This window comes from Rhipicephalus sanguineus, chromosome 8 (assembly GCF_013339695.2).
Source record: "Rhipicephalus sanguineus isolate Rsan-2018 chromosome 8, BIME_Rsan_1.4, whole genome shotgun sequence".
In the NCBI taxonomy this organism is placed as follows: domain Eukaryota; kingdom Metazoa; phylum Arthropoda; class Arachnida; order Ixodida; family Ixodidae; genus Rhipicephalus; species Rhipicephalus sanguineus.
Window position 1 is genome coordinate 149189483 of NC_051183.1, and position 72089 is coordinate 149261571.

Sequence of the window (72089 nt, forward strand, 5' to 3'; positions counted from 1 at the left end):
GCGCTGAGCCGCTAAAAATGTTTGCGCGGGTGTGACAGACTTGCCCGGCAACCACTCTTTGTAGTCATAGCATGTCCCACAATTTCTTTCCACCCTCAGTTCACTTATGTTCCTGTTCACGGCAACCCTGTATCCATTCTTCGTATCTCATTTGAGTGAGCTGTACAGCTAGTTATTGATTGCGATAGCAGTTGTAGGGACACTTGTAGCGTATTTATGACTGCGCCGTCGGCATATAATGCCCAAATCTACAACATGGATCCGCTCGTAGTATGTTCTGAGTTCGAGTAAAACCTAACCTAACCGTCGTGGCTCAAGTGGACAGGAAACGACCCGGCTGCCTCTCGTCGAATGAAAGGCGCACTGGGTAAAACGAAGAAGGTAAAAACTGGCCGAGAAGTCGCAAGTTAGTACGCGGGCACACAATTCACATGAATGACACCATACACGCACATGCACAGTGATGAAGATGTTCTGATTTCTTCATTGTGTAAGTGGCAGTTGACCTTTGGCGTTGTCTAATGTATTCAAGCGAAAAAGAAAAAACACAGATCTGTTAACATCTATACTTATTTTTACGAAAACGCCAATAGAGACGAATACCACCATTTAGTTGGTATAGCGCCTGTTTTCGAATAACCAGGGCGAGGCCTGCCTGTAAGAAATACAAAGAAAAGAGAAAAAATCTTGTCATAAAAATAACATACCTAGAAGAAGACGGTTTAATAATGTAAACCACAATAATTACGCAGTTGCATACTCATAAAACACCCAACGCACAATACTTTTCCAGTTTTCATAACTTTCAAATAGAACGTACGAAGGCAGTGAAAATGATAAACTTACCTTCAAAGATAATAAACAGATACACGGGGTTTTCACAACCAGCAACTAAAGAAAATGTTGACCACACATAAAGGTGGCTCTACTCTCTCTTCGACCCTGATTGAGTTTTTTACTACAAGCATTCGGTAGGGACAAGGAAGCGCTGTTTGTAGACGCAGCAGAATACGCGGATTGACGTGCGTTCCCAGTGGCAGTCCTCAGTACTGATAAACAATTGGTCAGCTCTGGTACGCGGTCAACTGGTACGCGGCAAAAACCCTGAGGCAGCGGAAGAAGTGGCGATCGCCCTAGCCATCGTTTGCCCCGGTTGCAGATATATCATAAGAGACTCGCAGGCGGCGGTCAGAAATTATGCACAAGGCAGAATTTCACCAGAGGCCGTGGCTATCCTCAAAGCGGACGCGAATTATATCACCTCTGAAGAGACGGAGGAACGACACATTATATGGTTCCCGGCTCATACGTCCCCCCACACCCCCGTACCCAACCTCAATGGAGAGGTCCATCGCGTAGCGCGAGGTCTCACGTTCCGCGCTCGTGTAGAAAGGTCCTCTCCAGGGGATGGAAATCCAGTGGAGGGCTGGACAGAGAGGGACAGAATGACTAGATACTATGACATTACAAAATTTTATCAAAACTCCAGGTGTATTTATCCACCCCCAAGCCCCAAATTCGACAGGGCCCAATCGGTAGATTTGAGGCAAAACCAAACCCAGACCTTCCCTAACCCCGTTCACCTCAGGAGGATATACCCAGACGTCTATTCAGACGATAACTGCAAATTATGCGGCTGGACTCACGCATCTCTTAGGCACATTCTCTGGGAATGCGCGGTTATAGGCGAAAAAAATGCAGTCTCCCGAGATGAAGCTGCAGCGCGGTGGACGGCCGCGCTGCGCAGCTCAAACCTGCAAGATCAATTGTGGGCCATCCAGCAAGCCCGTGAAGCGGCGAGGAGACAGGGCCTCCGGTACTCCTCGGGGGCGGCCTAGGCCCAGGCCACGAATTTGCCGGTGTTCTTAATAAAGTTGCTACCACCACCGCCACAGAAAGGTGACGGTGTCTATCTCTGCAGCTTTGCAGAAAAGAAGCTGCGATGTAGCCTTGCATGTAACTGAGGTGTCCATTTTTCCGCAGAAAAAGTTGCTATGCTGGGTCTGATGAACAGCCGTTCCGCTGAAAGAAACTTCCATGTACGGCCCCAATTGCAGCACAGATCTTCTCTGATAGCCTGTGTAAATCGCGGCACTCGTCGTCCACAAAATCAGAGCAAGAGAGATCACAGGTGACGAACACGAGTCGCACTCGCGACTCCGATGAGGGATTCTGATGAAGAAAGTGCGGCGCGGAGGGATACATAACAAGAGCTAAAGTGACCGTCAGAAATCTACACGGGTGTAAATGCCAATAAATACTGTGAAGCTTATTTGTGAACTTAGTTTCAAGTTTTCGTGACGCAATATTAGAACCCTATAAAATAAAAATTGATAATTTCTAGCGTTATTTTTTTGATCGCAACAGCATCTTTGCATCTGTGCAGTGGACGTTTGCGGCATGCGTTCTCCGAATTCTTCACCCCTCATGGTCCCGCAACGTGCAAAGACTACCACCCACGACCCACGAGACAGGCCAGTTTCGGAATAGGGCGCACATTCTGCCCGCACGGGCGGAGAGCAGCTTAAAATGCACGACCTTTGAAAGACGCGCTTTGAAAGACGCACAACCTTTGAAAGACGAGCGCAAGCTCGCTACCACGACGTGTTTGATCCGCATTTTTATCTTACTTCTCATGAAAAAATAGTAATAAAATAATAATAGTGAAGAAACTGCCTCTGAAAGCATTGAGTTACATTGCGGTAAACATTGAATCAACGGTATTTTTGCTAATCTCGGAAGGCAAAATTTTATCGCATCTTTGAAGCGAATGCATGTGTCACACTCGATCGCGACACGATCCGTTTACGCTGTTCAGAAGCACGTGCGCCACACAGCCAGTACCTGAAAGCATATGCTTGCATGCACTTTTATGTAATACGATGCTGCTCCACTGAGTGCGGTAACTGTATCCTCAAGTTTGGTTTATGCCTCATGTAGGGCCCATATTAACGAACGCGTTGACAGAAAAATATAAAAATATGCGTAAGAGAAAATTGCAGCCAAGCGTGGTGCTGGCCATATCACTTGAGAACCAGGCCGACCAATATGAAGGAGAACGTACCCCCCCCCCCCCCCACACACACACACACACACACGCACACGCACATACACACACACACACACACACACGATGTTTTGAAAATTCGGCCCCTGAAGGTAATGTAGGTGTCAACATCCCTCGCCCCGCCATGGTGGTGTAGTGGTCATGGCGGTCGACTGCTGACCCGAAGGTCGCGGGATCGAATCCCGGCCGCGGCGGCTACATTTTCGATGGAGGCGAAAATGCTTGAGGCTCGTGTACTTAGATTTTTGTGCACGTTAAAGAACCCCCAGATGGTCGAAATTTCCGGAGCCCTCTACTACGGCGTCTCTCATAATCTTATCAACGAGAACTAACAGACTATAACGCCAAGGAAAGCATAGGGGGTGTTATCTGTAGTATTTAGAATAAAATGTGAAGAAAGTAAAGTGGATGAAAAAATAACTTGCCGCCGGCAGGCACCGAACCTGCGACCTTCGGGGTTCGGTGTCTGCCGGCGGCAAGTTATCTTTTCATCCACTTTAATTTCTTCACATTTAAACCGGGTCGGGATTAACGCTCTGATTGTTATGGTGAATGATATTGAAAACAGGAGCCGACGTAACAATCTGGTCTTCTATGGTGTTGAAGATAATGATGAACATGAGAATGCTACAAATATGAAGGCAAAGTGACGGAATTGTGCGAACTACACTTAGGTATGCAACTGGTTAGCATCAAGAGGGCAACACCGACTAGGAAATCTTAAACCAACTAAAAAACGCCCGTAAATCGTTAAGTTTGCCAGGGGAGAGGGGAAGAGGACAGGAGGAATGTTGAGGGGGTGGAGAGGAGGTGTGTGGTGAGGGTATGCGCATGCGCAGTAAGGGTGGTCACGCCGCACACCACCACCACCACCACCGGATTGAACTCCGCCATAAGATACTTCGCATCTAATTAATATTGCTACGATACTGGGGGAACGCATTGAAGAAGAGGAGAACGCCGGTGGGCACGAACTGTGATCTGCTCGATCCCTGGATTCTCGCATCCATCATCTCTTGTAAATAAACGCATCTCACCGCAACAGTATTGGTGGACGTGCTGGGTACAGCAGAGCAATACCGGGTGAACGATCACGGGAGCGCTACATCTGGAGCTACGCCGAAGCCGCCGACTGGCCGGACTACCACCCCTCTCTATGGACCCGATTGCTGACGGCGACAACACGCGGTCTTCGTCTGGCGCTACGTGGCCCCAACACATTGTGCCACGAACCTTCTCTGGAAAGGTTGGAGAAGACGTCAACGAGTGGCTGAAACACTACAATCGTGTGAGTAGATACAACCATTTTGATTCGGCCTCCCGGTTGACCAACGTCGGATTGTTTCTTGAAGGAACGGCGTTGGTGTGGTTCGAAAACCACGAAGAAACAATAGCGACGTGGGAAGAGTTTCAGAAGGAAATAGCGAGCTGCTTCGCGGACCCTTCAATGAAGAAGAAGCGCGCTGAGCAAACTTTAATGCAGCGTGTTCAAGTGCCTGGCGAGACTTGCACAACTTACGTTGAGGAGATCTTGAAATTGTGTGAGTCTGTAGACCCACGCATGAAAGAAGATGACAAGGTTGGGCATCTCCTCAAAGGGATTGCTGAAGATGTCTACAATTTCCTCATCGGAAAGGACACCTTGGAGTCTGTAGCGGACGTAATTGAACACTGCCGCACGTTTGAGACTCTGAAGGCTAGGCGCATTACTCCCAAGTTTTATAGACTTGCCAACGTCACTACCGTTGCAAGTGTCGACGTCACTCCAACACCATCCTGCGATCTTGCCGCGATGATTAGACAAATCATGCGCGAAGAACTTGGACGACGTGATGCTGTCACCCCGACAAGGGCACGTGCCAGTGATGCCTCTCTGTCATTTACTGACGCAATGTGTGCTGCCGTCGATGCCACGGTGTACGACGTGCCCTTATCAGGAGCACCGGAGCAACCAACCGACGACCTACATCGTCGCAGTGGTCTCCAGAACGCCTTCATCCAACCACTAACAATGATGTCCTCGTGGGACGATCACAGGTACACGGTGCCTCGCGGAAGGTTTGGTGACGTGCGTGAGGCCCCTGTGTGCTTTCCGTGGACATGTGGCTCGATTCTGTGCTCAAAGACGTCGCGCACCACAGCGCCACTACGAGGGACCACCGGCTTCTCCTCGCCAATACAGCAGTCGTGGTGGTATGCGCTGGATGCGGGACACGTACGTCGGCAACGGCTTCTAGCAAAATGCCTGCACTAACACGCACGTTGGACGCAATTTCCACCAGAACTTCCGCAGCGACTCAACCTGCTCCGTACGAAGCTTGACGCCCCTACTGCGCGCCGGCGCCGTTCTCCGTCTCCTGGTCGCCACGTCACTTCCCCACCGCCGGGAAACTAGGTGGTGCGGCCGATGGAGGTGAGGTCACCGAACATTTGTCACTACATTCGCCTATGCCTCCACCCGTTTCTATGACACAAAGTAAGGTCCCCGTTCTCGTTAATGGACTGCCTACGATGGCTTTAATAGATACTAGAGCAGCTGTTTCGGTCGTCAGTTTTAACTTTAAACTGCGGCTAGTACATAAAGTGATGTTTCGCTGGAACAGCAGTGCAACATTTCGTGCAGTGAGTGGGGAGACGCTAAGCCCTATCGGCGCGTGTGTTGTGAGTGTTACTTTGGGCGACAAGGTGTTCAAAGTAGAATTTGCTGTCCTGGCTGGCTCCACACATGGCATTATCTTGGGGATCGATTTTCTACGACAGTGTGGTGCCACTGTAGATTGTGGCGCCTGTGAAATTTTGCTGTCGACATTTACTGACGATTCCAAGCGCTGCCAAGGGTCCATCACCGTCATTGAGGACGTCCTCTTGCCACCCAAATCGATGAAGAACGCGCCCGTTGACACCTCTGCCTCAGACGCCGGCACGTTTGATGTTATTGTGTAGCCGGTTCCTCTTAATTGCGCCAAGAAAAATGTGCTCGTGCCGCGTTGCGTTCTTTCCATCAGCAATGGCGATCGGCTTTGTGGGTCTTAAATGATTCTACTGAACCTGTCATGCTGCCCAGTGGAATGCGGCTCGCCCTCTTCCAAACAAAATGTGAACAGTTTGATTGCACCTTTAAGCGACCAGAGTGTAGACCTTGTTCAGGCAACTCACTATACAGAAACCAACTTTCTAAGCATGATAAACAAGTCGCTGTCATCAGAAAAACGCCAAGCCTTGGTCAAAGTCCTCGCTAAGCATGCCACTGTTTTCGACTTTGCACAGAATGAAGAGCAAACAAGTGTACCCGATTCGCGTACTCGTCACGTGATCGACACAGGATCCGCTCACCCTATCCGGCAGAAACGGTACCGCGTCACATCTGCAGAGCGCTAGGTCATTGCTGAACAGGTAGAAGAGCTGTTAAAAAAAAGGCCATCCAAGAATCATGTAGCCCTTGGGCTGCCCCTGTGATTCTTGTCCGGAAGAAAGACAGTAGATGGCGATTCTGCGTAGACTACAGACGCCTCAACTCCGTTACTAAGAAGGATGTGTACACGCTTCCCAGGATTGATGACGTCATTGATTGTTTGCATTCTGCATCGTACTTCTCATCTGTGGATCTCAGGTCTGGATATTGGCAAATTCCCATGCATCCGAATGACAAAGAGAAAATGCCATTCATAACACCTGATGGTCTCTGAATTTAATGTAATGCCTTTTGTCCTGTGTAACGCTCCAGCCACGTTTGAGCGCTTCATGGACACGATTTTGCGTGGACTTAAGTGGGAAGTTTTTCTTTGCTACCTTGACGACTACATAATTTTTGGCCGTACATTCGATGAGCACAACCGTCGTCTAGACATTGTTCTAACCTGCCTTGAGAAAGCTAAGCTCACCCTGAATTCTAAGAAGTGTCACTTTGGCAACCATGAGACTCTGGTTCTCGTTCACCTGGTTGACAAGCATGGAGTTCGACCTGACCCTCAGAAGGTCGCTGCAGTCAGTAGCTTCAAACCACGTCAGTCTGTACGAGAGTTGCGAAGCTTTTTGGGCTTATGCTCGTACTTCCGTCGCTTCGTGCCTAAGTTCGCCGACTCGCTTACCCTTTGACGTGCCTACTCAACAAGGATGTGCCTTTTCGGTGGTCAGCAGAATGAGAGTAATCGTTTTCGCAACTCAAGTTTGTTCTTACCTCAGGGCCCGTGCTTCGCCACTATGACCAATCTGCTGCCACAAACGTACACACCGACGCCAGCCAGTGGTGTAGGTCTCGGCGCCCCTTGGTCGAACCCCATAGAGATACTGAACATGTCGTTGCCTATGCCAGTCGTTGTTTAAGTAAACCGGAGCGCAACTACACTGTCACAGAGCAGGAATGCATCGAGGTCGTCTTCGCCGCCCACAAGTTTCGCCCGTATATCTACGGACGTCGATTTTCCATTATCACAGACCATCATTCTTTACGTTTGCTCACTGGTCTACGTGACCCATCCGGCCGTCTTGCTCGTTGGGCGTTACGACTGCAAGAACATGACTTTGAAATTCGTTACAAGAGCGGTCGTCGTCATGCCGACGCCGATTGCCTCTCGCGGCTTCCCCTTCCGACAACCGAGTGTGACGCAGGCAACTTCGATGAGTATTTGGCAGTTGTGGATGCCCCATTTTCTGACCTGACCATTTTCATGCAGAGCAACGCAGTGACAACAGTCTCGCCCCTTTCTTTATCTCCGGAACGAACGGTCAACGCAGTTTCTTCGTAAAGGGTGACGTTCTTTACAAGAAGAATGATTCCGGCATAGAAGCCCGTTTACTTCTAGTTGTGCCAACAAGTTTGCGACATCGCGTACTCCGAGCTATGCACGAGGACCCTACTTCTGGACATATGGATTTTTCCAGGACATATCAGCGCACACAAGAACGCTTCTTCTGGCCGAAAATGCGTCAACGTGTGACTGCATACGTTGCGAGCTGTGAGCAGTGTCAACCCTACAAGCTTCCGACAACCGAGCCAGCAGGACTTTCTTCATCCCATAGCACCCCCTGGTTCTCCATTTGAGGTCGTTGGTGTGGACCTGTTCGGCCCTTTTTCGCGATCAACGAACGGCAACCGATGGATTATAGTGGACGTCGACCACTTGACACGCTATGCCGAAACTGCGGCAATTCCTGCAGCAACGGCCACTCAAGTTTCGCAGTTCGTGTTGTCGCACATTATATTACGCCGTGGATCCCCGCGTGTTATCATCAGTGATCGCGGGCGGCAATTTATTGCCGATGTACTTGAAGACCTTCTTCATCTTGCTAAGTCTCATTTTCGTCACACCACCTCAAATTTAATAATATTATCTGGGATTTAACGTCCCAAAACCACGATATGATTATGAGAGACGCCGTAGTGGAGGGCTCCGGAAATTTCGACCACCTGGGGTTCTTTAACGTGCACCTAAATCTAAGTACATGGCCCTCGATGATTTTCGCTTCCATCGAAAATGCAGCCGCCGCGGCCGGGATTCGATCCCCCGAGTCACACCAACTCGTTTCACCCGCAGACGAGCGGTTTAACCGAAAGAACCAACAGAACTCTCGTCAAGATGATTTCCATGTATGTTGATTCCGGACACAAAACGTGGGACGCCGTCTTGCCCTTCGTAACCTTTGCCTACAATACTGCACAGCACGAGACGACCAGATACAGTCCATTTTATCTGCTCTACGTACGCCAACCCCGCACAGGTCTTGACACTATTCTTCCGTTTTCTGAAACCAACCAACCTAATCTCGACGAAACCCTGTGTCGTGCAGAAGAGGCCCGGCGTATCGCCCGCCTTCGTACTCTCGCTTCCCAGAAACGCTCTAAGAACCATTACGACGGACGTCACCAACACGTATTGTACGAGAAAGGCAATTTGGTGTTGCTTTGGACGCCGCTTCGCAAGCGTGGCCTATGCCAAAAGTTCCTAGACAACTTCACTGGCCCCTTTGTTGTCGTATGACACAAGTACGAACGGCGCTACGTGTTCAAGATGGCTGGGCGTTGAGCAAGTGGTTACACTTTGGCTGGTTGGCTGAATCAGGTGACAGACAAACAAAAAGACAGACAGACAGGCAAAATATTCTGCGTTTAAGTTCTCCAAGAAAGACTATCGTCTTTAAAAATGGCTTGCGCCTTCGGGTTGTTTTAGACGAATGCATGGAATGCGTGACTTCAATAGGGAACGGGCTTTATGAAGTGAAAGACAAGGCATCAAAATCGGATGGCGTAAGCTTTCAATATCGATTAAAGCCTGCGTGAACCCCACTGCGAGCTGTGTTGAACGAACCCCAAAATTTGGGAGACCGAGCCCCTAAACTCACTTCAACCAATGGGTGAATGGTGTTGAATGTTCGATATTGACTTGGCTTACTCCCACAGTTCTGCAGTGCCATCTTCATAATTTAGGTGGCGCACTCACAAAATTTACTTTGCCCAATTAGTAAATTGTGTAGACCCATGTCACTAACCGACCTCGCCCACAGCAAAAATCCTTGTGGTCAACCCTCAAAATCGACTTTGCCTTATTCAAACACACGACCAAGGCATCACGTCTTGTGATGAATTCACGTAATAAAGACTTCAATGTAGTGTTGACATCGATGTATAGTTGACATGCACACAAATGCACTGCTGTCGCGTTCTATGTACCTAAGAAGACAGGAGCTCATGTAATTTCTTGATGATGCAAGAGACATTCGTGCACGTCCATTTATCTCGTTCATGTGCTTTCACGCGCGGCTTGTTCGGGAAAGGACATGCCTCACTTCCGTTCCCTCTGTATTGCTGCCGTTTTATTTATAGGTGGGAACGATGAGTGCGATGGGAACATGTAAAATTGTGACAGAAAGTTTTTAACTCCTATGCTACTTCACAGCTCATCGTTAGAGGCGGCCGCCGTTTAAAGGGACACACTAAAGAGCTAAACGATCTTTCGCATAGTAGTAAAGTACTCTTGCACGAAAGGAAAATGATAGGTGTAACCATAAGAGACAGGAAGAGAGCAGAGTGGGTCAAGGAACAAACGGGGGTTAAGGATATTATAGTTGAAATCAAGAAGAAGAAATGGATATGGGCTGGGCACGTAGCACGTCGGAAGGATAACCGGTGGTCATTAAGGGTAACTGACTGGATTCCAAGAGATGGCAAACGCGTGAAGGGCAGACAGAAAATTAGGTGGGTAGATGGGATCAAGAAGCTTTTAGGTATAACGTGGCAGCAGAAAGCACAGGACCGGGTTGATTGGCGGAACATGGGAAAGGCATTTGCCCTGCAGTGGGCGTAGACAGGCTGATGATGATGATGATGACTCTTGCACGATACTAAAAACACCACGCTTGCTGCGAAAAGACGCTTAATAGGCGAGAAAACGCGCAAAAAGAAAATGTGGGTAGCGACGCTACCTTGAAGTTTCCGCACCATTCGCCGTGACGTCACATGTTTGACGGCGCCTACTAGGGACTACGTAGTTCCTAATCGGTAAAAAGGAAGTACATTGTCCTCTGAGGGGGCCAAAGACTGAACATACCAAGTTTGGGGTAATTTTGATGAGCCAGTGGCGCCAAAATACCATAAGTACACTTTGAAATCCGTGACTTCACGCGGGAAGATTTCGGCGCGAAATTTAAAAATTAAACTTTGAACTTGATTTCCTCCAATATTATTAAACCTATGATGGCGAAATTCGTCGTACCAAGATTGGTACGACGAAGCATTTCTGTATGGCGAACATGAATGACCGGTGGTAACATAAAAATCATGATATGCTTGTCATGTACGCTATGACATACATGCCCTCCCCATGGTGCGATTGCGGCTATTTCGCTATCTTTATATGTACCAAATATCGTACTGCGTGGCGTGACCGCATGAAGAACATAAATCACAGGTGGTAACATGAAAATCATGACATGCATGTCATGTAGAACATAATTTACATGCCACGCTAATGGTGCGCTCGCGGCCGGTTCGTTAGCTTGGTGTACACCAAAATTGGTATTGCATGACGTGACTGTACGACGGACATAAATGACAGGTGGTAACATGACAATCATGATATGCATGTTGTGTAGGCACGATTTACATGCCATGCTCATGATGTGTTCGCCGCCGTTTTGCTAGCTTGATAAAAACGCAAATTGGTATTGCATGACATGAATGTAGGACAAACATTAAATGACAGGTGGTAACATGAAAATCATGACATGCATGTCGTGTGTGGTAAGATTTACAAGCTCGTGGTGCGCTCGCAGCCCGTTTCACTAGATTGATATACACCAAAAGTGGTATTGCATGACGTGACTGCACGGCGGACATAAATGACAGGTGGTAACATGAGAATCATGACATGTATTTCATGCACAGAATGATTTACATGCCGCGCTCATGGTCTGCTCGCGGCCGGTTTGCTAGCTTGATATACGTGATCATTATTATTGCGTGACGGAGTGTATGATGAACACAAATGGCAGGTGGTAACATGACAATCATGACATGCATGTCATGAACGGCATAATTTGCATGACACTGTCTAGGTGCGCTTCCGGCCATTTTGTTAACTGGGTACACACCAAAGTTGCTATGGCATGACGTCAGTGCGTGACGAACATAAACGACAGGTTATGCATTGCATATACCAGAATATACGTTTAATTATATTAAAAATTGTACATGCATGAATGCATGACAAACATGCAGTATACTGTGAACTAGATGTGATGACATGAATCACTTCATTTGCCTCAAAGGCAAACAAGGCGATGTATGCATCTCTTTGCTGGCTGCTTCGCCTTACATCGATTCCAACAATGCGTGGGATCTGCCGGATGTTTTTTTTTTTTTGCACCGGAAGGACATCTAGGAGACGAGCAAAATTTTGTGCTGAATGTCCCCTGAATTATTGCGTTTTTATTGCTCAAAATATATTGTGAACTGGTTCAAATAAATGGGAAGTTCGTGAATGTAAACGATCGGTAATTGACTATCGTAACGCCGACGATACCATAAATTTTTCAGCCTAACCCATCTTTGCTATCTTTCTCGGAGGAGACAGTTCTTGTCCACTGATAGAGGCCACGCTACACATTAGAGGAATAAAAAGGCAGTCTCTTAGCGCTGGTAAATACGAGGACACATAGGCAGAGACACTAGACTCTAGACACATTTGTCCTCGTCTGCACCAACGCCAAGAAACTGCCTTTCCATTATGCACCAACAAGCCCACATAGCTACGCTTGTAGAGGAATCAAGACGTAGAGAACGAGGCTGTGCTGCCCGAAGGGGTCTTAAGTGTTTAATAAGGGGCCAGGGTTCTACCTCAGCACATCCTGTTTATACTAATTGCTTGCACGAGACCTCGCGGATGCTGGTTCATAACGCACTGGCTCCACAATATGACGGCTTTGATGAAGTCAAGGCAGCATATTCACTTAGGGGTTAAGCTGGTTCACTGTGAATATGACGCCGCTCGAACGTTTGTGGCGCACCTGTGCACGAACAACGAAAACGTATCTGCATTCAGAAAGACGATACTTAACGTGGCATCATAAGCTTCGCCTTCCACCTTGTTGGTGCTTCAGCATCGGTCAGCTGAAGCCATCTATAGACTATTTTTGGGTGCGTTTTGGTACCGCCAAAGGACCTGTAGCCTTTGCTGTTTCGTATTCTTATGAAATGAATTAATTGTGCTGCGGTACATGCATCCGCATGTCAACGATTGGGTTGCTGTATTCGACGTTTAATGACCGTGCTTTCTCACGTCCCCGCATAAAAATTGAGAAAACATTCGCACCGCATTCCAAGATGGTGGCGCCCATGTGTCTTATGTAAAATCGTGCATAACCACTTAAAAAAGCAGTATTTTTATCCCTTTTTTATTGCTCAGTTATTTTACCATTGTTATACTCAAAGTGCGCATGAGAGAATTTACAGAGGCTAGAATACTTGTTGCCTCTCCAGCTTTCTTGCCTTTCTGGCACACACTTCGACCAGTGAACTTCATTGTAGTTGCAACAATTGCTCAGTATATGACGAAGGAATCGCTACGATAAATGCCTCCAACTTACGCAGACGTCACTTTAAAAAGTAAATAATAAAGCAGATTTTATTTCACTGCCGTACAATATAGATGACTTCATGTGGAGCCAGATGACAATGCCTAGGTTGTTAGCAAGATTGTCGTTTCTTCACACAGTTGTGCCAGTATATTTCTCCAAGGTTTCGATCATGGACTTGTGGAGGTAGCCATATGTATTCAGACCGAATAAAAAGTCAATGTGACGAAAGTCCTGTTGCGGTACAACGTGGTTGAAGAGTGGCGGTGAACTCAAGCTGTCAATAAACGCTGAGAGGTCCTCTGGGTTTGCGAGTGTGTCGCCCTCTGACGAGAATAGTGCCATGGCAACTTTGATACGCTCCACGGGATATTCTGGAGGCTCTTCCTGCGATACATGAAACCAAGTGAGCGTATAAAGAGTATGACAAAGCCAATTGCATGTGGTATCGATGCGATAAGATTTTGTGTTAGACGTATGCTATCCTTAAAGAACCGTCTTTCATTGGTATGGACCAGCTGGAGAATCAGTGCAATGAATATAGAGGTTCAGGACTGGAGATCTGCAATATGGCTGTGCAGTGGAATACACGAATAACGACGAAAAGAGGCAGGAAGAGGTTTTCTTTATTAAAAAAAAGACTTCTGTTCTTGATGATGTAAGCTTTAAAGTAAAATGCTAGCCTCTGTTGGGTCATGATTTGGGTGACTTTCTCTCATAGCTATTTCTTTGAGAATAATCTGCATTGACCAACGCAGCTTTCAGCAAGACGTTATGAATGCACAGATTTGCATGTTTTCAAGATAATAAAAAAATTATTATCCCTGTTTATATTTAAACACCTTACTTTTCCTACGCCCACATTTACGAAATGAGCGTGTCCTCAACGTGATCAGGAAACGAATTTCATAATCAGCGCAGGAACAGCGTTTTGAATGTGTGAAATTGAACAATTCGCGTGATATCAGGAGGGGCCAATTTTTAGATATGCTGTATAAGTACGTTTTCACAAAAGAATCTCCTTTGCAAGGGCCAATGTTATTGACAGACGATCCTGCTCCTGGTTGAGCACAAGACAAAAATAGTGTTTGTCCTTCCAAGCTTGTTCGAAGGTGCGACCTTACGGGGCCATCAAGTTCATCAAAATTAAATGCGTCACAAAGTGTTGTGCAGTCTTCTTCATTCTGAACGTGTCTGCAAAGTAATTGATCGCGTAGCTGTCACTCATAAATCATTTATTCTCAAGATTTCTAGCCATTTTGTGAAAGGGCTTCAGTTACACATGTACATCTAGTCTACAGACCGCTTATCAAATTGAAATATGAATGAAAATTCTCTAGCAAGTTTTGCAGTTGGGTTCAAGTCGCATGTTACCTTCGATGGTAACCATACGAATGTTAACTTAGAAGGTATCATCAATTGGAGTATTATGACCATATTAAACAACTGGCTGCTTTTCAAAAAGAGTTGACAGTCGTCATCACAAGAAAAAATGTAAATTTTTTCAAGGGGCACCATGACCAGCCAACGACACAGTCTGGTCATGTCAACGACACAGTCTGGTAGTTTCAAGTTAAGTGACGCGTTGACTCAATTAACTCAAAAATCATTAAAGGTGCTAAAGCGTACTGTTCGATACTGATTTCTAAGATTTTTCGGCAGACTTTCCACTCTGGTATTTTGCCTGCCGATTGAACGATTCGGAAGGTGGTCCCGACTCACAAATCAGCCCGTGTCTCAATCACAAACCGGCCCGTATTAGAACACATAATATATTCGGACATTGGGGACTTCTTAGAAAGTGATTCATTGTTTACTAACACACAGCGCGACTTCCGTAAAGGCATATCCTGCGAAACGCAATTCGCCTCATTCACACATAAGCTTCATGTCATTCTTGATCGCCGCTGCACTATTGACTGCGTCTTCTTCGATTTTGCGAAGGCCTTCGAAAAAGTATGTGATAAAGTATTACACCTTAAGCTAAGCAAACTAAAACTTGGTTCTAATCTTCTTTCCTGGCTGGGATACTTTCTTTGTAAACGCTCCCAGTTTGCAACTGCTAACAATACTACAACCTCGCAACGCTTCGTCCATTCTTGCGTGTCTAAGGGATCCGTATTAGGCCCTCTTTTGTTTGTACGTTATATTATTGACTTGCCTAGCTGCGTGTCTTCTAACACACACATATTCGATGATGATTGCGTAATAATCCAGGAAATAATGACACAAATGACTCTTGTATTCCACAAAATGATCTCACTTCCGTCTCAAAATGGTGTTACTTATGGCTAATGCAAGTTAATTTTTTCAAATGCAAAGTTTTACGCCTTTCTCGCACATCATGTTTTCCTGGCACATATTGCCAAAATAACACTTTACTCGTACAAGTCGAGTCATATCGTTACCTTGGAATTCATATCACCTCTTGCCTAACTTGGTGGCTTCATGTCAATACCATAATTAACAGTGCTAACAGCATGTTAGGCTATCTGCGCCGTAATTTTTCCACCGGCCCCGCCTCTTTAAAACTAACATCATAGAAAACGCTGGTTCGTAGTAAACTAGAATGTGCATCAGCCGTTTCGGACCCCTGTTCTGCTAACATAATCAATGTGCTTGAGCTCACACAAAACAGCCGAGCCCGTTTCATTCTAACAAAATACAATCGTACCACAAGTGTTACAACAATGAAAAATACGCTTAAAGGGGTCATGAACCACTCTTCCAAGTAATGATCTAATGACCTCAGTATCGGAGATTACTGCCTCCCGAATCGATTGCCGCAAAAATTTCTCGAATCCATCAAGAATTAGCGGAGTTACGGGGGTTTCGCGCACGCTCTCATCGCTTTCTCTCTTTTCTCGTGCCGACGAGCGCACTAGAAGCTAGATAGGGAGGGATGGCACGGAGGAAAGAAGTTACGTCAGCGCGCGTCATGAAACGCGATCGCTCTCCCGCTGCGATTCGCTTGTGCGAGTGCGGCTACCGTGTACTGAGGAGTGCGGCGCCGGCAAGTGGCGGCACCCCGTGGCAAGAAGCGCATCTGATCCGAACGCCGCTCTTGATTTACGTCGGCTATCGGCCAATGAGGATGCTATATCTTTTGCGACGCGTCGATCCAGATCGCGACGTCACCTGGCAGACGCCCCGCCCACCGCCGAGAGTGAGAAGCGGCCTCTGTTTGAAAAGAGGGCTCCTGAGAAAACAGCAACTTCGCGTTCCGCTTGTAGCCTTTACGCGGCGCGCACGACTGCAATATTTGGCTGAGCAGTTCATAGCCGTGTCAGCTTTCCGCAGGATGTGTTTTTTCAACAAGCCCAAGGGGTGCTTCATGACCCCTTTAACTTACCACCTCTGGCATCTCCCGCAGAGTTTGCTGGCTATGCCTGTTTAATAATATTTTTTACCATTGCACCAATCTATGCGATTAAATCATTTCTCTTCCAACTTTCATCTCTCCTAGGCTAGATATTCGCACAAAGTAGGCGTAACTTCATTTAAGATGAATTTTTTTCACAGTGGTTCACTCCCCGCACATCAGCACACCGGAAACACTTTCCCGCATCTCATCCGGCATCGAGAACTACACTTGTTTCCGTAATTATTATTATTATTATTTGTATTATTATTATATAATATTATATTATTATATTTATAATATAATAATAATAATAATAATAATAATAATAATAATAATAATAATAATAATAATAATAATAATAATAATAACATTTGGGTTTAGTGTCCGAAAAGCACGACATGATTATGAGAGATGCCGTTGAGTAGAGCTCTGGAAATCTTGACCACCTGGGGTTTTTTAACGTGCGCCTAAATCCAAGTACACGGGCCTCAAACATTTCCGCCTCCATCGAAAATGCACCGGCCGCGGCCTGGATTTGATCCCGCAACCTTCGGGTTTTAAGTAATAACTTAGCTTACATTGATAGCAAGGCTAGCATTAATTTGTTCATTCGTTCTGTACTACCTTCCTTTTTGTTAGTACATTTACTTTCCACATTATACATGATTGTATAACCCAGCAACATAACGCTTGTATTTTGAATTTTATTTCTTTTTCCTATATTGCATTGTTTACGGCCACTCCCATCTGTAATGCTCTTGGCCTTGATGGCATCAACAAAACACATAAAAAATATCAAGTGGCTAGTGTTTTAATGCTCGTGAATATCTTTTTTTAACGCCTGGCTATATATCATATAAATAGATCTAGCATTAGAAAGTACGTGTGTATAGTTCTCTCGCTAAAAGCTCATGTGGTTTATTTTTAGGCCTTAAGCAACCACCTTCCCGCCACTATGGTTGCCATCACTGGCGCTGCAAAACGCTAGACGGCCAAGCAACATGCCTGGTGAGATGTTTAGTGCTTCGGAGCGTATAAATATTACTGGCGGTTGGCATTTGAAGCGAGTTAGTATTCCACAACAACTGTTATGAATGAGCGAAACTTATATTGACTTACGAATGCAAGACGATTACAATATGACATAAGAGGCTAAGGCCGCAAGCTATGCTTTTCTTTTCACTGTTTTTGTCTCGTTTCACTCACTCATTCTCATAAGCGCTGGTTCATCAAAAGTAATGCATCATTACACACTTTTTTATGAGAAAAATCTCTCGCAAAAAGGCCTCAAACAAATTAATGATACAGTTGTACTGCGAAGATGGCTTCATCGCTTCAGCGTCGAAAATTCGGCTGACCTACGCTGCGCTTCAAGAGAAAGAAAACTGTGTTCACCTGTCCGTAGAGCTCCTTATTTTGAGAGGATCCGTAGTTGAACATGCCAAATCTCTTGTTTCTGTAGAGCTAAGAAAGAACACGCGAAAGTGTGTAATTTTACCAACATGTAAAGTATAAAGGCACATGATGTGCTTGGCAAAAAAAAAGATATGACTGAGGGAAATCAACGCAGAATGTGAGAAGTTTGCTGCCCTGAATTTCCTCGTGAACGTTACCAAATAGGCAATTATTTCGCTTCACTTGTACAACGGCATATCTGAAGCGTTCGCGAATAGGCTTCAGCCATCATCCAGTTATAAATGATAGGCGGAAACCAAAATATAAACATTTGTATGCGCGAAAAGAGAAGAATTGTTACGTATACATTTATTGGTGACATAGAGGCTGATTCTATAAAAGACGCCGTGACACCGGGTTCTGGATAGTTTCGACCATTTGGGGTTCTTTAACGTGTATTGCAGACCACGCTACACGGGCCCCTAGCATTTCGCCTCTATCGAAATGCGAACGCCGCGGCAACGATTGCACCCGAGTCTTTTGCCGGGGTCAGCAGAGGAGCACCGTGACCACTCAGCCACTGCGACGGCTGTCAGTTTAGAGTTGCTGTGTCACAATGGAATGTTATAGTTGCACTGTTCGTTCACTTTGGATAACGATGTTTTAGTAAGAGAACAAGTCTCTCCCTGGTTATGTTGATCGTGATCACAAACCGTCCTAGTGTAACGTTATGTATGACGCATAACAAGTAGCCGATAAAACAATTTACACCAGACGTACCCTTTTGGCGAAGATTAGTTTATCGTCTATAATATGTTGGTCGACACCACTGCCTCAGAATACGAACGGGAGAACTACGCAAAGCCTGTACGCAGCTTCATAAACTCTAAACTTAGGCATACGCCATAACTTTTCAAAGTGGCAGCATACGCATTCATTGCGAGGGCGAGAGAGTGCGACAGGGACGACGGATAGCCGGCGCCTTACCAGGGCCCCAGCTTCCCGGCCGCCCACAGCCCGACCACTTCACCCTTCTCTACCTACCCAATGTTTGTCCCCCTCTCCCGACCTCCAATGACCCTGAGTCCTGCTCCCGCAATTGTTGCAGAAGATAGTGCCATCCTTGCCCTTCCTAAAGACGCACCTCTCGTGTTAACTTGACGTGTTTTGCCATGGTCTAAGTCTCCGAAGGACCACTAGATGAGTAAGTGTAATGTGCACTTTAAAATGGTTTAGTTATGTGCATAAACATATATGAGACAAAGGAAGTATATGTAGATTTTACAGAAAAAAGCTTGATTAAATACAGACTAAATAATCTTTTTAGAAGTGGTGTGAGAAGACTAAGGGAAAAGTGAGCTACATAATGAAATTCTCATAAGACGTTAGGCAGCCCTAATGAGATACTCGATTCATGTGTGACAGCGGCATTACAACAGATCTGCTAATAGCTTAGGCAGATATCTTTAAACGGCCTGGCCAAAGCAAACTGATTTATGTTAGTCGGTATCAAACTAAACCACCCAGTTATTGTATATAAAATCGAGTTGCAATATTAATGTAATTTTAAAAATAAGTATGATCTAGGACGTCCTTGTCTACTGCTGCAGACTATGTCACAATTACAAAAAAATACAGCTTTTTCTTCCTTTTTTCTTATTTTTGCTTCTTCAAGTTAAAATTTGTTTCGTAAGTATATGGATTCAGAAGCCCGTCATATAATTTTCCGATCCGTCGAGTTAGGATTTAGGTGCAAGTGTTAGACCCGTTTCAGCTTGCATTGCTGAGATGGAAGTCAATGTTGCTTCTACGAATGCTTCCAGAAGATCGGGGAACTGCTATTTTCTAGCGTAGACTAGTACTAACCACACGTCCGTCGGGAGTCCCGAGAAGAATAGCCTGCGGAGACAATAATGCGAATATGAGAGTAAAGACAGCTGCGTGAGAATTGTTTATGCGAAGGCTGCAGAAGGAGCGACCAATAATCCCTCACCTCAGTTGCTGTAGTTGTAGCGATATTTGGCGCAAAGTAACCTAAAGACGAGAAGGGGGTACAAGACACGTGCGCTATCTTTCAACAATTTATACAGTGGCGAGCAGCACCACTGTAATATTTGTGCTTCGGTTGCAATAAACAATTTTGTTGAAAGTTAGCGCACATGTTGTATCCTCTCTTCTCGTCCTTGTGTTACTTTGCGCTAAATACACTTCACGTCTTACCAACAAGGCCGAATTCCTCCCCTTGTGCTGTAGTTGGGGCCAGACAGGTGACCGCGTGCAGATACTTTGCTCGGGTCGCAGTAATACGTCACTTGGCGACTACATATCCCACCTGCTGGAATATAGTTCTGCGTCAGCTGTCCCAAAGGACAGTATATTCACATCGACGGGGAAACTGCCGGTGAGTCGGTCGGAATCCATTGCGTCGGTGCACTTGTCGTACTTGACCGTTGCTGTGCGTTGTCCAATCGTCTTACCACTATTGGGACGCGGGTACACAAAGCGGAGAGAAGGAGACGGCTTTTTGGTTTGAGTCAACTCTCTTCATTCCGTTTCACGCCACCTCTCCCCTCCGCACTGTTCCCTATTTCTCTTCCATCTTTCAGCCTACGCCACTGTCTCCAAGAGACACGTGGATTTCGGGAGGCACGCTGATCTACAAAGTGTGGCCTGTCTCTCGTATTTCCTAGTGTAGCCTGATTGTGGTCAGCGGAAACATTTCAACGAATTGCGGCAACTTGCAGAGCCTATTTTGTTCGTGTAGATGGGTAGAGCATTAGAGGTTACTGAGAATTCTTTGCGGGCACATTTTATGCGTACAGAATTCCATTCCCAATATCTAGAATATCCACGGCATTATCGCTTTTTTTAGAAGGAAAGCCCTTTGTTTACAATCTACGACACCAATCATATTGCTATGTGCTCTTATGCACTATTCCAGAAACGTTTCGCACTTGAGGCCTAGATTCACAATGAAATTTGTAGAAAAGATCCTTATTTCTGTCATATTTTTCTCTTACCTGAACGTAGTGCTGCAGGTTTTGGTAAGACGTTCCGGTGGGAAAGTGGGTTAGAAGCACGGGTATCCTCGTCTGAAATACGCACAATGCTTATCAGGAATAAGGTAAATTTATCTTTGCGTTTGGTGTTTGCTGCATGCTACATGCGATAAAAATGAAATTACCACCGCTGTTCCCACCGCTATCAGCGTGCAGCTTGAATATTTTATACTTAGACACTTTCATATCAAATAGCCCGCAACTCTACAAGCTTCGTAGGAGCACCAAAAAAAGCTCTATGATTGCCGTCATAGAGACGTTCCCTTTTTCCCGGGTTCTCTCGAGTTTCTCTGGTCACCCGCTCGGCGTGTGGAGCTTTGTGAGAAGCTGCTGTCACGATACACTGGACCTTACCGTGTCGTTGGCCGGGTGACTGACCTCACATATGAGATCGTCCCAGCTGACAAAACGTCATCGTCAGCATCGGGCGATATCATTCACGTAGCTCGACTGAAGCCCTGTCACCATCCTATAACTACATGTGTGTAGATTAAGCACCGAGACGGTGCTTGTACAGCCGGGAGTTATGATACAGAACAGCCGCCGCAGCGTGGCTGCATGAAAGATGAGGAAGACGACGTTGCTTTTGGTTGTTGCGTGATTGGTGCCATCTTGTTCACCATGCGTTGTGAATAGTTGAGTGAACAAGCTACTCCTAACAATATATTTCTGCAATGCCAGTTACATTAGAGACACGGCGTCAATGTGTGCACGCTTCTGTAGGCATATCATGGATGATTGCGAGAAACACTACAACAGCTCTGTCGCTTAGGGAGCAAATGACCATAGCTCATATTCGAGCCGACGTAAGTATATATATATGAAAAAATAGCGTGGCGCAGACGGTGTATTGCGCAGAGCAGGATTTCAAACAGGCTAGTTTTATGAGATATTAGTTGTCAAGGGAAGGGAAGTGCAGCCGATACAGGCAGAGATGACACCCCGATGGTGCTACAAAATGAAGAAATTTCTGGCGTAACTATTTACCACCCCGCATGAACAAAAGTGGTAATCGGGATCGGTGAGTGATGCATTCGTAAAGCATTCTCTTATTGGTGTTGCTGAAAAAATGTGAAGAAAACAGGTTTTAAAGTTTAATTTCGTTTGTTTTTACGTTGGAAGGTCATTTGCATTATAGTAAAAGAATATTGTGCTACGGCACTAAATTGGTATCGCTAGTAGCTGGGCTGTAATCCTTACCAGTATCTGGATCACACTTATCCAGCTTGTTCACTGATGATGCCACTGTCGAAGTGAATGTTATAAACGCCTAACCATGCAGTTATGTTACCTGTTTATCTTACCTTGTTAAGTTGTTCACTACTGCCCAGCAATGTGAGCATTAGGAAAGTAGAACACGGCTCTCCATCGAACGTGTTGCAGATTCTCTGGACGAGGCGGTTGAATGGTTCGGGCAGGTGAAAATGTCCGCTGTCCCTCAATGGGTCGAGGATGGACTGCGAGATGATAAGCATCGCTGTCTGACTCTCACAGCAAAAGACAATGCAAAATATGCAAAACCACGTCGTCTACTCTTCTCATTGCTAATTCCGTTCATTTAGGTCGTAATCTTTACGGAACAGTTAAAAAACATCAATTAACGTCATATTTGCTTTCTTTGACTTGGCTGTTTTTTGGTTTTATTAGCTATGTCTAACACACGAAGCGAGCCCCTCGCAATTACTCTTCTTCCGTACTTGCAGATACGGCGTTACTTACGATCAGTGGGTAATCGAGTGCTGCAAGCTCCGGGAAAGGAAAACGAAGATTCGACACATACGTCACTGGACCGTAACCGATGAAGATATTAATCTGCAAGAGGAAATCCTCAAATATAATAACTTTTGAGCTGGAGGTAAAGCGACCTCCGTCTGAAAAAATCTCGCAGGGTCACATATGCATTCCTCTATGACAACTCCAAAGCAAAAGCCTTCTTCCCCTTTTTCTTCTAACTCGATGTATTGATCCTCGCCTGGCCATTTCCAAAAGCTTTTTGAACCTAGTGCATCCAGGATCGCACCTAGGATCGCAGGCATTCCAACCTTTCTGCACTTGACCTGGACTTGCACTGCCCCCGTGATCAGCTCACTTTGACGGAATGACGATGTCATGTGATGATATCATCATGTGACAACACGTTATGTGACGTCATGATGACGTCATGACGTGATGATTTTGCATCACTCATGTGGATGCCGACGCTGCGGCACGCCACCGCCAACGCGGAACATTGCCACCAACGCTCAATTGTCGCGTTTGTTGATGCATCTAAGCCCTTCGCCTTTGGTGTATAATCTCCAATTCGCACGCAGATGATCTGAGTGCCCATTTTCACGAGTATGCATGCGTTCGCCAGTGGTATTTTTTAGCTCACTCGCAAAATCATTGACGCTGATCGCATCAGAAAACTGGGTAGTACCTGCGTCAGCTCTCCCACTGTAGCTCTCACTTTTAATGATGTTACCATTCTGGACGGATTATGATAACGTTTTTTTGCGAATTTTTGTGGTTGATAGCATATACCTTTGAAGTGTGTGCTATATGAACACCTTCTTTATTCATTCTTGTCTTTTTATATTTTCCTCCTTTCTTCTGCGTACGCACCCTCATCTGTATAAGCTCACGAAACGGCTGCAGCAATAAAGATATATATATATATATATATATATATATATATATATATATATATATATATATATATATATATATATATATATATATATATATATATATATATATATATATATATATATATATATATATATATATATTATAAAGAGGTTTATTAGCGGCGACGATATTCGACGATACAGCGACAGTCAAGGCGGGGCCGACTCTCAGCGCGAGCTGCGTTCTCTTCGAGCCGAAGAGGGCGACCCACTAGAAGGTGTTCGAGAGGACGACCCATTATCAAGTTCGAACGCTTCGCTACAATTACCCCCGGGTAGGAAAAGGGAGCCACCTGGCGACCTAGCAACTAGTCACTATGAGGGGGTCGTGGTAGGGCTTCAGGCGCTCCACGTTGACAATGTCGCGCCCTCGACGGCGCATGTCCGAAGACGGTTCTATGGGTTCGATAAGGTAGTTGACCGGGGATGTGCATTCGACGACACGGTAGGGGCCTTCGTATTTGGGCAGTAGTTTGGAAGAGAGGCCAGTTGCAGTGGTAGGGACAGAGAGCCAAACGAGCGCTCCAGGGAGGAACGTGGGCGCAGAAGTGGTGTTGTCACCGCGAATGCTCTTCTGCCGCTCTTGGTTTTGCGTAGTGAAGGTCTTGGAGAGCTCAGGACACTCCTCAGCAAGTCTGGCTGTGGCAGAAATAGGCGCACATTCCGAGCGATCCGGCTTGTATGGAAGTATCGTGTCCATGGTGTGCGACGGGTGCCTTCCGTACAGTAAGAAGAAGGGTGAAAAACCAGTAGTGCTCTGAGGGGCGGTGTTATAGGCGTAAGTGACGAAGGGCAGAATGGCATCCCAATTGGTGTGATCGGCGGCGACGTACATCGAGAGCATGTCGCCGAGCGTGCGGTTAAAGCGTTCGGTTAGGCCATTCGTCTGCGGGTGGTAAGCAGTAGTTTTGCAGTGAACAGCATGGCACTCTTTGAGAATGGCTTCCACGACTTCCGACAAGAAGACACGGCCTCGATCGCTGAGAAGCTCTTGGGGTGGTCCGTGACGCAGTATGAATCGGTGTAGTAGGAAGGAGGCAACATCGCGCGCTGTAGCCGCTGGGAGGGCGGCGGTTTCGGCGTATCGCGTTAGATGGTCAACAGCGACGATGGCCCAGCGGTTACCAGCCGAAGTCAGAGGAAGTGGTCCGTACAAATCGATGCCCACGCGCCCAAACGGACGGTTAGGGCAAGGTAATGGTTGTAGACCTGGTGGCGACACGTGCGTTGCAGGTTTTCGGCGTTGGCAATCGAGGCAGGAGCGAACGAACTTCTGCACGTAGCGGTACATCCCTCGCCAGAAGTATCGTTGTCGAATGCGGTGGTAAGTTTGGATACCCCAGAGTGCGCGCATTGCGGGTCAGAGTGGAAGGCCTCGCATATTTCAGAACGCAGACTGTGGGGTATCACTAGTAGCCACTGGCGGCCGTCGGCGTCGTAATTGCGTCGGTGCAGTAGGTCGTCGCGAACGGCGAAATGGTGGGCTTGACGACGCAACGGGCGAGTGGATGGTGTTGCGGACGGATCAGTGAGCAAGTCGATCAGCGAGGTGATCCATTTATCCTTGCGCTGTTCGGTAGCGATGGTGTGAACGTCGATTGAAGCAACAGCTATGTGAGATACTGAGCAAGGGGCATTGTCGTCAGGCAAGGGAAAGCGCGAGAGGGCGTCGGCGTCAGAATGCTGGCGTCCGTTGCGGTACAGCACTCGGATGTCGTAGTCTTGCAGGCGAAGTGCCCAGCGGGCGAGACGGCCTGAGGGATCCTTCAGTGACGACAGCCAGCATAGTGCATGGTGGTCGGTGACGACGTCAAATGGGTGGCCATATATATATATATATATATATATATATATATATATATATATATATATATATATATATATATATAGATATGTATATATATATATATATATATATATATATATATGTTGTAAGACAGCCCGGTGTGTCGTACTCTTTCTCGACATTGTGTCCTCGTGCCGTCAGTTTACTGTCACGAATTTCTAACCAGCCCAATCCTCCATGCTTCTCGCCTTAATAGAGTAGTATTTTTACAAATGGCAGTTGTAATAACACGTAAGTGGCACATCGTCTACCTTCCCCTTGGCTGACGACGCGCGTCTGTGAATAAGCACCGCAATGTGTAGTCGTGCTACCACTCCCTGTCCTACTTGGAGGAAGGGCGAGCTCCCAAAGGCTGGCACTGTACGGCTTCAAAATTTTCAAAGCACTTATTTTTCGGGGAGGGATACCAGAACACAATTGAAATAACAAAAAGTCACAGATCCACTGCAAGGCTGAAGCAATGAATGCAATAGCAACAAATTCGAATGGTATACGAAGTGAGGTTAGCAGCTAACTCACTTGGAATCTAATCTTGAGCAACTCTACAAAACGCTGCTCTAAGGGAATACGACCACTCCAGGAAGCGAAGCGGTTTTCGTGCTGTCTGGCGTCTCAACGCGAAGTAAACGATGAGAGCAAAGCAGGTACATCAGTTGACAGCCTCCTCACTGAGGAGCTGTCTACTGATATCCGTCCAAAAGGAAAAAGGAACGCACTTGTTCAGAGTTGTCCCTTACTGTTCCCTGGTCGTCTGTGTTTTTGCTGTTAGATGTTCAACAGCGGACCTGGTTTACAGGCTCACCCTGTGCGCTGTCCGCGATGTCATACGCGCAGGATCCTGATATCATTTCTCCCAAGGTCTCCGCTTGGTCAAGAGATGGTGCCACCGCGTCACAAAACAAAGCGCTGGCGCGGGGGGCGCAGCTTGGAGCGAGTCGATAAGCGCGCCACGTGGTAAGAAAGAAGAATGGAAGGAGAACGGAGAGCGGGTGCTTCAGGTGGTCTTTTCCCGCCATGGATTCCGATCGGGTAGGGGGTGTGAGCACGCCTCAGGGCTGGGCAGTATCGCGATACAAGATATCGCGATAGTATTTCAGAGATACTTTTGAGTATCTGTATTTCTGTATCGAAATACATTTGAAAAATGTATTTGTATCTCAGTAGTGAAATACTTTTACGATGTATCGTTTGTATTGCGATAATATGAATGACACGGGTATTTCGTTACATTTTTTTGGTCGGAAATGAGTTGAGGCGTGTTTCCAACGGGGGAATGACGTTTTTTTTTCTTGTTTGTTCTTGTGCCAAGACAAGCAAAGGAGCACCGCCGGTCGCCGACAGAAAGGGCGGCGATGGTTTCCCCTCAAGCATAGAATGGCTATGGTGGCCATAGAATGGCCCATGTGGTAAAGCTCGCGACGCCACAGACGGCAGAATCGCGAAGGCAGTGTTGTCGGCTTCTGCCGACGAAAGTCGCTGCCTTTCAAGGCCAGGGCAGCACGCCTAATTTTTTTCCGGTGGCAAGCCATTACTTCGTGACCCCCGCGCGGATACCGCCTTGGAACAGAGGTTTACACTGCTTCGCGTGCGTTCAGTTCTCAAAGCGGCGGCACTTCCAAAAGCACTTCCCCTAGCTGCGGCCGAAATGACTAGAAGAAGGCTATCTTTTTCGCGCTTTCAGCCACCTCGCCGTGTGTCAGGGTGCGTTCCTAATTGACTACAAGCGTGAAACGGCCTTTTATACGAGGTTCCCCCACCGCCGGAGACGACTTCGCCTCTTGCGGCTTGTTGAAATGGGTGCTGGTAGCGTCGGTGGCGGTGACAGCATTATTGAAGAGTGACCCTTTCGGCCCAGGCGACGAGTGCTCGCTGTAGTTTCTGATGGGGTTCTCTGACCAGCTGTCGCTGCTTCCACGTCTGTTTAGAGAGCTGACAGGAGCGACTTAGGAGGGCTTAAACCCTCTTGCCCCCGAAGAACGTGATTTTAGGAAGGCAATGTCTGAATAGTGCTATATTTACATATTTGGCTTCATTGCGCATAGGTAATGATGGCTGGCCTGCATGGGCAGCGCAATCCTCAGCCGTCTGACCCGGCGCCGACCGGGCCAGACGGCTGAGGATTACGAAGATGGGGGCCAACTTCGGCTTCTGAACGGTCAGAACAACCCCACGTCAGGGCCGAAGTGTCTCGGTATCTAGATGACCCGAGAAGAGATATCGCCACGGCTGCAGGGCTATCCGGCTTGGAGGCGGTATTTATTTACTATAACACGAATTTGTGATCGTCTGCAGCGGTAGAGAGACTTTTTCTCTTTCGCGAGTCTTGCTCTGAGGCCGACCCGACGCTGTCTAGAAGACAGCCTAGCTCACACAGCAATCTTCTCAGCGAAGTCTCACCGGGAAGCGGCCGCATCCATCAGACGACGATCCCGTCGCCGACGGTGCTCCAAGACCTCCAAGGCCTCGCCGCCACGTGAACCGCGCCCAGTCTCCTCCCCTTCTGCCGCCCAGAACAAACGCAGTCGGGTCAAAGGATAAAGCAGCTTCTAACAGCAACACAGGAGACGCCTGGCCGGAACTCCCTAGACGACACGCAACTGATGAGCGCCATCAGACTCCCACAGTAAGGGACCCTTCGTCTGTTCCTTCTAAAGCAACAGATGAAGATAAACAGCTCGTCGCCATGGTCTGTACTCTAGTGAGTACTATTCGCGTATTCGTGGAGAAGATGCAGACACCAATAGCACGAAGCGCATTGGAGCTGCTGGATACCATCAGTCCAGTTTTTGCAAGCCTTCAGAAGACCATTGCTTAATAAGACAAACAGCAGCACCATGGCTTGTCAACGGCAACAGCAATCGTTTATAGAGGATGTCCGAAACGCCTTCATATTTCAATGGAATGTGAGAGGCCTGAGGTCACGTATATCGGATTTCCGGCAGTTCGTATTTAAAAACCGCTTCCCCATAATGGTAATCTGCGAGCCGAACTCATCTACCATAAACATATAAGGGTATGAGCCTTTCGTTTCAACCACGAATGGAAGGAGCAGCAAGGTTATTGTTTACATTCGCAAGGACCTTACTTATTTTGCCCATGCTATACCGCCAGATGACGAGAACCAGTACGTGTGCATTACTGTGAAGAAGAAGGGGTTATGCTTTACACTTATTGGCGTCTACATTTCCCCTACAAGTCAACTTGATCGTAAGAGACTAACGGACATTATGACAGCTATACCAGGCCCTTGTATTACAACAGGCGACTTTAATGCCCATCATTCGATATGGGGAAGCTTGAAGATCAACTCAAAGGGCCGCTCACTGATATCATTTGCGTCAGGCCACAACCTGCGCCTTCTGAGTGATGGTAGCCCGACATTTCTGCGAGGGACGACATATAGCAGCTGTCTCGATCTGACACTGGTGTCATGTTCCCTAAGTTCAAAAGTGCGGTGGTTCACGGACATTGAAACCCATGGTAGCGATCACATTCCGACCTATGTGAGAATTAATGGCCTAGGGGCTTCGCCCTCGCTGGTCTCTCGAAATATTGACTGGGCGCTTTATGAAGACCAAGTGGAGGACGCATGCAAGAATGACTGCTCGCGCAGATTAGAAGAAGTAATTGCGGACGCAATGTACGCGCAGCTTCACACATTCACGGAAGCGTACCGAAGCTGACATGGAATTAGAAAGGCTTCGTACGTTACGTAGACGTGCTGAAAGAAGGTACAGGCGTACCAAGTCAATTCTTGATCTTAGAGTAGCAAGGCGTATGCAAAAAAAGATACAGCGCAGAATAGACAAGCTACAGGATCAAAGATGGAAAAGCTTTTGCGAGTCATTAGACCTACGCAAGCCACTGTCTCGTGTATGGAGAACTCTACAGGGTCTTCGCTCATGCGCCCAGCAACGTCATCCTTTCAAGGCCCTTGCACTCTGTCAAAAGCGCCGTGAGATCGCAGTTGCAGAGGATTTTTGTACGAACATCACCGGTGGTACAGTCCTATTCACCGACATGCTTTTATGCGATATCCCAGGTCCACGGGATGTAAGTATGGATGCTCCATTCTCTATGGAAGAGCTAGAAGCTGCCATGACACTCTGTAGGCGTTCCTCTTCACCAGTGCCCGATGGAATAACGTATAGTGCTCTGCGTCACTTAGGCCAAGCAGCAAGACAACTGTTAAACTTATTTAATCGGTCATGGGAAGATGGCGTCGTACCTCAAGAATGGAAACGCAGCCGTCTGGTGCCACTGCTCAAAGTAGGAAAATCACCTCTGGTGCTGACATCTTGCCGGCCTATAGCTCTCGCCAGTTGTGTTGGGAAACTCATGGAGCGCATGATTCTCACGCGCCTGGAATGGTTCCTTGAACGGCACGACGTTTACCCCGACTCCATGGCGGGATTTCGACGAGGCCGTTCATCGACTGACAACGTCATTGATCTGGTTTCATCAGTAGAGCAGCAGAAATGCAGGAAACGAATAGCAGTTGCGCTCTTTCTTGATGTGAAAGGTGCGTATGACGTTTCCCATCAAGCTATATTAGACACGCTTCTGTTAATTGAACTTGGAGGGCGAATATTTCGTTGGATCCGAAGTTACCTGACACGAAGGTCCTTTTTTGTAGATACTGAAGATGGCCCGACCTCCGACCACTACACGTGCCGTGGCGTCCCACAAGGCGGTGTTTTAAGCCCGGTGCTATTCAACCTTGCTCTGCTTGGCCTGGCGGAGGCGCTCCCGGAAACAGTCAGTGTTTCGCTATACGCTGATGACATCTGCGTCTGGGCATCAGCAGTGACACGCCTGCAGGTTCGTGCAAGGCTACAGAGGGCAGCGTCAAAAGCATCTGACTACCTTCGCACGCAAGGCTTAACAATCTCAACAGAGAAATGTGCGCTGGTGTCCTTCACGCAAAAAGCGATGACCAGTTACCCGATATGCATTAATGGCCAGTCTATCTCCTACAAGCGAAGTCATCGTTTTTTGGGTGTCATTGTTGACCGAGACCTCTCCTGGAGCCCTCACGTCTCGTACTTGAAAGCGAAACTCGTATCTATTGTCCACGTCCTGAAATTCATCGCCGGAAAAAGATGGGGTCCATCACTGAGTTCCATGCTACAGCTATACCAAGCACTTTTTATTGGACTACTGCGCTATAGCTCTCCTCTGCTTTCTAAAACTTGCGTGTCGAATATGCGAGTACTTCAGAGCGTGCAAGCACAGGTACTACGTGTTTGCCTCGGTCTACCACGAAGCACCTCAACTGCCGGAACAGTTATATTGGCTCGGGACCATCCGGTTACGGCCTACGTCACAACCGACGCGCTGAGAGCGCATGTTCGACATATCTTACGGATGGTGTCGAACCATCCGCCGTACCTGCCAGAACAACGACCACAGGCGTCGTTCTCCAACGTCGTCAGCTCTCACCGCACTTTGCTACCATCGGGTTTCACACCCTCGGCGTGTTCGCCATCCGCCTTGTGGTGCTTACGTCAACCCGAAGTGCGCCTTTCCGTCCGAGGAATTAGAAACAAGAAAGACCTTTCTACCTTGGCCTTGAAACAAGCAGCTCTGGACTGTTTGCATACTTTTTATGCCGACAGAATTCACGTATTCACGGATGGCTCTACCACCCAGGCCAGCTCCACTGGCGCCACCGTCATCCCATCACGACACATCAACCTCGCTTACAAACTTTGTCACGTGAGCACATCGACTGGTTCGGAGCTTGTTGCCCTGCGAGGTGCCGTCGATTATATCAAGCAACAACCGACTGAGCGATGGGCAGTATTCTGCGACTCAAAGGCGGCTCTACAATGTCTTTCGTCGGCACTTCGTCGCGGATCGTACGAACAACTTGTGTGGGAGATACGAGAGATGCTGCACTATGCGACTGAAAGAGGACACAACGTTGTGTTTCAGTGGATACCAAGTCATTGCGGTATCTCCGGCAACGACCTCGCCGATGAAGCTGCCAGAAAAGCACATGTAGAGACGAACCTTGTTTCTATACCGTTATCTAGGATTGATGCGGCTCGATACCTAAATAAGCTGGCGCAGAACATGACACTGCAAAAGTGGCAAACATCACAGTTCACACACCATCGACTGTATTCTCTCGACCCATCCCTACGACTGCGGCTACTACCTGGTCTTTCCCGGGAAGAAGATACAGTGTTGTGCCGTCTGCGTCTGGGTGTAGCGTTCACCAACGCCTACTCATTTAAGATAGAGATGGCCGACAACGCCGAGTGCAACGACTGTGCTGTTGAGGAAACGATTGAGCACCTTCTGTGTTACTGCCCGACATACGCAACCGAGAGGCTTCACCTCAGCACTGCACTAAATCAAATGGACGGAAGCGCTTTCACTGTCGCGAAAATATTGGGACCATGGGGCTGCCCATCACAGTTCCGAAAGGCAACGAAAGCGCTGTTGCGTTTTCTTAAGGACACCGGACTGATTCGCCGTTTGTGATGTCAAACGCAGAACTCTTACGCCGGCTGAAAGAGTGACTTTTTTCTCTCCTCCTCTCTATCTTTCCTTCCCCCTCCCCCCTTCGCCAGTGCAGGGTAGCCTACCGGGCTCAGTCCTGGTTAAACTCCCCGCCTTTCTTTTATTCTTATTCTCTCTCTCTCTCTGAGCAAAGCAGATCTTACGTGCAAAATAAATTATTACTTTTTCTCATTTCACTGGTTTTCATTAGTTATTCGAGTGATTTGCTTAAACTATGCAATTTCTAGCATAGATCATTTTGTTGTCACCAAGTATGTCGATTTTGGTGTCCAATGCTTGTTACTGTTGCTGTACTTTTTATTGCAATTGATACGTGTGATTATGTCACTATTACTAATTATGTACATTGTAAGCCCCCCCCACCCGGTAATGTCTTAATGGCGCATAAGGTACTGAAATAAATAAATGAAATGAATGTTTCAGTGCGCTGGAACTTTATTTACAACATTATGCTGCACTTATAAATTCGAGAAGTATGACCATCCTTGACATAAAAAAAATATTCCAGTATCTGTATTGCTGTATCTGTATTCCGGAATACTTTTTTCGTCTTATTGTGAATGTATCGCTGAAATATCCCGTTACGGTAAAGGAAAATGTATCTCAGTATCTGTATTTTAGGCTTCCAGTCCATGTATTTCGATATCTGTATTCCGGAATACTTTTCCGAGTATCTCTGCCCAGCCCTGGCACGCCTGCCGGTGCCACCCAGGCAGGGCTTAAAGTCAAGGGGAGCCCGCCCCCCCCCCCTCCAATTTTTTGAAGGAGGGGCTCGGCTCTCCCTCGGCAGGTCACCTGTAGCACTGTGGCACCCATTTGACAAGCTCTGGAGTTGACTTTTTTTGCAGTAGTAGTGGTTTGTGCAGAGGAATTATAGCGCTATAATTATTGAAGAATGATTTAATCGTAATTATTCGGTTGATTGGGCATCAGCAAAAAAAGCAAGAAAGAAAGAAGGAAACAGGTGTCATCGTGCTGCTGGATGCACAGGGTCGTCTGCACAGCTATTATGCACATAACGAAAGAAATAACGCACATTGTATACAATTTTTCTCGTGCATACTAGCTGTGCAGACGACCCTGTAGCACAATGTGCCAACGATACCGTAATCTGCTGTCCGGCGTTCATACTTCCCATTGGACCCACCAAGCGCGCTCACAATGTAAAGCGGATTCATTACTCGTAGCCTTGACACCAAGGCGGCAAGATTTTTGGGCGCTCACGAGCCGCTGACATACATCTCGCAACTTGACGCCTTCTGTGAGGATTGTCAGGTGCAAGGGCGAACACGTACATTGCGTCGAAGTGGCAACAAAAAGAAATACAGGGTGCGTTCGGAGGGTCAAATTCAAAAATATTTTCTTCCTTAAAACAAAAATTGATTTGATTAGACTCTCTTCATTACTTAGCAATGGAAGGAAGGAAGAAACAAGCGGAAAGACAGGGAGGTTAGCCAGTTCTTAGACCGGCTGGCTACCTTGTGCTGGGGGAAGGGGTAAGGGGGATACAAGATGATAGAAGAGAGATGCTACAAAAAAGGAGAGCAAGAAAAGGAAAAGAAAAAGAGGTGGAAAAAAGGAAACGATAATATGACACTACTTAGAGTCTGTCTCTAAGACCAGTTGTCCGTAAGAAGCGCAATAATGCTTTTAAAGTCTTCTGTGCTGACGATATACTCGGCCAAGGTCCCAAAACCCTTTGTTCCTGCAAAGCGCGATCGTCAATTATATCTAGCGCATTAGAAAATTCTTGTCTTGGCGCGCTGAAACGGGGACACTCCCACAGAAGATGGGAGATCGTTTCTTCGCAGCTGAAGTAATTAGATGTCGAGTTGTTGACCATTCCAATCAGACAGGAGTAGGCATTCGTGAATGCCACGCCAAGCCACAGGCGGCACAGAAGCGTCTCCTCAGCTCGCGATATTCCTGACGGAAGACGGAGCTGGAGACGAACATGTGAGCGCACGCGCTCCCCATTCGTCCCGGAGGACGGCGGCGTCGCGGCGCTAGAAGTGGCCCCGCCGAAGCGGATGGCGGGCTGAATAATGAAGAACAAGTTACTTTATTTATCCGTGTGATTACAATAACCTAGCTTGTTCCGCGCAATACACTTCTGAAAAGCAAAAGTCCTGCACCTTCATGTAACCACCAAAGTGACTTGACAATTACAATTTTAGCAGCGGCGTTGCTTAAACTCGACGTTAAGCTGTGAGTGAACAAAAAACTGTCATCGTCATTGGCTTCTGCCTTCTAGCGCGTTTCTCGGCCGGCGCGCGCTCCCTTCATCCTCTTCTTCGTGCTCTTAAGACTGCTAATTAAGATTATTTGACAGTTTAGACCTTGTAATTAAAACCTTGATAACTAAGGAATAGCGAATTAAGATACCAATAATTATGGCCATGCTAATATTTATCCTGGTTAAAAGGTTAACTGCTCCTCTGTAAAACGTGTGTGTTTTGCGTAGTTGGTAAGACATTTGCGTGCTGAGTGTGGGGCCTTAAGGTCGATGTCCAGCCCAGCCTCCCGGTCCCCGCCTCTCTTGACCCCAGCAAGGACAAAAATAAAGTTATGTCTCTCTCTCCCTCTAAAAGCCTTCCGCACCTAAAATAGCATAGGAGGACGTGAATCTATGAAGAACACGATTGGCAGGTATACATGAATACACGTATACATAAATAACGTACGCATATACATGAATAACGTAAGTTTCTTGTCGCGTATACCTGTAATCAAATCCTAAGAGAGCACCAATGAGCGGTTAAATCGTCAGGAGCTTCACATCTTGCAGTTCATTGCAGGGAGTGTGGCTGCTATCCTGTTTTATGTGATACTGAAATCATTTTTCGAAGCAGCAATCAGCTAACCCGAGAGATGACTGAAGCATTTCATGTAAGAAAAAAAGGGGATCAGTGTTTTAGCGAACCTTCAGTTTTGTTGCATGAGAAGGAGTCTGTTTTCTTTGATAGCTTTCCGCAATAGTTTATCGCCATTTTAACCATAATTGTCTTGTCACGCATGCGTCGATGACTTGTTGTATTTATATCCTACCTTGTTCAATAAATCTTTTAGTTGTGAGTAAGCGCTCGTCCTGTTGCCTTTCCTTTTTGTATTCGTCTGCGTGCGCTTAATAGGTCAAACCATGCCTTTCCATAAGTGATAGGTGGCACATACTCGCATACGTGGCATATGGTATTAGGGTATGCCCTGCACGTGGTTCACAGTCTATATCAAGCCAGACTGGAAAAGTTACCGCAGAAGCTTAAGTCATCCCGTGTCGCAGAAAATACGGTGCCGGCGTCGGCAACATTGTTGTGGAGGAAATATCCCTATGGAAGCAAATAATAAATTCACGGCTTGAGAGGAAATCGAAGCCACACATTTCGCATCACAGTAAAGTATTCTACCACGAAGCAACGCCCTTCTGAAAAACACCCTGTTCAAGCGTCATGTCGGGACAATGCCCATTTTGTTGCAGGTAAAATGTTTAAACTGCGCAAAAATGACGGGACGGATTCTCTGCGCTTGTGTGTCTGTGTTTGTGTTCCTCATTCCGTCCCGTCTTTATCGAGCAGTTTAAACCTCTTATGTACCATGAACCAACTAGCCCAACAACATGTATTGCTTCAGTAATTGTGTTGCATTTTTTGATATCCTCTTTTTGATCAATGTAATAAGCATTAGAGTACACTCACGAATCCGAAAGCTACAGTCAAGCGCTCCGTGAACACGCTTACGACAGCTGCTCCAAATATGCACATCACCCAGGCGTAGCGTGCGCTTCTTGGCGATAAACCCGACGTCTCTACTTTAACGTGAGTGTCGACATAACGTCAGACGATGAGCTACCTTTTGTACACCAGTGTGCTTGGTTTGCCTGGTGAGGCCATGATATGCGCACAACTACTAAATTCACACAAAGACTTCGATGCATTTCGTAACATTTGCCTCAATTTTAAATACCAGGCATAGGCGAAAAAATCTCGCTGGGTGCTTCGCGTAAACTTGATTCCCACAATACGTGGGATCTGACGGATTCTTTTCTTTATACATTTATTTTTGTAGCGATTCCTCTTACGTGACAGAACGGCTGGCACAGAGAGCTTTCTCGTTGAGTCGACATGAAAACCCTTACGGATTCAAAAGTGTATGTACATACCTCCACTGCCAGTATCGGTCGTCCTCCTGGCTGATGTTCTTGTTGTAACTGCGCCGCGCGTCATCTCTTGTATTCATGGACCACACGTCGTATCCGCTGTCAACCAAGAGGAAGCCTGAATTTTGTAGACGGAAGTGATTACCAGAAGCGATAACCTCAACAAAAAAAACCAACAGCCAGCCGTTTAATACTAAGTTAATTGCCCGCTACAAAAAATTACGCAACGCTGTAAACCAACAATTAAAAGCTGCAAAACGCTCATTTTTCGAAGAAAAAATATCGCAAGCAGGTAATAACGCCAAACAAAAATGGGACATTGTAAACTGCTTTCTTAATAGAAATTCTCGACACCAAGTATCCAGAATTGTAATCGACAACATTGAATTTAACTCGCCTATCGACATAGCTGATGTTTTCTGTTCCTACTTTTTTAGCGTTGACGCACCATCTCCCACATAAATCACACCACTTAGACGTCTCCCTCACTCTTTTTTCCTCTTTCCCACCACTCCTGAAGAAATACATTATGTGATAAAACACTTCAAACCCACCGGTGCAGGAATTGATGAAGTCCTGCCTGCTCATATCAAATTAATTTCGCACCTAATTTCCGATGTTTTGTGTTTCATTACGAATTTGATATTCAAGGCTGGCGTATTTCCTAATTAGCTTAAACGCGGTAAAATAATCCCCGTTCTTAAAAAGGTGATAGCACAATGATTAATAATTACCGGCCCATTTGCATTCTGCCCTTTTTTGGTAAAGTTCTTGAGAAGTTGATTGGAGTACGCCTACCAAATTACCTTGTAAATTTAATATTCTGTCTCCTTGTCAGTTCGGCTTTCGCAATCATTTCTCTACTGATCTGGCACTCATTCATCTAACCGATCAACTAAAAAAAATCATTGGCGAAGGTTTATTTGCAGGATCAGTATTCATCGATCTAACGAAAGCATTCGACAGTTTAAATCATAGCATTCTCTTTACTGAACTTGAAGCGATCGGTGTATATGGTCCTGCTTTAGCGCTACTAAAAAGCTACCTACATAACCGCGTTCAACTTGTGTCAATTTCTAATGTATATTCTAAAGAATTATCTACTAACATTGGTGTCCCTCAAAGATCCATTTTGGGACCGCTCCTATTTTTGATCTATATTAATGATCTTCATAACTGTCTGTCCTCCACTAATTCCATTTTGTATGCCGATGGCACTACCATATTTACTTCTGACAAAAGCATTTCACTTCTCGTTGACAAGCTAAGCACTGACTTGAAAAATGTTTCAAGTTGGTGCAGTGATAACTTGTTAACTATTAACGCATCCAAGCCTAAATTTGTAGTATTTTCATCGCATCAAAAATATTCAGCATCCTTTCCTTCTTTGACTTTTGGCTCGCACTCTATTTCTCCCAGTCCCTGCTCATCTTTTCTTGGAATTTCTCTTGACACTAACTTGAAATACATAGATCATATTTCTCATATCAAAAAGAAAATAGCATACGGTATCCGCGCCCTAATTAAAACTCGTTCATACTTCACACGTGCCACGTTACTGTCACTCTACTACTCATTCGTTCATTCTCATATTAATTATGGCATAATGTGCTGAGGTAACACCTATAACACTCATTTCGCTTCCCTTCAAGTATTACAGAACCCATCCATAAGAATCATTACTAACAGTTCACGTTTTTTAACGGTAAATGCCTACTTCATGATAACAACATCTTAATCATTTCAGAGCTCCTCAATTACAACTTAGATATCATTTTCTACAAATACATAACCAAGACACTACCTCCAATCGGCTTCTCATCTACTGACCTGGTTGCCCATAGTAATACTAGATTTGCGTGTAACAATAACGTTCTTTTTCCTAAGGTACGAACTAATTATGGTAAACTGACTGCTGAATTTTCATCAATATCATTATGGAATACACTACCAGCTTCTATAAAATATGCAAGAAACTTGCATCAATTTAAGACAGAACTAAAATCACACATTCTGCAAGCTTAGTATTACTGTTCCTTTCCATAGCTTCACTTTGTTTCAATGTCCACATTTCATGTATTACAGCTTTTTGTATTCTTTTTCAGTTATACTGCTTGCATTATTCATCGTTTTGTATTGTTTATTGTGTATATTTTGTTTTCATTTAGTGCACACCCGATTCGTCAAAAGCCATACCGCGTGTCTTCGACAGAAAGGACAGTTATAGCAGAACAGGTGACTGACATGTTATGAAAGGGCGTTGTGAAAGAGTCATCTAGTCCGTGGGCAGCACCAGTGATCTTGGTAAAGAAGAAGGATGGATCGTGGTGGTTCTGTGTTGATTACAGAAAACTAAACTCGGTCACCAAAAAGGATGTGTATCCGCTTCCTAGAATTGATGATGTCATCGACTGCCTACATTCCGCTGCCTACTTTTCGTCGCTGGATTTGCGATCAGGGTATTGGCAGATACCCATGCACCCAAACGACAAGGAGAAAAACGGCCTTCGTGACGCCCGACGGCCTTTATGAATTTAATGTTACGCCGTTCGGCCTTTGTAATGCGCCAGCAACGTTCGAACGATTTATGGACACTATACTTCGTGGACTTAAATGGGAAATTTGTGCTACCTCGATGATGTGGTGATTTTTGGCAGCACACTGAACGAGCATAACAGACGCCTCAGCAGTCTCGTTTTGGATTGCGTAGAAAAGGCCGGCTTGATCCTAAACTCAAAGAAATGTCGTTTCGGTGAAACGGAGACGTTAGCACTTGGGCATCTCGTGGACAAAAACGGTGTGAGGCGAGACCCACGAAAGATCGAGGCCGTCAGCTCTTTCAAACCACCTAAGTCCGTGCGGGAGCTGAGGAGCTTCTTGGGCTTATGCTCGTATTTTTGTCGATTCGTTCCAAGGTCCGCAGACGTGGTGCATCCCCTAACGTGTCTTCTCCAAAAAGACGTGCCTTTCAAGTGGACTTCGGCTTGCGACGAGGCGTTCCGCCAGCTAAAGTTTCTGCTAACGTCGGGGCCTATATTGCGTCACTTCGATGCGTCTTTGCCGACAGAAGTGCACGCCGATTCTAGTGGCATCGGCATCGGTGCCGTACTAGTGCAGCGTCATCAAGGGGCTGAACACGTCGTGGCTTATGTTAGCCGCTCTTTCAGTAAGGCTGAGCGCAACTATACCGTGACAGAACAAGAGTCCTTGGCAGCTGTTTTCGCGGTACACAAATTTCGACCTTATATCTACGGACGCCCGTTCACAATCGTCACCGACCACCACGCTTTATGCTGGCTGGTGAATCTCCGTGACCCAAGTGGACGACTTGCACGTTGGGCTCTTCGACTACAGGAGTACGACTTCGTCATCTCGTACAAGTCTGGACGTCACCACGCCGATGCAGACTGTCTCTCCCGCCTTCCTTTGACGACGACCGAGTGTGACGAAGACAGTTTTGATGACTGCTTTGCCCCCACTTCTGCCACATTCCCAGACTCAACGACTCTCAAGACAGATCAAAAAAATGATATTGGTTTGGAACCACTAATCGTCGCTGAGACGCGTCCTGGAGCCACCGGTCGCTTTTGTGTCCGTGACGGCTTGCTTTACAAGACGAATTATTCGGCTAAAGGCGCACGCTTACTTCAGGTCGTGCCACAGAATCTGCGATTGGAAATACTGAGAGCCATGCACGACGATGCGACCTCTGGTCACTTCGGGTTCGTCAGAACTTTGAACCGGATACAGGAGCGCTTTTACTGGCCCAGAATGCGAGACACCGTCAAGCACAATGTCGCAAGTTGCGAACAGTGTCAACGCTACAAGCGCCCTTCGACTTCTCCGCCAGGTCTTCTCCAACCACTGTCAACGTCTCGTCTACCATTTGAACAAGTGGGTATTGATCTTTAAGCCCATTTCCACGACCATCTAACGACAATAGATGGGTGATAGTATGTGTCGACCATCTGACCCGCTACGCAGAAACGGCGGCCATACCATCTTCGACAGCTGCGTGCGTTGCAATGTTTTTGCTTCGATTTATTATTCTTCGACATGGTCCTCCCCGTGTGATCATTAGTGATCGTGGTCGTCAGTTCGTCGCGGACGCCGTCGAAGAACTGGTTCGTCTGTGCAATTCGCAGTTCCGCCATTCATCGCCTTATCACCCTCAGACGAATGGGCTTGTAGAGCGTACGAACAGAACTCTGACTAACATGTTGGCCATGTACGTATCTTCCGACCACAAAGACTGGGATGATGTTCTCCCCTTCATCACTTATGCTTACAATACTGCAAAGCATGAGACGTCCGATTACAGTCCATTTTACCTCCTTTACGCACGTCCACCGCTAAGCTACATCGACACGATACTACCGTTTGACTTTCATGGCGACTACTCTGTCGCCAGAACGCTATGTCTTGCCGAAGAAGCCCGGCGGATTGCTCGCCTTCGTACTGTGGCATCGCAGCAGCGATCGAAAGAACGCTATGACAGCCACCATCAGGCTGTCTCGTACTGCAAAGGAGACTTCGTGTGGTTCTGGACCCCGCAACGTAAACGTGGCTTATGCGAAAAGCTTTTACCCCAGTACACGGGCCCATTCGTCATCGTTGATCGCTTGAGCGATTTGACGTACGTGGTGGCGCGCTTGACGTCAGCTGGCCGTCGGTCAAGCCGGACCCAGCTGGTACATGTTGCCCGTCTTAAGCGGTTTCACTCTACACATACCAAGTGATTGGGACTCGCCCAGCGGGCTTCGTCTGGGAACCGGGGAATGAAACGGGTATGAGCCAAGCGAGAAGAAGAAGAAGAGGAGGTGAACTGGTCGAGCCTACCGACGCCATCATTACCTGACCATACCTCGCCCTGTAAATAAACATAATTCAACCGTACCCGTAACAATATATAGATATATTTTTCATGTTCTGCTGCAAACGTGTTTAGTTTATACTTTCGATTATTGCTTATGTTGCCTCTAACACTGTTTTACCACAATTTGCCCTTAACAGGAGGTCCCGATACTGTCTTCGACTTTGGGACCTCCTTTTGTATACTAAACACATGTAACATTCTTGTATTCGTATCAATAAAAAAATCTGAATCTGAAAAACCTGAATCTGATTACAGCACAGTCTCAAATATTATTACCATATACAGATTCTTTAAAGGACATGGATACCACCTGGTAATAATACAAGTTTATTTCTGTTGTATGCATTGAATAAGTTCTAACGGACATTGAAACATGTCTCACCATCGGCACCTGCGCAATGGTGGGTCGGAAGCACATCCCTTTTTTAACAGTGCAATAAAGCGTTCGTTTTGTTTAAAGGTATTCTCGTTTTTGTTTCAGCATGAGTAGTGCTTCCTGTTTCCACTTGTTTCATTATCTACGCAGTCCACGAAAGCCAAGAAGCAGACAGAAGTGTCAAGGGAATATATCCAGCCAAAAAACGGACGAACACAGGAAATGGTGAAGGAGACAGGTGTCTTCTTCAAGTTCGTCCATTTTTGCTGGATATATTCCCTTGATTCAATGCATCAACTAGCCCAACAACGAGTTACACCAGACAGAAGTAAATAAGGATTCGGCATGGTGTTGTTAAAAAATAAAATGGATAATTAGCGGAGCACGGGTGCGCCAGTGAGTCGCATCAGTCCGATTACCTGTCCTGGGTTGCCTCGTCAGTTGAACCTTGTCGAGCATGTGAAAAGCACTTGGAATTATTTCTCCTTTCAAAGGACAAATCGTCCTGATGCTATATCAAAGTTAAAGAAGTTAGAAAAGAAACGCAAAACGCAAAAGATATATAAAATAAAAATGAGCGCAAGAAGGAAACAAAAGCGACAGTACAACAGTGGCATCAAAGATGTCATTGTGAGTAGTAAGGATTCAGCACAAGAACTTGCATAGTCTGATGCGTAGCATTGCGATGGTTGGGATTCTTTAGGTCCGTCAGACAACACTGAAAATGTTGGTCGCTTAACGCACGCAAAGTTGGCCGTGTAGGTATGGTCTGACCTGAGTGACCTCCGACACGATGGCCAAATTTTCGTTTTCGGTGGCACAATAATTTGTCTCCGAAGATGAAAAATGGCGGCTAAGATACGCAAACAACCAGTTAGGCACCTCGCTGCAGGTGTGCAATAGCTCTAATATCAACGTTACTTGCGGCTTTATGTAGTTCTGTGTTGGGAAGCTCGTCAATGTGGTCGGAAGAGGCTGGAGAGGATATGAAGCTCGCAAAAAAATTATTACTGCATTAGGCCCCAAACGAAGGGCATATCATGTTTTGTCAGACGCATAAGGGGTCTGCAAGATGGAAAAGTCATTCCAGTGAAGGTAATCTGAACATAGCCCAGAAAAGTGGCAGACCTCGCGCTTTTCCATTGGCGTTAGAAAACTGGCGGCAAAGTAGCTTTCTTTAGATCAGGTTGAACTATAGGGTTACTCGAGACGTGGCCAAGAAATTTGAGTTAATCATAGGCACATTGACGCTCTTCAGGTGTGAGCGATAGACCAGCTATATTAATTGCCTGAAGGACTGTCTGTCATCAACCAGTTGTTCTTTGAACATCACAGAGAAGACGACTACACTATCTGTAACACGAGGCCACTTTGCTACATCAGCCCACACAAAAAAAAGCATCCATGATTTATTGAAAGATCGTGGGCAAATAAAACAAGCTGAAAGGTAGGACGTTATTCCCATGAAGGCCGTCTCACAAAGTAAGGTCTATTTTGCGGTTGTGCTTACCAACTTCGGTGTGCCAGTAATCAATGCGCGTGTCTATGGAAGGAAAGTAGCTGGTATTTGAATGAAGATCCCGGGTCGAAGAAGATCCAATCATCCATTCAATGGTTGTGGTCTCACAAGCGCAGTCGGCTACTATAGCGGGTGGATTGCGGGAAAGTCCGGAAGAAAGTTGCCTTTGCATTGCACGCATTACAAGCCGTATTTTCGCTTCTGTGACACGGAGGAATCGACGCGCCGAAATAGCGGAGATATTTCTTTCTCATTTGTACATTACGAAGGAGAACATTACGTTATAATTTGACCTTTGTGTCCACGACGCGAGGGCTTGCTCCTTTCCGTTTAGCGCTATAATTGCTCTCACGAAAGTGTTGTCAAAATTCTGGCGGGATCTTGAAGGATGATTCGTGGTTCGCAAATTAAATGCTTGCAGAATCCTCGCGGCAAAAAATAGACGAATCTCATATTTCTGCTAGTGTCCCAATCGTTCATGGTAGAGATTCGTTGAAACTTTTCAAGCCAATTTCTGACTTTTTTAAATGTGTCCTTCTGGAAACATCGCGTTGTTTGTGGGGCATGAACAACGCATAGAAGAGGAGCGGCTTGGACTTGTGTGTGGCTTGCCGTAGTAGTGGACATTCTTCTGGATGTGCTTGTCATGAGATCAAACTCTGGTGGCAGACAATGCAGGTGACGGCTTCTCTGGGCGACTTGGAATGGCAAAAGCTTTTGCGGTCGGGTCCAAAGCACTACAGATGGCGCACACGGCGCGCACCCAGCGCCTCTACCAGCATGTCGAGAGAGAAAAGGCAGAAGTCAAGAGGCAGCGAATGACCGCTTTCGTAGAAGTGAAAGTGGTAGAAGTAGCTCTTGTAGCGTGTGGCACAAAACCACTCTATGGGATTGTCCAAGGGCAATCAGTGACCAACCTCTTTCACTTCGCCCTTTATCTCTGCATTTTCAAGGTAAACACGTTCTCTGATGTTGGATAGAATGATGATGATGATCACGATTGAGCGTGTGAAGCACGCGTGGCATAGTTTCGGGAATGGTCAAATATTCCTGGTGGTTTAGCTCTCTCAGAAGAGGTTGCATTGCGGTCGCTTCGGGTCGGGTTGCGTTCATTTTGTCACTGAACATTCCCTGGCCTTAAACCACGCCGGTTCTCATAGTGCGTCGGACCCATTTTGTGACGCCGCAATATGTAACATGGCAGCGGGATACTGGCTGTGTACTTGTGCAGGTCTCCACTTAAGCCGTCTTCGCCACCCCGTGCAAAAGGCATCAGGGCTGGCCTCCCAAACTACCTTTATTGTTGAATCCATGGAACGTTCCATCGTTTAATTCTAGGCTTTCTGCGAAAATCAGATACGTTCGTGCCTCTTTAACACACTGTTGAACTGTAGCTAAGGGCAGGTTTTCGAAATTTGCATAGTCAAACCCGGCTAATCGTACTCGGCTAATTCAAATAATCCTTGATATAAAAATATTTCCGGATAAGACTATGCCTTAACTTCTACTCATAGGAAAACTTACGGCTACATCGACTAAATAGCCGGAACACTTCATAATGTCACATAAGTGTTTGTGCCACTGTGGACTAGAGGACGCTACTAGCCGAAGACGAAGTTGAAGTGTCTCGGGCTTAGTCCGATGCTGGTGTACTGGTCATAGTGCGTCAACGCTTTACCTCTTACGTATTGTAAATATACTGTAAATACTGCAACTCTACGCGTAACATTTTTGATGGAGGTGCGGGGTAGTAGTCTCTACGAAAGTCGAACCTGGATCTCCGCAGCGGACGTCACATCGGTTCCGCTGCTATCGCTACCGAAAGTGTCCCGGCCACTCCGACGTCGAAGAGTGGCTGGCGATGTACCAGTGCGTCGCCAACAGTTACAGGTGGGATCCAACCCTTATGCTGGCGAACGTGATATTCTACCTGGGGGAAACCGCAAAGGCCTGGTTTGAGACGCACGAAATCGAGCTCACAAGTTGGGACATTTGCAAAGAGAGGCTACGTGATCTCTTCGGGAGACCAATCGGACGCCAAGCGGAAGCCCAGAAGGAGCTAGCGTCCCGTGCCCAGATGTCCACCGAATCGTACATCTCCTACATTCAACGTACATCTCCTACAGCACGTACATCGTACATCTCCTACATACAACAATATATATAGAATCAAGGAGTGCGAAGCACCATTGGAAACGCATCACCATAATGTCGGACTCGCATGATGTGTGACGAACTTTTGCTACAAATAGAATAGTCACCATTTTAAAGACGTGCACCGAACCAGGTATACTAGTATGAATGCCAGGAAACGATTCTCTCGCTGAGAAAAAGAGGGCCCACGCCTATGCTCGAGCGCACAAACTTAGTATCATGGTTGTACAACTGGGACATGGAGAGCTCGGAAACGATCCCAAGAAAATCTCATGCCATACATAAACAATACAGACTGCAACGCGGGAAATATCCTTCACCGCACGACTCCCCCACTCGCCGAATCAGTTTTGTGTAGGCAAATACACCTTTCCACACCACACGCCATGCAGCACCCTGTACCCGACACAATAACAACCGCAATGTCCCGTTCGCAATTCTCCGGCTACAGTTCGCCATACCAGTTGGACGTGTCACTAGGGCAAATCGTCCAATCCCACACACCACGACGAAACAGTGGGACGCATCGCTATCTGAAACTCCCGGGACCACCTCAATGTAGTCGCGAGAGCACGAAGGGGGTCGCGGCTCATGAGTTGCTGGAATGAGCACACCGCCCATGCACAATGCTCGTCGCAGGGCCCGTGATGTCGGGTTATTAAGGCGAAAGCCTTATATGCCTAACTACAGGAAATTTGCCCGTCCGCGTCTCGCGTCCTGCAGCGTCGGGGACGAGTGGTTCAAAAAATCATCATCACGTGATGACGTCACAAATTCTGGCGTGACGTCATGTGACGTGACACCACTTAATGCCGTTGTAATACCCTCCATTAAGTGGCGAACAAAACGGGAGAGCACGCGATCTCAAGAGAAGAACATGAAGACGGCGCTTCGCAGTGTGAGTGAAGCCACGGCTCGTGTTCCCTGCTGGCGTCGATTCTGGTTCAGCCGTCTCGTTTCTTCGCTCCTGTGATATCAGCCTACACCGTTATCACATTGCATCGTAGTTTTCGGAACTTTCGGAGGGAGGCCGGGCAGGATATATACATCTAGGAAGCCTACATGACCGGCCGTTCATGTAGGCTCCCTAATACATTGACTGAGAAGAAACAGAAGATGGCGTTCGCCTTCAAGTCGTCTTAGGTGAACGCGCAAGGGACCCTGTGAATTTTTTTAATAAATACTTTTCTCTGTCCTGTGAGAGATATGCTTCAAAATGGAATACCTTAGTTGAAACTAGAAGGTTCACTCACCTGCACTTTGTGGCGGGTAGGACAAGAACCATGCACAGGAGTCAAGCAGTATTCCTGGTATCGCTAGGACAGGAGTACGCCGTGTACCATTCTCCGACGACACCGTGTCAGTTACCCTTCGCCCTGAGCCGACTCTGTCCACTTCAACGACGTATCCGTCCTCAGTAGTGGCCCGACTCGTCTCGCAGGAATATCCGAGATCCATGACAAGCTCGCACTTGAAGATAAAGCAGGACATATTGCTATCTGACATAGAAATGGAATTTTTGCAGAAGTAGGCAGTCACCGCAATGAAAAAAAATTCACGCATATCCACGAAGTGAATGATGATGAGTGGGCGAAGCACCGGGGATCATTCGGTTACCGTGATTCCCTCGTACACTGCCCACTCGAGCATGCAAATACGTCACAAACACGTGTGTCCAGTATATACAATGTTGTTTTAGTGATGTCATAGGGCGTATACGGTGTTGAGGTGCGGACTTCGCTTCCTCTTCATTAGAACCGCCTTGTGATCGGTGAAATGGAGAGCCAGGGCTTCTTCAATGGGATGTAATTTGAACTTAGCTAAGACGAGATCTGTACACGGCCCCCGGTTGTTGCTGAATGTTTATGGTCATATGAAATGCCTCTGACAGCATAACGCGCCCCTAGCGGTCTCCATTCAAACCACAGGACGCGCCGGGTGCGAGCGCTGATACCGTAGCACCCCTAGCGGTCTCCATTCAAACCAGAGCACGCACCGGGGGCTAGCGCTGCTCTCGCAGCGCCTCTAGCGGTCTGCACACAAACCAGAGCACGCGCCGGGAGCGAGCGCTGCTGCCGCAGCGCCCCTAGAGGACTCCGTGTAAACCAGAGCTATGCTAGACGCGGGGGGTACAAGGCTCGGCCCTAAGATGCTTCGCCCCTAAAAAAAATATGATCGATCCCTCCGTCATATGTATCGGTATACTGCGAAAGTGAAACATGACCTTGCAGAAATAGTTGACTGTTTGACACATTGATATACCCTGGCTTTCTCAATACCTCCATCCCGACGGCTAACTTCCATGAACATGATTAAACTTTTGTGGTAGCTGTAGCATTTAACATGCAGCTAGACACAGCATATAATGAATCCCGCGCACAGATGGCTTCAACATGCACATAATGAACGCTAACTCGGTATACACTCTTTCAAAGCGTCGTCATTTGAGGAGGGAAACGGCAAAGTGTGCGCTCCCTAGTAGTCGGTGCCAGTGCACTCCAAGCTGTAAGCGGCGGAGAAACACTGTTAGTCGATTGGGAAGCTGCCCTTAGCTGGCGAGGGGGCGTATCACGCTGACGCGAAAGCCGAATCCCGTAACTGCGTTGCCACCGAATTGAATCACCGCGGACGCCTAATTTTACAAAACATAGAATTATCTACTATATTGCAGCTAAAGGCTCCGCCGCGCTGAGAGTACCGAAGCGCTCGCAGTCGGTGCTCTTTAGCGTCGTGATGCTTTACTCGTAGCCTCCGAGATTGGCTCTGGCAACGTGCTGTTGCTAGTGTTGCTCAGGCCATTCCATTCGCACAGGAAAAACGTAATCCGAGCAAGCGGTGTGAGAGCCAGAAGAGCGTCGGTATTGGACGTTGAGCTTCTTTACTGAGATTGGACTAAGGCCAACATCCTGCGGAATGTTCAAGAGTTAACAGGAAGGTAACACGTCGGCTGGGCTATAAACGCGACGGGCAACGTGACGCGCATCGGGTCTCCCCTCTAGTCTAGTCATGATTTTTCTCCTTTCGAGCGATGAACGCGGTGTGACAGCCAGGCGAGCGTCGTAGAGCGATTTTTTTAAAATGGATGGACGCCATGAGCGAAGCTTGGGCTAAAGCCGCCACCTGGCGGTGTAAGGCGCTCACAAAATTACGCTTTTTTGGAAACGCGTCGAATGGGACGGCCGTAGCAATGGTGCAACGGCGCATTGCCGGAGCTAATCGCGGTGTATTGCTTCACTCCACCGCTCCCAGGCGGCGACAGCACCGCGCGAACCAAGACTACTGTGAGAAGAAAGTGCGAGAGATAGAAGGCGCGTTCGTAAAGCCTCCTGCATGTGTGACCTTGGCGCAGTCGTGAGAGCGTCCGCCACCTATCGTCGCGCACCGAGAGGTCGTGGTTTCTACTCTGGTTTAGGAAATTTTTTATTCTACTTTTGTTTCTTTGCCATCCCATCGTGTTCCTTTTGCGGGCGTATTTCCGTGACAGAATTACGTCAGGCGGGGGTGGATGTTGAAGACCCCCCCCCCCACTGGCTACGCCGGTGGCTGAAACATAAATGTGCAGCAAAAACTATAAATTTTAGAATTGGCTTCCACTCGTTCAGTCACTCGGGAGATCCATATCGGTATGTTTCTCGAATCCTCACGTCAAGTCCCCTGTTGAAATGACCCATATATGAGGTATGGGAAAGTTGTTTCAAATGGCAACACAAGTGGTCATGGTGGACATGTCCACAACACAAGTGGACACAAGTGGACATGGCTCTTCCGCTGGCGAGCGTAATTTACCAAGAGCGACCGGAAGCTCGTCCTGAAGTGTGCGTCTTCTAATTGCGCTCACACACGATGCTATGCTTTGGCATAAATTATGACAGTAGTTTGGAGCCCTCATCGAGTGGACATCAGTACTGAGCATCTCCTCCCCGTAGTCGTGCTAGCTCCTGCTGAACTACTTGTCGCAGGAATAAAGCGAGGTATCCGCAGGTGACGACGGCCATATTTGCAACGGTTGGCAGGATTTCCAAGCACCCGGACGTTGGCGAAAATCTTCGGGTCTTCAGAGTCTCGAATGCATGACGAATGCAGGAGGGCTAAGGATTTCCTTCGCGATGAGCAAATTGTAAATTTATTCGGCTAGCGCAAGCTCAGGTCGATCTCTCTGCCATTGTCACAAACGAGCGCGTCAATGAGGCGCGCGCGCGGCCGTTTTCAGACGACAGTGGGAATTCACGGCGCCAGCCGTTCTCTAAACAAGCGCGCTCAAAGAAAAAAAAAGTATCAAAAGACGCCGGCGCACCGCATCCTGCTCACCCAGTCGAAACAGCCGCAGACAACCAGATGAAACACCCGGCAAAGTCTAGACACATCAAGAAGGAACAGATGATGCAACGCCGAGCGACGCCATCGCGACTGGAACCGTCGAGAAGAATCTCGCCCCTTCCCTAGCTTTGGCTGTGTGGCGCGCCGAAGAACACACCCGACGCTTCTGCAACCCGGGGCAAAGGGGATATAAGCGTGGACCGACGACCAGCGAGCATTCAGTCGGTCCAGAGATGGTGAAGTTATGTTGAGTGTGGTTCGGTCAGCCAAAGAAGACGTGTTTATGATGCTGTGCAGTCAATCGATCGTCGATCTGGAAGAATCGGTTGATGACGCCGTTGTTTGCAGTGAAAAGTTACGTGTTTCCTGGAAGAGAAACATTCGGGACCGACGACAGAAGGGAGCAACGACGATCAGCGCTGGAGTTTGAGTGAGTGTTTCCTCGAAGAGAAGCATTCAAGTTAAGTCCAAGCATTGTGGACTGGATACGTTGTTGAATATTCAGCACATTAACTGTCCTTGAATAGTTCGTAATACATGAAATTGCATTTGTAGCGCGTGATCTGTTTGTTCCCATTGTGTCAGACAACATATAAATCGCATTGTGGGTTGCAGTTGATACCAGCCGAGTGTGCATGTTTGTTTAATGCTTGTACTGCCTTAACTGAGAATACATTTTGTTTTTGTTGTCAACACTTGGCTCTGACTCGGCCTTTGGACCACAACCGGCGTTAACTGGCGCACTAAAAGGACCAACTCTGAATTGTCCGCGCTTTCGTGGTGCGTTTTGGGGGGCCGATAGGTCAGCCGTTGGAATATGCCCGGCGATTTCCCTCCTTATGAAAGGGATCAGTGATAGCCATCTTCTAATAAAATCACTCTCGCTCTTCAGAGATGCATTTTAACAGATGCCCCACTTTTTCTCGTCGGATATTTTACAATTTCACAAAGCTTCACTATCTCTTCAATGTGCGTCGCAGACGTCTCACCGTTATCTTGAGATTTACATGACAGATCTTGTTCAGCTTATTTATTCTTTCAACTCGTGTCCCCATAGCAGGCATAGAATTCCTCAAGAAAGTGACATATTTTAGCCGCGAAAGAGCACATACACAGAGCAAAGAAACACACAACACACAACGGCCGTCCGTCCTGTCGTTGCGTGTTTCTTTGCTCTGTATGTGCTCTGCGTATGTGTTGTGTGTATGTGCTCTATGTATGTGCTCTGTGTATGTGCGGGCCCAATGGGAAGTATGGACGGCCGAAAGCAGCCTATGGCGTCGTTGGCACAATGTGCTAGATGGCCGTCTGCACAACACGTATACTCCGACAAATAAGTGTATACAATGTGCATTATTTCTTTCAGTATGTGTATGCTAGTTGTGCAGACGGCCCTCTAGCACATTGTGCCACTGACGCCATAGGCTGCTCTCGGGCGTCCATACTTCCCATTGGGCCCGCCAAGAGAGCTTACATTGTAACGTGAATTCATTAGACGTCGCCCTGACGTCAACGCCACAAAACTTTCGACCACTCACGAGCCACTGACATATATCTCGCTATATTGCCGCTGCCTGTGACGAGTTTCAGCTGCAAGGGCGACCACGTGCTTTGCGGCGAAGCGCTAACAGAAAGAAATGCAGGACGCGTTTGGAGGTCCAAATTCAGAAATATTTTCTTTCTTAAAACAAAAAATGATTTGATTAGACTTTCTTCGTTACTTAACGATGTAGTCTACTATAAAACGCCGCATGACGACGATTTTTACTTGCACCGCATCAGTATGGAAAATACGGTCAAACATGCGACAAACCGCATATTTTCTCTAATGTAACCATTTTTTTTTCCGGGAAGATTGGAAGTCTACTTTACCCCTAAACATTTTTGTACTAAAATACACTTTCCTGAAAATCATACTATTATTAAGATTTGTTAGAGAGAATTCCAGATAGCTCAAGAAAAAATCACGTACTTTGAATACTTTTGTAGTTTTTGAAGATACGTAGCTGGTTGTGAAACACAAGAATTTCGGAATTAATGAATAGGACAACTTAACAGAACCTCTGCGATAGCGCAAGCGTGGTTCCGAAGCTCAACACACAAAAATATATTTTATGCACACACTTCTATTAGGCACAGTTGAACAAATACAAGCGAAATTCGAGGGGGCGTCATGATCGTCAAATTTTTTTTTCTAGCCAAAATGTTTTGCCACAGTACTCTATGTGGCACAGGAAAAAGGCACAAATTTATCAGCAAAATCTTCGATGTGCGAGCGCCACGTCTGGGACGATTGGCATGGAATGACACATATATATTTATATATATAGCCAGTCAGGTAAAAGTCGACGAGGGAGAAGAGGCGCCTGGAAGGGACTAAAAGTAAAGCGTATGAGACACGGCCCGTCTACCATATATATATATATATATATATATATATATATATATATATATATATATATATATATATATATATATATATATATATATATATATATATATATATATATATATATATATATATATGTGTGTGTGTGTGTGTGTGTGTGTGTGTGTGTGTGTGTGTGTATAGTGTGATGACCAAGAACGACGCTGGGCTTCGGGCGTGCGGGCAGCATGCGGGAGGTAGAGAAAGAGGTAGAGGTAGGTGCCCGTCGTCAAGGGCCCAACCACCACCGCCTACTGGTCCGACATTACTGGCTTCCCACGCGAACCATCGGAGAGCGCCGCGCACCTGCGGCGTACCATTGCGCGACTTCGCGTCACGACCAACGCCTTGACAGCATCGAGCTCTGCGCTGTTTCCTCCCATCATTCCGGCACTGACAGCCATCAACGCCATGTTGGATGTGGCCACCTCGCTAGACCTCGAGGCCAGCTCGCCTGAGCAACGTAGAGAGCTCCGGTCTACCCTCAGCCAGGTCTCTATCCAACTTGGTGACTTCGCGCACACACTCTGCCGTTTCGCGCCTGCCGTATCACCATCCCAGACTACCTTTATACTACCGGAATTCCGCGGCTTCCAGGACGACACCGAAAAATGGGTGGCGACCGTCAACGCTCTGGGAGATCGCGAAGCCTGGACGGAGGCGCAGAAATGGTCCATGGCGGTAGACCGCCTTCGGGAAGGTGCCGCGGCGTGGCACAGGTACGACGGCGTGAGGCAGCAATCCTGGGCAGAATGGAGCACCAGGCTCATAGCTGCCTTTGGACCGATTGAGCACCACCTCGCTGCCACCACCCAGTCCAACCTCACCGATACCGAGGATGGAGCTCTGGAGGGGCACCACCTCGAGGCTGCTACGGCGCAGTGCAGCTTATCGACAGCAAGCTTCCCACGCTGCCCCCATACAAACACTGGACTCAGGCAGTGCTCTGACATTACGCCGGTGTCCGGGACAGGACCACGACGACAAGAAGTCGAGACATCATTCCCTCCACAGCAGTTAGTAACGCGTGCCCCAAGCTCATCTTCCCTTGGTGACCCGGACGTGACGGATCCTCTCGTGCTTGACACGCTACCGATTCAGAAGGCGGACGGGTCTATGACCATCAGCAACGTCTTCTCAGATTTGTCACAGCTGAGACCCGAAGGGAACGAGAAGCAGCCTCAAATGGTCGGACCAGACGCACTGAAAGGAAAGGACACACAGCACATCGTGGGAGACTTGCAAGGTATCGATGGAATACACTGCACGTGCTTCATTATTAACACAGAGAGAGTGGCGAAAGAAAACGGCTTCTCAGTTTCGTCGAAACCACGACATATTCTTTTCGCCGACAAATGCCCTGACCATCCTTCCGCTGATGGTAATGATACCGACGTAAGCAAGAAGAAGCACCGAGGAACCACGCCACCCAAGGTGCACCTTCGGAAACAGTTCGGGCGATCTCCTCCTGGTATGCCGCAGCTGCCGTTTTCTTCGCGACACAGCGAAAGCCGGCCGCCAGATGCATCTTTCACAACACACATGACGTCGCTGCGTGGCCCAGACCGACCAGCGCGAGGAAGCCAGTGTCGCCCACCAGAGGCACTTCTGGCCGATCCCCAAGCTATGTTCCAGCGTGGTCGGAACCGTCCACTTCGATGCAGCCAGCACCGTCCACCAGAGGGCAGACACACTGTCGACAGCTCCGCGCGCTCGCAGTCATGGCCGAGTGTGATGACAAAGAACGACACTGGGGCAGGGCGCGCGGAGTGCTGATCGAGGCAGAGAAAGAAGAGGCAGAATATAGAACAGCTGGCCCAGGAACGGGTGCTGTCTCTGTGTTTCATCACTACAATGGCGCAGTCTACGAACAACGAACCGTGAGGGCGTCCTCGTCGCTCGTCGGCGCTGCGGACCTTACATCCAAGCACCGCCCACGATCATGGAGCCCATGTGCTTTCTACTGCCGGAAGCACCTGTGCGACCATTAGAGGACGGCGTCCAGGCCTCCTCGGTGGCCAAAGGGCAGGCTTACCCCGGCGCCGCGAAGACAGACCGCGGCTTCCTGTCGCCCGGGAACGCTGTCCACGCTTCCCGGGGCGTCAACCTCTCGCGCAGGACTCTATCGGCACCTGAGCTGCTTAGGGATGCTGTCCAAGCTCCCTCTGATCCGGATCCCGCCACAGTGAGCACAACCACCACCTCCGACTCGTCAAACATTGCCACTGGTTCCGCATGCGAATCATCGGATAGCGCCGCACATCTGCGGCGTACCATCGCGCGACTCCGCCTCGAGATCAACGTCTTAATAGCGCGGAGCTCCGAGCTATGTCCTGCCGCTGTACCACCATTCTGCGCCATGAATGCTCTGTTGGCTGCGGCCGCGTCGCAAGACATTGAATCCAGCTCAGCCGAGAACCGCAGAGAGCTCAGTTGTGTCCTCGCACAGCTCTCACACCAACTAGGCCCCTTGGCGTCGGCTCACTCGGGATTTGCGCCTCCCGTCCCACCACCGCCGGCAGCGGCAGTTTGCGAACTGCCAGAGTTCAACGGCTTGCAGGACGATGCCGACGATTGGGTGGCGACTGTCAACGATATCGGGGCTCACGAGGCCTGGACGGAACCGCAGAAATGGGCCGTGGCGGTAGAGCGCCTTAGGGACGGTGCCGCGGCGTGGCACAGGTACGAAGGCGTGAGGCAGCAGTCCTGGGCAGGATGGTGTGCAGCGCTGATTGCCGCTTTCGGCCGGGTTCCCTACGGCTCCAGTGAGTCCAACTCGAATTCCACCGAGGACGGAGCTCAGGAGGGGTACCACCTCGAGGCTGCAACTGCGAACTGCAGCTCACCGGAAGACAGCTACGCAGCTTGGCCTGGTACAAACGCCGGACTGACGCCACGCTGTGACGCTGCCTCGGTATCCGACGCCATAACATCCCTGCCAATGGCCGAAAGCATTTCGCATCCCTATCTGTCGGAAAAGCTGCCCCCTTGCTCGCCATCGCCTGAGCACTTGGAGGCACCGGCCCGCATCGTGCTGGACGTTTTAGAACGTAATGAAACGCACATGCCCGCGGATTACACCAAGATCCTCCCTGACCAGACGGAGGCGGATCTGCACGCTTTGAAGCATTCACTGGCTGAACGAGAGAGCGCTACCAACTCGCTAAAAGACGTCTCTCCGGGAAACACCAAGGCATTTGACACGTCTGAGATCGTCCTCATTGATGACCTGCCTGCGCAGCACAAGTCTGTTGCTTTTGGAACGGCTTGTGACGAGGATGTTCCGGCTGCACGCAGCGCGGCTTCACGGATTACTGGCTTGAGAACGTCAAGAAGCCATCAAGTGACAACGCTGCAAAAGCACAAGCCACGTCGCAGGTCAGCGCAGAAACCTAACTCCACGTTGACGCAGACGTCTAGAAGGACACTCAGACGCCCCTCGACCTGCTGCAAAATGCGCAGACGGTCGCGCTTGGTGCTGCATATGTTGCGTTACCACATCCATCATTTCCTACCCTGTTGTCGAAAATGTGGCGCAAAGGCCAGCCTTGCGCGATGCACCTGCGACCATGCCTGCACAGTCAGAGCCGCCCGCCAGAATTGTCGCCGAGAGAACTCTTCGCCAAGCCGCATCATGTCACAAAACTTCGACTGCCGCGAAACTGCTAACTCCGTCCACCAGAGGAAAATGAGACAGCTTTCCCTGCCAAGTCGCAGCGTGGCCGAGGTCGTAGACCACCACGACACAGTGAATGTCGTCCCCCAAAGTCGTCATCGGCAAAAGTTCAAGCCAAGCCCAAGCGTCTAGAACAACATAGCGAACGGCCACGGAGACATAGCCAGTTTCGGCCAGCGGAATTATATTTAACAAATTTCCAGACGAAGTTTCAGCGTGGCCGAGTCCGGCCACTCCAGACAGTCAGTGCCACCCACCAGAGACATTGTCGTCAGCCCACCGCACCAGCAGTCATGGCCGAGTGTGATGACCAAGAACGACGCTGGGCTTCGGGCGTGCGGGCAGCATGCGGGAGGTAGAGAAAGAAGAGGCAGACAATAGAACAGCTAGCCCAGGATCGGATGCTGTGTCTGTCTCTGTGTCTGAGTTCACTACAATATATATATATATATATATATATATATATATATATATATATATATATATATATATATATATATATATATATATATCCCGGCAGTACCCATAGGGTTCGCTGTTGCCCTCACCCTAACTTGGTCACAAAACACAATTTATTGAAGTGTTTTTTAAATAAACCAGTAAAAGAACCTGTGATTTCTTGCACATTTGCACATACACGGGTTTTTCTTCCAGCGGGCCCTCTGGTGCAGTTGGCGCTGGTGAATCGAACCCACCTTATGTTTTCCTAGAATACCGCTTGAATATGCTCTAATGGTAAGCTCGCAATTGCAAATAAAATGGTTACCTAGAGATATTCGAAAAATCAGTGGAATCTCCATGTTGACTGCGCGGACTAAAGGTCCTTCACGGTGGTCTAGTCGTAACGGCACACCACTGTTGACCCGAAGGTCGCGGGAACAAATCCCGGTCCCGTTGGCTGCTTGTGTCGTCCGTTTCTCCCTTTGTCCACATTTTTCGCGCAGTTTTTACAGAATACATTACCCACTCGCCCAACAGTCTGTTCTTCTAAGTTATATTCTATAGAGGCGGAAATGTTTGAGGACCATGTACTTAGATTTAGGTGCACGTTAAAGAACCCCAGGTGGTCGAAATTTCCGGAGCCCTCCACTACCGCGCCCTTCATGATTATTTTGCCGTGGTGGGACGTTAAACCACAGATACTATAATTACTATTATTGCGCAGTCTAAAGATGTCAAAGTGTCTTCATTTCACACCGCATCTGTAAATCGACAAATCAGCAATAGCAAAGCAAACCAATACTTACGGTAGTCATTTTGGCTTGTCTGAGCACCTCAGAGGCATGGCTGTGACAATTAAAAATGGCGATAGCGGCAACTACAGCGAATATTCGCATCCTAGGACAACAATAATGACGCCCTGTTTTGTGTGAACGGGAGCTCCTTGATAGTCCGCCGTTTAAAAATATTTGAAAAGCAGTGCTGCTCAGGTTTCTGGCAAATACGCAGTACTTTCCACCCCTTTTGGAAAAACACAGGATGTGATTTCAACACACCTTGTACATATAATGTTCTGTGATATTGCATTAGGTACATTGAGGCCATCTATACGCTCTGTCTACTTTCTTGTTGCAATGTGAAGTTTTTTTTTGTTGTATTTTCGACATACATGAAGCGCACGTGCTCATCAAAATACACATGGCGCGAACCAACCTACTTGTTCCATAAAGCGAACCTTAGAGTGTGGAATAGCTGTTTCTGCTAAAGCTTGTGTTTGTACAAATATGATTATAGTTTATAAGCACAGGAAAGATACAGCGAAGTGAGCAAGGTCGCGGATGTTCGAACCCTATGTCATATTTATCTTGGGATGAGTTGGCATTTATTATACTTTCTGGAATGTTCGAACATCCGACGGATATAGCCACAGCCGTGAAGAAATTGTAAACATCCTTAAACACGTAGAACGTGCGCGCTGTGCAGTTGTTTAGGACCACCATGACAAACAAATGCTGCAGTTTTCTTACCTTGAATATGAAATCAGGTGCAAAAGGAATATAGCCTAAATACTTATGTTCTGCCTCAAGAGGACCTACGCCATATATTTGTGATTGTAAATACTAGTGTAAGAGGTTCATGTTCGTTTCATAAAACTTCTTCGTTACACTTATACAAAATGTTTCTAATTGAAACATTGTTTGTTGTTTGAATCATAACTATTTGTGGGTAATATAATTATAATGGCACCTTTCGATATAGACGATATTTCATTTACTACTTTTCACAGTGAGAGAGCTAGTTTCAGCCAAGAGGTTTAAATCGCTGGCAGCCTTTCCCAATGGCTTCGCTCCGCGGTTTTTTGTCCAACTATGGTCTGTTTCATTTGCCCGCTATGAAGCTGCCATGTGTAGGAGGTGGGCAAGTACACCCCAAGTTGCTAATTGCAGCTTTTATCTCCTGGTTATCCGCGTCGATGTTGGCCTTGATCACGTAGTGCTTGCCAACGCTCCGGCAAATTGAGGCCGGCAGGCCACCCATGCCGCTTAAGTCCATCTTGGCCACCTTGGCCATGGTATCTCTGCGTACCTGGACGTTGTGTAGCCAGTTAAGTTATCAAATACGGGATGACATAACACGTCGTCCTCAGTGCCGGGGCAATTTGCGTTATAGCGGTAGACGTCCGCATTGTTTTCGTATCGCCGTATGCCTTCAGGGCCTTTAGCAGCGGCTTCTTCGCGTGTCAAAAAGGGCTGTCAATCAGTCGGACGTCATCCTCGGTCAGCATGAGCCTTGTAAGAGATGAAAGGAACACTGCGTCAATCTGGCGGACCACGTGGACGAGTGGATGGTAGCCGAGCGTCTTCCAGGGTGTTCTGGCTTCAGCTCCCTCACTTGACTTGCCTTTCAATGTGCATGTTCACTGTTAATGTGTCGGTTGATACTGTATTACCTGTGGCGCATACCCGCATGACATGAACTGTAGTATGTGGGTATATGCCACACGTGACTGAGCGAAGGTGTTTTATGACGCCACTGGCATTTTGCGTCATTCATGTCATGACCAGTAAATCGTGTTCGTCATACAGGGACCCCCTACTATGCAATTTTGGCATATCACAGCTAATGCAGACGACCAGGAGAGCGCCTAGACGTGGGCAGCTAGAGAGACAGATACGTAGATAGAAGCGGTCAAAGTGCCTTAGGTTTGCTAAGAAAAGCTTCGCACTTAGAAACCGTTCTACCACGCTTAAAAGGAAAGAAACAACCTAGTACGTGTAGCTATTGACTTGCGCTGTATTAGAGATTGACAAGTACAAGCGGTATCACGTTAGATAACGAAATTTGCTGGTCTACACCTATACCATCAATATGTTCATCACTGTTAAAAACGATGTGATTGCTTTGGAGGAAGCTTAACATTGCGCAACCTAATGTCAAACTTCCCGTATATTACGCTTGCGTTAGGTTTACGCTTGAATACGCCTCACTTGTATGGGATCCACACAATAAAGGCGACATTGTACAAACCGAACGTATTCACAAAAAGGCATGACATGACACGAACTTTATTTCATTTCTGCGGAACTCAGATCTAGAGAGCCGGATATCTCCCAAAGATGAAGCCGGTGGCCTCGCATAATATGGGACCAGAAGTCAAAGTCCCGCCGCGATGTCGTGGGCCCTCTGGACGGCCTGGAGTTGAGAGTGGAGTTTGCTGGTCTTCAGGTATTCCTACCATTGCTCTTTCGTTATGGGTGGAGAGGCGTTAAGCGTTGAGCAGAGCACGTGGTAAAAAGAGCTTGAGTCATGACCACATTTAGGGCATGACTGTGAGTAGTCAGGATGAATACTATTGAGGGACCGAGGAGTGGGATACGAAAGGGTTTGCAAAAATTGGGGGACGCTTAAGCTTCGCCTTTAAGAGTTGAACGCGATAGCGATATTCTGTTCCTAGTGCGCAGTTCGAACACCACGAGTGTTTAACAGAATGTGCGCACTAAGGTGTGTGCCTTATGTAATGGGTAGCATGCTTTAAACCAGGAGCACTTATGCGCGAGAAACTTTTTCGAAGTTGCGATGCACCCACTACGTGGTCTTAAGGGAATAGGCGCAGTAATGTGCGTGCCTTTTGTAATGGGTGGCTGTCATTAAACCACCAAGTCGTTACGACATTGACATGGTGTGACACCCGATGGCAATGTACGCTTGTACCATGCAATATTACTGCGATATTACATCTCGTATTGTGACACCTGTATACAGGACGCGTATTTTTGGGAAGCATCAAAGTTACTTTCAGCGCAGCTCCAAGCAGAGGCGTGGCTGTGTGGTAGAACACCTGCCTGCCACGCAGCGGGCCTGGGTTCGATTCTCACTCGGACCCAACATTTTTATTATTTATTTTATTTGCAGCTTTTTCGATTTTTCGGTCACGGACAAGATGATGATTTTTCGCTCACAACCATCGGCCCCGACGCCGACGGCGGAATTTCTGCGATACGAGCTCTTTAACGCTATCGCGTTAAAAGTCTGCGTGTGCGGGCAATGCCTGATATTTTTTATATGTATCGCAGACGTGACTCTGTCAATTCCCTTATTAGTCAGTCTGGTACTCGATCACTATAGTATCGTAGAAAAGTTAGTAGTCTTGCGTTTTTACATAAATGTCACTCCGCAACTGTTGGACTAACGATCATAAGAAAACCTTTCTATACAAGAAGAACTCAGCATACTCATGGTAGAACATTGGAACCGATTTTGGCTAGGAGTAGCGCATATAAGAACACCTTTTTCGTAAAACACTCTCGGAATATTGGGAAAAGAGAAAACTCCAACCGAAAGTTATTTTACGATACCCGACGTTTCGAAGCCTCACCGGCTTCTTCAGGGGTGAGAAAGGCTGTGGATGTACAGCGCTTATACAGGGTGTTTCAGCTAAAACGCACCAAGTATTAAAAAGTTAAACATAGGCGTTACGCGTCTCCAATGAGCGCAGTATTGTTCTGAGCCGTATAAAGCCTGTCAGAATATTCTTTACAATCCGCCAAGCTCGCCAATTAACAAAGATTGCTTAATAAACTTTTTAAATAGTAACTCGAGAGAAACATTTTCAATACAAAACGTTTAGCGCTTATTCAGAAGCATCAAATTTTTTCAATCTCTGGTAAGGTGACTCCACTGATTAATTTTTTGTGGCCTTTCTTTAAAGCGCACAAATTTCAAAAAATACCACGTGACTGCCGCCTACCGCATGGTGCTTTTAGTGCTCTCAAATATAAGTCGAATGAATTATCGAAGGCTGCTCAGTGCAAAAAGGTCGATTGAACAGGCTGCAGTGACTGCGGTGAACGTTAAGTGATGGTGGGATCGTACCGCTTAAAAATGCTTCGACGAAACAGCGGCCGCCACATGCGAATGCGATAAGGGACCGGAGGCAGCATTCGACGCAGCACAGGGACTTTTTTTTCTTTTCTTTTCGGGCCACCAAAAAGCATTATGGAGTGGGAGAGGACCGCAGCCTGTTCAATCGATGTTCGTGCGCTGAGCAACCTTCGATAATTCGTTCAACTTACATTTGGGGGCACTAAAATCACCGCGCGCTAAGTGGCATTCACGTGGTATTTTTTTGAAATTCGAGCGCTCTAAAGAAAGGCCGGAAAAAATTATTCAGGGGAGTTCTCTTACCAGAGATTGAAAAATTCGATGTTTCTGAATAAGGGCTACATTTTTTGTATTGAACATTTTTCTCCAGAGCTAGTATTTAAAACGTTCATTAGGTATTCTATTAATTGCCGATATTGTAGGCAATTAGTATTGACGGATTGCGAAAAATATTTTGACCTGCTCTATATGGCTCAGAACAATATTACGCTAATTGGAGATGCGTAGCGCCTACGTTTAATTTTTTCATTCTTGGTGCTTTTGAACTGAAACACCCTTTATAGGTCTTCTTGTCGTGTGTGCGCGGTTCGCCGAGATTTTCCGCAAGTTTTGGCAGTAAAGGGAGGGAAGTTTACCCGTGGTACGGTTGATGTTTCCCACTGCCTGATCTATGTGCCAAGATTCCAGGAGGAGTTGCCGCCGAAGGTTGCTTCCTGTTACCAAGATCACCGCAACGTCAACATTCACGCGGTGGTTACACTGCTCGCAGAGCTCTGCCACTGCGCTCCACTCACTGTTCAATCGACAGAGATCGCTTCTGTGCTGCCGCATTCTTTCCTTAAACTTCTTAGTTTCCGCAATGTAGGAGGCGGGCCGTTGGCGCACGCAATCTTGTACGCAACGTCCTGCGCTTCTTCCACAGGTGCGCGGTGTTTGGGCCGAGGTATCATGTTGCCTATGGTGGTGGACGCTTCTGGGCGGCGTCGACCCCTGCCTTTCTTATGCGGGTATTGCCTGACTGGCGCCCGCGATGTAGGCAAGTCACACGCGGCGTCGTTGCGGCGCCACTGGTTTCCTGTTTACCCGTATTTTATGTTGTGGGAGGCTCTGCGGATAAGTGCCTCTGTGTAGCCGTTAGTACCGAGGCCACGGATTACTTTCTCCATACAACAGACAGCTAGGAAACATCAACTGTGCCATGGGGGCACTGCCCTCGTTCTACTGCCAAGGCTTGCGACAAGTCTCGGGAAACCTCGCACGCACGGCGAGAAGGCCTACATACCCACTGTACATCTGGGCCTTTCTCACTTCTGAAGAAGAAGCCGGTCAAGCTTTGAAATGTCGGGTATCCTAAAACAAATTTTCGTAGGAGTTCTCCTCTTCCTGCTGTTCTCCTGTTTTATCGTTATGGCACATACCTAGAAGAAAAGGGCATGCATGCTTCCTCAACGAACTTATTTGTTTACTTTGGATGCACAAAACACACGAAGACACGGAGGAAACATGGAGGGGACAGGCTGACAACTGCCACCTGAAGTGGCACGACGCCTGCCTGCTTCTTCGGGAGGGTTAACCGTTGAGGAAAGGATGATAGAAGAAAGGAATAAAAGAAACGAAAGAGGAAAGAAAAACAAAACCAATAAGATAAACCTCATTTTTATATGACATTATTTTTACCTTCTTTTAGAAGCGGAGCTCCTTGTTGGACCTCTAAGCCTTCCAACTGCGGCGCGGTTAACATCGAGCCAAAAACACGTCTTGCAAGATGAACCGCTTTAATGGAACTAGAAAAAAAAAAGAAAAGAAGAGGGCGAGCCAGCGCTGCTACGTGAGCACGCGTCAGCTCGTGAGGAGCGTCGATAATAATGATGTTTGGTCATCTGTAGACGAATGACGAAGAAAAGGAAGTCACAACAGTCTGCCGCGCCGACAGATGACGTTAGTTGGCTTCCAACGGGTAAAGTAGCTGTACGGGCCGCTTCACAACAGAGCCGTCGGGCAAGCACAAAGAGCAGGTCCTGACAATGCTGTCGCGTCCGCTGATCAGTTCCTCTATGCGGGCCGAACTCCACAGTTGCCTTGGAAGCTGTTTATCCCCGAGTAGAACTACGTTGCCTTTCTTCAAAGAGTCATTTCTTTTGGCTTGGTTGGATGTAAAGTTCCTGAGTTCATTAAGGTACTCTGTATGCCAACGAGACCAAAATGCTTGCAAATCATCTTCTCGCTTGCTCCAAAGTTTCTTCAGTGCATCGTTGGTAGACTCGGTGTTGATTTTCAGTTCGTAATGTGGTAGCGTTGTCAGTCTCCTTCCCCCGAGAAAATCTGCTGCAGATAGGGGGTACGGTTCATCCACGTCGTTGAACACGTAAGTCAAAGGTCGAGAATTCACCACGGCCTCCACTTCTGTTAGTAGAGTAACTAGCTCTGTCCGACTGACAAGCCGTCGTCCAAGCATCTTCTTCAAGCAGGTTTTTACAGAACGAACGAGTCTCTCGTAGAACCCGCCCCACCAAGGAGCGCTCGGGCAAGTGAATTTCCATTGGATCTTCGAGGAGGAAAAGAAAGCGCGTACGTCGGGGTGTCTTATCGTTCTCCAAAGCTTCTGTAGGTCCTTGGACGCTTTGACGAATGTTCGTGCGTTGTCGCTGTAGATAGTGTGACAGAGGCCCCGCCGTGATACGAATCTCCGCAGGGCGCAAAGAAAATTCACTGTGGTCAAGTCTTCAACCAGTTCCAAGTGAACAGCTCTTGTCACCGCGCACGTAAAAAGAGCGATGTAGGAGCGCTCGTGGGGATGCCCTTTGATGTATAGTCGCCCGGCAAAGTCAACTCCACTCACGAGGAACGGAGGGGCTTGAGTAGCACGATCCTGAGGCATACAAGGTGAAGATTGCTCAACAGGTTTACTCTGTAGGCGTTTGCAGATGACACACCGTCTTATCGTTTTCTTCACAGACTGTCGTGCTTGAAGAATCCAAAATCGTTCTCGAACTTGAGTCAGAGTGTCTCGAACTCCCCCGTGGAAGACCTTTGCGTGAACATGATTGATTATCAGCATACTGAGGTGTGAGTCTTTTGGTAGGAGGATGGGATGGCGAGAACTGTACGAGTCGTCAGCCCTGGGAGCTTTTCCTTGTATCCGAAGAAGCCCGTTTTCGTCTATGAACAGTCTAAAATGTCCAAGTGGACTTTGTAAAGGGAGCGGTTTCTTGCTCGCGACAGAGTCTGCTTCTTTACCAAAGTGAGATCTCTGTTCCTCTCGAAGCAAATAGCACTCCACTCCGCTTGCTGAATTTCCTCAGCAGACAGCTCCCCAGACCTATCATTTTCCTTCTTCAACCTTTTAGCATAACGGAAGACCCATGCCGTTACTCTTAAAAGATTGGTGAGGCTGCTGAATCGTTCAATTTCAATCAGCGATGGCAGCAATGGTCTCGTATTAACAGCATGGATACTGACCTTTAGTTCTGTCTCAGCTGCCTCGAGCTTTCCGTTTTCGATGTCAATCCTTCCCCCGTACACGGGCCAGCACGTATCAGACATTGCAAGCCATGTCGGTCCAAACCACCACAACTGCGACTGCCTAAGTTTGAGTGCAGACTAGACTCGAGTGAGCAAATCGGCGGGGTTTTCTTTTCCAGGACAATATGGCGATCTGGTATACTCAAAGTTCTGATTTCTTGCGTCCGGTTCCGCACGAACTCCTTCCAGGTAACGGGATCCTTGTTAATCCAGCAAAGTGTAATCTGGGAATCGGACCAAAATGTTGCTTCACCAATTCCAAGGTCGCAATTCTTCACGATGTAGGCGTACATTCGGGCTGCAAGCAATGCTGCCATCAATTCCAGCCTCACTAGAGTGACCGTCTTTAACGGCGCAACTCTGGTCTTTGCCATCAGTAGCATAGTCCGGACAGTGCCACTGTAGTCGGCCGCACGAAGGTAGGCTGCAGCCCCGTATGCCGACTCGCTTGCATCAGAAAAGATGTGGAGTGCTGCCTTTTGGTACGGGCCTTCTCCGCCGGCTGCTAGGAACCTTGGAATACTGAGGTCACTAAGCATGGTTACCTCCTTGCTCCATTTCAGCCAGACAGCAGACAATTTGGGTGGCAATGTCTCATCCCAGTCGAGGTTTTCCTTCCATAGATCGTGTAAGAAGATTTTCGCCCGTACTAAGAAAGGTGAAAGAAACCCCAAAGGGTCGTAGATCCTTGCAACAGCCTGAAGCACAAAGCGTTTTGTAATCCGATGCTCCTGTATGAACTGGAGGATATCCTGGGGCTTGAACGAAAAGGTATCCGTCTTCTTGTTCCAATGAAGTCCCAGTACTTTCAGAGGTCCAGAAGGTGAGCAAAGAGATTTTTCCTGTGAAGTGATTCCTTGTTCGAAGGCGGCAGATACTACAGGATCGTTGCTGGCCCACTTGCGAATGTTCATGGAAGCTTGCGTGAAGATCTCAATTATTTCTTTGTGCATCTGGATAGCTTCTTCAGCTGTGTCGGCTCCAATCAGAAGATCGTCCATATATATGGAGCTTTGCAATCGTCGAGCTGTCACAGGATAGAGGGTTTCTACGGACCTGAAGTGGTGTTTCAAAGTAGCAGTCAGTAAGAAAGGACTTGAAGTAGCTCCGAAGGGCACTCTAGTCATTCTCCAAACTTCTATTTCCGGCATTGGGCTGTTCACTTGTGGGGAAGTTTTGAACCACAAAAAGCGGAGCGCATCTCTGTCTGGTTCTCTCAGGCCAATCTGTAGGAACGCCTTCTCGACATCGGCATTCATCGCTACCTTGTAGCGTCGGAAAAGAAGCAGTAGGGTCACTACGTCAGGATTTAGATTTGGGCCAGCTTCCAGGTTATCATTCAAGGATTTTGCACCAGATTCGTGAGAGGATGCGTCGAATACGATGCGTACCTTCGTAGTAGATCGGTCCTCTCGTATTACAGCTCGATGTGGCATATAATACAGGGGTCCAAGTGGATGCTCTTCTGTTTCCGGTACTCTTTCAGCAGATCCTTCATCGAGGTACAGTCTAATAGTCTCATCGTATCTTTTCAAGAGCTCGCTGTCCTTGTTAAGTTTCTTCATCAAACTATGCAGACGTTTGGTTGCAACTGCATAGTTCTCTGCCAGGTCAACCCTTTCCTTCCACGGTAGCGCGACTTCGTACCGATTGTCTTTCTTCTTGATGTTGTTCTCGAAGTTTTCCAGCACTGAATCGGCGACCTTCGTTTCTTCGTGTTCGGCCTTGATCCCGATACTTTCAATATCCCAAAACCGAGTCAGAAGTTTCGAGATGTCTTGCTCTGTCACCGTGGCTCGAAGGACTACGACACTGGCACTCTGTATTACGTTGGTTGTAGCAGACAACGGCCCTTGAACAGTCCATCCCAGTCTTGTCTCGACAGCTTTCAGCTTTTCGTGCACAGGCTTCACGGTACCAGTTACTAGATCCCAATAATAGTCTGAACCAATGAGGACCGCAATCTGTTTGTCTTAAACTCCTTGCAGAGAGAGAGCTTGCGTATCCAATTGCATCTTGTTCATTTCTCTCAAAACGTTTTCTTCTGGTACTGGAATGCATTCACTGCATATTGTGTGCACCACCAGCGCATCGATTGAAATCGGAATTTCCTCTTTCCCAGGGAGAATCGATATTCGCACCCTCTGCATGGTTTTCCGCGCGTTTTCACCACCGAACACGCCTACGGTCAACGTCTCCTCTTCTATTACTTCGCAGCCAAGTCTTTGGGAAGCTTTCGCCGTAATGAAGCTCCGCTGACTTCCGCCATCGAAAAGGACTTGGTAGCGACCAGATGTTTTGGTTCCTAGTATGGTGGCCGTCAGAGTCTGCAGCATTACGACTGAGCTTGGCTGCTTGGAGATTAGATTGACCGATGCAGATAGCACCTTCTCCTTGTCGCTTCTGATCTCTTCCGATGCGCAAACGGATGTTGCGTGCCTTCTCGCACACTTTCCACATTTCAGCCGGATTCTGCAATCTTTCGCCAAATGGCCCTGCTTTAGACAACGGAAGCATCTTCCGGCTTTGGTAAGCATCTCCTTTTTGAGCGAGAGGCTGATCTCCTTTTTATCACAAATTTCAGCAGAATGTTTTTCGGAACGGAAAAACAGGCACTTCTGCGGACTACTAGCTGAGCTTTGTAGAGCAGCTGTCATGGAAACGTCTCGTGGATGGCTGGGCTTTAATCCTCCTTTCTCTGGTGTGCGACAACTTCTGTGTATCTCTTGTTCGGCCACAGCTTCCCGACAAGTCAGTTGAAGGTCGAAGAATTCCAAAAGCATTTGAAGCTCGTTATCTTCTGTATTCGAAGAAGCTGCAGCTGATGATGATGCCTTGCGCGCCTCATGAAACCGAAGTACCATGTCAGTCGGGAGAACTCTTAACAGGATTTCTCGCAGCATGGTGCAATAAGTTGTCGAGTTCGTGCCAAGCGCCTTGAGGCTTCGAATATGAACCTGTACTTTGTCGTACAGTTTCCTCAGCTGATGGACGTCTGCTGATGATGACACCGGTTTGAGGTCCAGCAAACCTTGTAGATGATCTTGAACGATGATCTGTTCATCTCCAAAACGCTTCTTTAAAATTTCAATGGCGTCTGCATAGCACTCTTCCGTAGCTTGCAATCCAGATATAGCTGAGGCGGCTGCTCCGGTCACCAGACTGCTCAAGTAGTTGAACTTGTCAGCTGTGCTCAGCTCGCTGTTGTCGTGAACTGCTGATGTAAACTGGGTCCAAAATCGCGGCCACTGTCTGCGGTTCCTGTCAAAATTTAGGAGTTCTAGCAGCGGAAGCTTGCTCTTGCCGGAAGGTAACGGGTGAACGTTAGTAGGGCGTGGGGTTGAAGGCGACAGACATTCATTCAGTTTGACGCGTAGGTTCGCTGTCAGGGTAACAACCTTGTCACGGTATTTTCCAGCGTCTAACGTCTCGCTGTCTAACAGGTCGTCTGGCGTCTCTTCAAAAATCGCCTCATCAACTTTCTCTATCTGTCCGTAAAAGGAGCTGATTCGATCGAGGAGTACACTTACAGTAGCTTTCGTGACCTCTCGATTCTCTCGCAAGTTGCCTTCCGCCTCGGCCAACAGGACATCGAGTTGAGACCGCAGGCTGTTGCGTCGTCTAAGCTGTCGTTCCCTTCTGCCGCACGCAGTCGGGGAATCTCGCCGAGGTCGCAGGCGCCGCGTCTTCTTAGCTGTCGCGGCTCCGTGCGTCGATGATGTCAGCGGTGTCTAAAGGTCCCGGGTTTTCGGCACCATGTGTTGGACCTCTAAGCCTTCCAACTGCGGCGCGGTTAACATCGAGCCAAAAACACGTCTTGCAAGATGAACCGCTTTAATGGAACTAGAAAAAAAAGAAAAGAAGAGGGCGAGCCAGCGCTGCTACGTGAGCACGCGTCAGCTCGTGAGGAGCGTCCATAATGATGATGTTTGGTCATCTGTAGACGTATGACGAAGAAAAGGAAGTCACAACACTCCTTATAGCATCACCTGGTCGGTCGTCGTTCATCCGGCGTGTCCCCGCCGTCGCGTCTCCCGTATCATTCAATAGATGGCGCCATCCCATAGAGATGCATGCAAACTACAGTTGGGTGACGATATACTAGATGGCGCTGTCCCATAGATATATAAAAAATAAAATAATAAAAAATAAAACATTTGAAAATAAAAAAATAAAAAATAAACAAAATAATCAAAATAAAAAAATTAAAAAGATCAAAAAGAAAAAAGGAAAAAGGAAAAATAATCAAAGTGGCGTATCGTTTTGATTACTGCTGGGCGAAACCACTGAACATTTCACGGTGTAAGCATGATTGCTTCAGGAGCTTCGCCCAAGCTCTTCATCATTCACCCGTGGATATGCTGTAATTCTTTTTTATATAATATTTGCTATTTGAGTTTCATAACATTCGAGGAAGCTCTCAACTTCATGTTGGCTGGAAGAGAATTGGGTTTGCTCCTTGAAAAACACATACCTAGGCGCTAGGTCTAAAAAAAAATTATGCACAATGGATCTAGATCCCTAGCTGAGGAGTGATGGCCCAGAAAGGTCTCGCAGGGCAACCTCGTTAGCAGGCAGGAAATACACGATGGAGCGATTCAATGGCTGTAGGGGAACCATCAATTTACTTCCTGTAAAGAAACGACAAAATTCAACTTCATACATCCCGTTGTGTCAGTAGAGAAAACAAAGGGCGCTCCTTCCTCGTTGTGCACTGAGCGCAATCAACCTGGACATATACATCACTGCATCTGGTCATGTAAGCGCTTTTGCTCCGAAAGGGAGAGACTAATGAACACTATGAAGAATTGAGGGTTTCCCCACTGTTGCCGTGAAGACGTGTTTCGGGCAGGTGTGCGGGTGGTTCGCAAGGAAGTGGCTGCTTGACTTTGCTTTTTCTACGAGATACACGTTTAAAGGGACACTAAAGGCAAACATTAAGTCGACGTTGATTGCTGAAATAACGGTCCAGAAACCTCGTGATGCTGCTTTCGTGCCAAAGAAGTGCTTATTTTGAAATAAAATCTCGTTTTAGTGGTCCGCATCGCGTTAGCGCACTTCAAATCACCCGCCTGAAAGCGATCTTTCTCACGTCACTGTTGCCGTGCCCAACGTTACCCGCCTTTACTGCCTGGTGGCGTCCACTGGCGGCGTGCACCATTCCGGCATCCGGCAACATCTCATGCATGCGGTATTTTGTCGAACTTTCTGTCAGAGCGACTTTCACGAGCGTGCGAAACATACGCGGTAGTACGCGATACCGAAACTACCACTGAGATGCGACAGCGTGAGCGAAGCGGGGCGCCGGGCGAAACGCAGTTCGGCGAAAACGGAACTTTTGAACCACACGCGCCGTTCCGCATCTCAACGCCAAAGAGGTTCTTTTTTCCATGAATCAAACAGAAACGAACAAGCAGCATTTTATTACGTGTCTTGATGCACGGAAGGATCTGTTCTATATTGCAGCTAGTTTGATTACTAGTGATTAATTGTATTCAGACTCTCCCACGTCATCGGGATCACTTCCAAAATGTCCCACTCGTGGCGCTCATTGTGTGATAAATTTAGCTTAATTTCTCGGTAAGTAGGGCACAGCTGTTGATAATACTGCCGTTTTAGACGTTGTCATACATTGAGCTTTCACTCTGACATAAATTATTATTTGCCTTTCATGTCCCTTTAAGTGATGTATGGTGAGATGCTACATGGAACGATTCGGTCAGGCGGGGCAATTGGCGGCCAGGTCTGCCAGGCTAACCCCGCCTGCGGCAACATCTTCACTGCTACCACCACCAGCACCAGTATCATGAAGTAACAAGTGCCATGTGCAGGTCTCCGCGTGCAGGACTCCGCGGTGCCGTTCGTCAAATGTTTGCCCTGTCGTCCACTGGAGTTGTTGCGACGTGAAGACATATTGATCAGGACGATTGCTCTTGCCAACTTTTCGGCTTTTCGATTTCTTTGGAGCGACAGATAGAAGAACTGCAATGAATAAGGGATACAGCTTGCTTCATTGGCAGACAGACGCATCCCCTTTACCTGACAAAGATCTGTGATAGACACGGGCCAAATCTTAATGAAGAAGGGTGGGCGATTAACTAACTGACTGAAGGAGAAGTACCCGATAAAACAGCATACAAAGGTTCAGAAGACGACGGGACCAAATTGGACTCACAATAAAATGTTTACTTCAACAAACACACATAAGTATCCTCCTTACTGGGGCGCTAAAGTTAGGTGATTCTCATCAAGACGGCGGTAAATTGGAAATGTTCCTGAAGCAAGCATTCCCGTGTTATACCAGTTTCGTCCTGTCATCATCTATCATATTGTACGCTGTGCTTTAGCTGATAATTGAATGCGAATCACGTAATCTTACCGCTGTGCGTGGTGGCAATTTTCCGCCTGCATGGAGGAAAATTGCCAAAAGTAGTGAAAATGTCACTATTATTCTGAACCGGAAACTTGCAACTGTAGCAAGATTATGAGTGTTCGACAAGCCTCACGATATTAACATGCGAAGTAAAATTCGCATTCTTGAATAACTATGGTAGCACAAGGTAACGGGACACAAGAAGAACACGTGTTCTTCTTGTGTCCCGTTCTCGCAGACGTCACATTGTGACGCAGAGCCTCTTGAAGGCGGAGCTTAGCCCCGAGTGCTCGAAGGAAAGATTGAGGGTGAAAGGCGTAGTGGAGGAGGAGGGAAGCTAGTTATTATACGTAGCTCCCTTAATAAAGGGTGTTTCAACTGAATTATGGTGCCAATGATTTGCTCCAGTAATGGTCTTAGCAAAAACCAAATGTCAAAAAACCGCTTCAGGGACCTTTTAGGAAGAAGCTGGAAATATTACAGAGGCTGGCGGCGCGTTTTCTCTGTTCAACGTACCGAAAGAAGGAATCGGTCACGCTGATGTTACAGCGACGCGACTTACAACCTCTTGAACTTCGTAGAAATAAATACACGCTGAGGGTATTTTAACACGAAAGCGTTTTATGCCGGGGTCCACCACGGCTCCACTGACGCATTTCCGTCACGGATATCACGTTGTAAAATATAAAGACTAATATATGCCAAAGAAAAAACTATAAGAAGGACTTCCGACACCGGGAGTCGAACTTACGACCTCTCGATCGCCAGCGCGAAACGACTCCGCCACAGACGGCATGTTATCTGCTATGCTAACGGCGAGCTATTTATGTACACAATTCAGCGGTGGCGGTACTTAGAGATCGGCGGTACAGCGTGTTTTCGTTATCACTAGCGAGATGGCGCGAAGGGCTCGAAGAGCGCGCTTTAAAAGTCGTCCCCCACGAGGATTAGCGCGCGCCTCGACAGGGCGTGGTCGCTTGTGCGGGCGCTTATCTCGTGATCTCGGTGGTTTGTACGTCTTGCGCTCTGCCTGCAAGTTTCCGTTCAGAGCACGAAGGTCACCTCGTTCACTGCAGCGGCCGCTTTTGCAGCGCGCTGCTCACACAGAAATAAGATACAACTGTGACAGTTCGCGCTCATCCAGTGTACGTTCGTTCCGCGCGTCCTCTCTGCTTGAGCAGCGCATTGCAAGTTTCGAGCGGCTTGCCGTTCTTTGCGCAACATTACAATTTGATGCTGTAGCATTCATTCCTTCGCGCTTGGGGCGAAAGAATGCACAACAAACGCTCAACTACGTCTTTGAAGACACGTTTCACTTTCGTGTTATACCGATTCCTATGACAGAGGGATCAGCCATGTTTTTTACAGATAATG

At 47.4% G+C, this 72089-nt stretch overlaps 1 protein-coding gene across 1 annotated transcript; it reads right to left on the minus strand.

Annotated features, from left to right (window-relative positions):
- Positions 1-13200: 13200 nt before the first annotated feature.
- LOC119403577 (lipase 1) lies at positions 13201-20974 on the minus strand. Its single transcript, XM_037670504.2, has 3 exons — positions 20915-20974; positions 17895-17963; positions 13201-13522 (listed from the first exon to the last, which is right to left on the minus strand). The coding sequence occupies exons 2-3, from the start codon at positions 17937-17939 to the stop codon at positions 13268-13270; spliced, it is 300 nt and encodes a 99-aa protein (XP_037526432.2). The 5' UTR covers positions 17940-17963; positions 20915-20974; the 3' UTR covers positions 13201-13267.
- Positions 20975-72089: the final 51115 nt, after the last annotated feature.

Excerpts from the sequence above, each read along its gene's own strand:
- LOC119403577 (XM_037670504.2), bottom strand. The coding sequence starts at position 17,939 with ATGTTCAACTACGGATCCTCTCAAAATAAGGAGCTCTACGGACAG. Across the intron at positions 13,523-17,894 it reads ATAAGGAGCTCTACGGACAG|GAAGAGCCTCCAGAATATCC; the intron begins GTGAACACAGTT and ends CATGTATCGCAG.